Source organism: Castanea sativa, chromosome 3 (genome assembly GCF_040712315.1).
Source record: "Castanea sativa cultivar Marrone di Chiusa Pesio chromosome 3, ASM4071231v1".
Lineage (NCBI taxonomy): Eukaryota > Viridiplantae > Streptophyta > Magnoliopsida > Fagales > Fagaceae > Castanea > Castanea sativa.
In genome coordinates this window covers 40,496,061-40,557,008 of record NC_134015.1, presented here as the reverse complement: position 1 = coordinate 40,557,008, position 60,948 = coordinate 40,496,061, and the positions used below count along the sequence as shown (strand labels likewise).

At 35.5% G+C, this 60,948-nt stretch overlaps 5 protein-coding genes and 1 long non-coding RNA gene across 7 annotated transcripts; 3 read left to right on the top strand and 3 right to left on the bottom strand.

Moving 5' to 3' along the window:
* Window positions 1-2,900: 2,900 nt before the first annotated feature.
* LOC142628164 (uncharacterized) lies at window positions 2,901-7,178 on the bottom strand. 2 transcript variants are annotated; one of them, XR_012842998.1, is made up of 3 exons: window positions 7,064-7,178; window positions 3,320-3,392; window positions 2,901-3,035 (listed from the first exon to the last, which is right to left on the bottom strand). It is a non-coding gene; the product is annotated as an uncharacterized LOC142628164 (long non-coding RNA). The 2 variants fall into 2 exon arrangements; XR_012842999.1 differs by lacking the exon at window positions 7,064-7,178 and adding an exon at window positions 4,425-4,553.
* LOC142628163 (65-kDa microtubule-associated protein 8) lies at window positions 2,976-8,137 on the top strand. The gene is made up of 11 exons (XM_075802188.1): window positions 2,976-3,110; window positions 3,197-3,400; window positions 4,018-4,275; window positions 4,377-4,589; window positions 4,876-5,028; window positions 5,104-5,263; window positions 5,357-5,508; window positions 5,600-5,687; window positions 6,008-6,081; window positions 7,249-7,323; window positions 7,527-8,137. Exons 1-11 carry the CDS (start codon window positions 3,015-3,017, stop codon window positions 7,845-7,847), a joined length of 1,794 nt encoding a protein of 597 aa, XP_075658303.1. The 5' UTR covers window positions 2,976-3,014; the 3' UTR covers window positions 7,848-8,137.
* Window positions 8,138-11,795: 3,658 nt separating this feature from the next.
* LOC142629585 (uncharacterized) lies at window positions 11,796-12,673 on the bottom strand. The gene has a single exon (XM_075803592.1). The coding sequence runs from the start codon at window positions 12,560-12,562 to the stop codon at window positions 12,107-12,109; it is 456 nt and encodes a 151-aa protein (XP_075659707.1). The 5' UTR covers window positions 12,563-12,673; the 3' UTR covers window positions 11,796-12,106.
* A 13,697-nt stretch (window positions 12,674-26,370) lies between these two features.
* On the top strand, window positions 26,371-32,751 carry LOC142628219 (mitochondrial import receptor subunit TOM20-like). Its single transcript, XM_075802278.1, has 6 exons — window positions 26,371-26,615; window positions 27,282-27,360; window positions 27,509-27,678; window positions 27,771-27,818; window positions 28,761-28,847; window positions 32,418-32,751. Exons 1-6 carry the CDS (start codon window positions 26,517-26,519, stop codon window positions 32,544-32,546), a joined length of 612 nt encoding a protein of 203 aa, XP_075658393.1. The 5' UTR covers window positions 26,371-26,516; the 3' UTR covers window positions 32,547-32,751.
* An 11,579-nt stretch (window positions 32,752-44,330) lies between these two features.
* On the bottom strand, window positions 44,331-44,780 carry LOC142628949 (uncharacterized). The gene has a single exon (XM_075802970.1). The coding sequence runs from the start codon at window positions 44,778-44,780 to the stop codon at window positions 44,331-44,333; it is 450 nt and encodes a 149-aa protein (XP_075659085.1).
* A 3,162-nt stretch (window positions 44,781-47,942) lies between these two features.
* LOC142629663 (cytochrome P450 78A5-like) lies at window positions 47,943-51,475 on the top strand. Its single transcript, XM_075803693.1, has 2 exons — window positions 47,943-48,967; window positions 50,766-51,475. The coding sequence occupies exons 1-2, from the start codon at window positions 48,026-48,028 to the stop codon at window positions 51,369-51,371; spliced, it is 1,548 nt and encodes a 515-aa protein (XP_075659808.1). The 5' UTR covers window positions 47,943-48,025; the 3' UTR covers window positions 51,372-51,475.
* The last annotated feature ends 9,473 nt before the right edge of the window (window positions 51,476-60,948 follow it).

Genomic DNA, 60,948 nt, shown 5'->3' with positions numbered 1-60,948 from the left:
TGGTGCATGGTAAGTTAATTACTTTAGTTAAAGTGGGGAAAATAGATAAGACTATGAGTTTTCTTCTCTCTCTGTAATATATTTTAACACTCAATTATTTTTTTAATTTTTGGGTTTTTTTTCTATACATTTTGGGTGAATAATTGGTACTGCACTTTTTTGTAGAGTCATGCTGAGGCCTTAACCTTTAGTCTTGTCATTAATACGGCTTAACGCGATGACACGGAACCTAAAACCCCAAACAGTAACCTCCAACTCCATCATATTTTGATCTGAATAACTTAAAAATTAAAATATGAAAAAAAATATTGTTCATAAATAGCTCAATTAATTTATAACTGTATCAATGGATACCACCAACATATGCGATAAAACTTTTTTGGTAGACAAATTAATCATTTATGGTTGAATTGGAAGAAAAAAAATTCTATACTATCCATGGTTTAGGAAAGATTTAAATGTAAATAATAAATACTCACTACAAGGAAAATAAGTGTACTAAGGGTTATTGTTATATTTATTTTTTAATCTTATAGGTGATTTTGTCTCAAACACATTTCAAATTCAAGCTCACTATGTGGATACCTTGCCAATCTTCGTTTAGGGTTTTTTTTTTGGTATAAAACTTCGTATAGGGTTAAGTCATTGGCATGTGTACCACAAGTTAAATTATCCGGGTGGTAAGTAAAACCATGGAACAAGGCAATGGCAACAACAATATGCTAGGCCAAGAACCTTGTAATATAAGTGACATTTTTTAGGTTTTTCCAAAAAAGATGTCCAATATTTATTCTTCCCATTATTCCCGTTATTGTAACTATCCAACTATATTTTGGAAGGAGAAAAAAATTAACATAAGGGTCTTTTAAAAACTGTCTTTATTGTATTTAATTCTCATCATTGAAATTTAAGTATTAATTTGACTTTTTTTTTTTTGTGGAGAAACAGACACATATAAATATATAGGGGAAGGGTCTTTTAAAAACTGTCTTTATCATATTTAATTCTCATCATTGAAATTTAAGTATTAATTTGACATTTTGAATGTGATAATAAGGGTAAAAATCAAACTTTCTACAGCATGTCACTATGAGTTTGTGGAAATATTACAACTATATATTGGAAGGAGAAAAAAATTTAACATAAGGGTCTTTTAAAAACTGTCTTTATCATATTTAATTCTCATCATTGAAATTTAAGTATTAATTTGACATTTTGAATGTGATAATAAGGGTAAAAATCAAACTTTCTACAGCATGTGTCACTATGAGTTTGTGGAAATAACAGTAATCTTTACAAATTAAACACTCTGAACCAACTTTTCTTATGTCAAAAATTGGTTTTTTATTTATTTTTTATTATCTAGGATAAGATCGTTTGTGTTGAAAATTGCTTTCTTCACCTATAATAATAGAATATTAAAAGCAGTTACCATCTTCACCCTCTTTATATTTTATCATTGCCCCTTAATATTAGAGGAAGATATTATCACATGTATATTAAAATAATAAAGCTATGATATTTTAGAAATAGGATAAAAATGCTGAATTGTTCAACGCAAAATGGTAGAACCCATAAAAGTTTTATAGAAGGCTGTCAGTTTCATATGAATTTTCCAGGTGAATTTTTGTAATGTTGGGGTCTACATGCTCACTCTTCAACTCGAACAAACACAATGTTTATGATGTTAGATGAGGCCCACAATCAATTTACAAACCCATTCATCAACTTCGTAGTGGATTCGATCAATAATAATAATAATAAGTCGAAGGAAAGAAATCGCTAGTGGAGGAAGTATCACCAACATGATATCTCAAAGTCATTCTTGCATCAATTCTTCTGTGGTGGGTGAGACTGCCTTTCTTGATCGTTGAAGCAGAATATATGTATACTCTTTTTGTTGTAATGGCACCTTTAAAAGATGGTACCGATATTAGGATAATCCAATGGCCCAAAATATTGAGACCCCACCGATTGTTAGACTTAAATTCTTAAATTGCAAGCCTTGGTTTGCATTTTGTTCCACAACTTCTAGATCTCACTTTTCCTTTTTTTTTTCCTTGACAAAGTTATTAAAAATAAAGCTCCAGTCAGTTTCAGTTCCATCTTTATGCCATTAATATGTACTTAACACTCTTGGTATCGCTATCTCTCCACACCTAAATTCAGTCTTCCCTGTCAAGATTGACTTCAATTTATTTTATTAAATAGCATATCAGAGGCCTCTCAAAAGAAAAAAAAAATAGCATATCAGAAAGGTGTACAAGGTGGGGTGTTGAAACTGCTACAGTATAAAGTCCTAAATGACGTGATATTGATGCCAATGAAATCTTATCTCAACACTAAAAAATCAGTAAAAAAAATCCACCTATATAGAAAGAAGTATTTTACCTATCAAAATTTTGTCTGGCTAATGGCTATATTGGCTATATTGAGTAGCTTGTACATATTGCTAATCTAAATGTATGGTTCTCAATCAGCAAATCAAATCCAATCAAGCCAAATTCAAGTGAAAAGTCTTGCAATCAAACGTCATTTCTAGACATCAAGATTAGGGCATCACATCTCGTGGTCCAGATTCTCACAGTGGCCCATCCATAAGGGTATAATAGATATTAGTTGCGGAAAGCATGAATTGAGCTGTCTACATTTCTAGGCATAGGATTGCTTCGGAATCAAGTTCAGCTAAAGGGTGATATATGACGTATATACAAATTTCTGAATAAAGAGACTAAACTAAAGAAGATACACCTTTTTCTCATTTTTCAAATTCAAATAAAAATAGGAGAGGGAAAGACAACCTGGAGGATGAAAAGAACTTACTGATCCTTGAACCCAAAGATTCAACATTACCTAACTCTGTCACACTTGTTTTTTAAGCAATAAGTCACACCCAAAGCTGCCACTCCCACCCCATCAGTCTCTCTTTCTCCACTTTCCCTCAATTCCAATTGTATTATCAATGAACTTCTCACACCAGTAGCTTGGCTATCTGTGAGCTCCACCCATATCAAATGGACCATCAGATAAGTTCACTGCAAACAACAATTAGAATGAGAAGCACTGCATTGCTAGAAACTTCATGTGGATATTTACTTCAGGAATTGCAGGCAAGAGTTTTTTTTTTTTTTGTATACAAAAGTAATGGCTTGGAATGTTTCTAATTCAGTGTTCTTATATAAAAAATTTGAAACAGATGATATGGGATGAAGTTGGAGAAGATCAATTTGAAAGAGAGAAGGTTCTGCTAGATTTGGAACAGGAATGTCTAGAGGTTTACAGGAGAAAAGTTGACACTGCAAATATATCAAGAGCTCACCTGCATCAGGAGTTGGCAGAAGCTGAGGCTGAATTTACCCATCTTCTTTTGTCCCTTGGTGAACGATCTCTCCCTGGACGGGTACCACTTATCAACTCATGTAACCACAAATCATAGCATGCATATAATTTAGAATACTGGTATGCATGTGAAAAGTAGTCAGGATGTAGTGTTCAATTCTGGAATCCTTCAGTCGTGATTTTTGGAGAATATCAATGCAATTTAGTAAATACAGTTAAGAAACAAGATTCAAACTTCTAATTAGAAAGTCTCGTATAATTAGAATACTGGCATACATCATACATGTGAAAAGTAGTCAGGGTGTAGTGTTCAATTCTGGAATCCTTCAGCCAAGTGATTTGTGGAGAATATCAATGCAATTTATTAAATAGAGTTAAAGAAACAAGATTCAAGCTTCTAATTAGAAAGGTTTCATATAATTCAAAAGAAAACAGAATTTCATTAAACTAGTCAAGTAGAAAATTGGCCTCAGGTTTTTGCTGCCATTATAAGGAATGGCCCGATAATGTTGTCATGGCTGACTTCCAGCCAGAAATATGCTTTTGGGTGAGTCTATCAAATTGTGACTATTACAATGAGAGTGAAATATTCGTATACAATGAATCTACTCCTCTTGACATCAGAAACTCTCAACTCACTTATACTCGCATGGACTAAACTAATTCTTGTCTGAACAGCCAGAAAAGATGTCAGGAACATTGAAAGAGCAGCTAGACTCAATCACACCAGCTTTGCGGGAGATGCGGTTAAGAAAAGAAGAGAGGGTGAACCAATTCCAAGCTGTGCAAGGACAAATTCAGAAAATTTCTGCAGAAATAGCAGGTCAATCAGAGTACGATAATTCATCATCAACTGTCATAGTGAACGAGAATGATCTTTCATTGAAGAAACTCGAGGAGTATCAGATTGAACTACAAAGACTCCGTAATGAGAAGGTACATATAAGAGTGATTAAGAAATTGTTTTGTGGAATGAACAGAGTATAATTGAAATAATCAATTTTCATATTCTTTTTACTCTTTTGTCTACCTCAAAGAATGAAAGGCTCCAAAGAGTAGAAAAATACATAGGCAAAATCCACAACCTGACAGCAATACTGGGGATGGATTCCTCGATGATCATAACCAAAGTTCATCCAAGCCTGAATGAATTGAGTGGAATGTCGAAAAATATAAGCGATAGTATTCTGGCTAAACTCAAAAGCACAGTGGAGTCTCTGGAGGAAGAAAAGCAAAAGCGACTTGAGAAGGTAATGCTTATGCTGTTATGCTACTATTTTTTTGAGCAGAACTTATTTGCATGAGGTTCCAACCTGCCTCAGCAAAACAAGGTATTTTTGTGACTATCAAGTGAGTAATCACAAATGTAAAGAGTTTCACATAACTTGAAACACAATGCTGACCTGACCTAATTAATGATAAAATCACATAAATTCGATAGTAGTGATGCTAAGCTCCCCAGTTTCCTTTGTTTTTTTTGTTTTTTTTCAGTTGCAGTATACTGATAGTGATTTATTTCTTCATATATTTTGGTAGCTACGCCAACTTGGTAGAGCATTGAAAAACTTGTGGAATCTCATGGACACACCCTCCAGAGAGCGTCAATCATTCTGTCATGTTACTGATTTATTATTAGTCTCGTCTGAAGTATCAGATCCAGGAAGCCTCACTCCTAGCATAATTCAGCAGGTCAGTATATAATGTTTATGACATTCAAACATATCAGAAACAACAAGACATAATAGTAACTCAAACGGTTTCAAGGCTGAAGCTGAAGTCAAGAGACTGGATCAGTTAAAATCAAGTAAGATGAAAGAGTTATTCCACAAGAAACAAAATGAGCTGGAAGAGATATGCAACAAATCACACATGGAGATTCCTTCTCAATCAGAGATGGATAACATAACAAACCTCATAAAAACCGGTGCGATTCTTGATATGTATTTGTTTTCTAGCATGTGGTGTTGTTATTGTTTGAAACTAAAGAAGCTAATAATCTGGCATGAATGTACAATAGGAGAGATTGACCATGCTGATCTCCTCATGAGCATGGATGAACAGATATCAAGAGCAAAAGAAGAAGCTTCTAGCAGGAAGGCTATTATGGAGAAGGTAGAAAAGTGGATGTTGGCACGTGATGAGGAACGCTGGCTGGAAGAATATAACAGGGTTATTTTTCTTATAATCATTGGTTAATAAGATTAGTTGTCTCTGACCTTTTACCGCCTTTACATGTTTCTTAATCCGTGTATGCTTTCAGGATGAGAATCGATACTCAGTCAGCAGAGGTGCCCACAAGAACCTCAGACGTGCAGAACGTGCCAGAATAACAGTCAACAAAATCCCAGGTGTTTAGAGTTTCTGTATGTTAATTTATACACCCAATGGGAAGAAAGAATTTGAAAACCTTGTCAAGAAATATAACATTTTTTTAGGTGAAAACTAAAATTTTGCAGAATAATGGTGTATTATGCAATACTAACCAAGTAGATCATAAAATATAAACTATTAGTGAATTAAAAATAACCATCTATTTATTTTGGACAGCATATGATTTTTCCTTGAACTAAAAAGATCAAAAGCTACTAAATGAAATATCATGTGGAGTTCTGATAAATATATAAATATATTTAACATTATTTGTTTTCACATGATGGTTTAACTGCAGCTTTGGTCGATTTGCTAATAGTAAAGACTAAGAGCTGGGAAGAAGAAAGAAAGAAAGTTTTCTTGTATGATGAGGTAGATATTCTGGTGCTTGTGACTACATTCTGATGAAAGATTGTTTCTTATCATTGCATGACACTAATCTATGCTTGTTTGGTTTGGCCCTTGTTCAGCGTTTTTAAAGCCTTACTTTTTCTAGATACAGATGCTCTTTTCTCCAGCTTATTTTTTAAAGCAAAATAGGCCAATGTAAATAAGCTATACTAAAAGAATTGTTGGCTGAAACCATAAATAAGAAACACCAGTTTTTATTCAGTGAAACCACAGAGCAGAGAAGTTCACAGATGGCAAAAATTGAGAATCGGCTAGAAGTTCAGATATAGAAAAATCTAGAAATAATAGAAATCAAGCATCATCAGACAAGATTCATAGGCTAACTGTTCTAATATGATTCAGAATCTGTGCTAAGGAGAACTAATGTTCTTTGTAGATTTCCTCCCTGTGATCATTAATTTTTCCCTATTTTGATTGATAGCACCCCCATTACTCTAGATACCTATACAAAAATGTTCAAACAGCAGGGACCCACATGCTCAATAGTATTTGATTTTAAGCAAAGACTCAATATATTCCTGTGCTGGCCTGCATATCTCGAAATCAATCTTGCAAGTCATTACTCATATGGTTCCGTAGAAGCAGACAAAAAATAAAAGCATTAGACTTTTTATTCTAGCTTATCTAAAAGAAAAAATAAAGAAAAATATTTTTTCCTTCATTGTGTATTATCAGCAATGTCAATTACATAATCAAATTAGGATTTTTTCCTTCATTGGTGTAAATTAAATTTTACCAACCACAAAATAGGATTTTTGACATCACAGAAAATCTACGATTATGATGCTTCAAAACTTCAAAAGTAATTGCTAGTCATAGATTTTTCGTGTTACAAAATGTCAAGCAAACTCTTTCATACACATGGATTCATTAGTGTAAACTAAATGATACTTGTCAAGAAACATGGAGTAATAAATTAAATTAAAAAAATGATACCAAAAACCTGAAAATATTTTGAGCAGAAAACATATCAAGTCAGTGGAACTCCAACTCCTGGGTTCTTTTAATGCCTGACAGTTTGAATTCCTACTGTACAACTTCTGCGTCATTTGGTACTGTGCATCTCCAGACTCATTGAGAAAACCAAGTAAACTATCATATTGAAAATGGTATCTCCTGTTGTCTTAGGTACCTCTCCTGGCAATGTTGGAAGAGTATAACATGTTCAGGCTGGAAAAAGAAGAGGAGAAGCAAAGACAAAGGGTTAGTGTGATATGGCAATGTAAACACAATTTCATGTTTTTCATTCTTTTGCTAATCAAGTTCATGTATTCTTGAAAGCAGTCTTCTTTCTATGGTGGAGCTCTCCTGTAAAACATTCTAAACACTAAATATATGCATGTACCAACACTCACAATAGAACAGTATATTCTTACCTACTCTCTGATATGGTCTTTGTCTCACAGGAAAATAAGAAGGTACAAAGCCAAGTAGTAGTTGAGCAAGAGAATTTGTTTGTGTCCAGGCCAGGTACCAGTAGCCGACGTCTTTCAAATGGGAGCCTGAACGGAGGATTTACTAATGCTGTACCTTTAAACAGAAGGGTTTCTCTGAGCATTCAACACTTGGGATCAAATAGCATTAATTCAGCAACACAAGGCATATCTTTCATAAAAGAAGGAAGGAAAGTACAAGGTGAAAAGATGTTTGCTCGACCAAGCCTTGCTCATCTTAGAGACGAAACAGCTTCAGTGGTGTCAACCTTTTCAGGCCCATTATCTCCTTGAATTTTGAGTCAGATTTGTAGAGCCTCATGCATGATGAGGTAGAAGAGATTTGAGAAAGTTTATTTTCTGAAAAATATAATAAATCCTGCAGACAGATTAATCCAAAATATAGCCATGTATTTATCTATTTCTCTGAACTATCTGCCCTGTCTAGGAGCTCAAGACAAAAGGTGATTCCAAGGGCAAATGTAATAAGTTTTAGGGCTATTTTATTCTGACTTCAAGTACAACTGATGTACATTTTGCAGTTAGATGCATCAATAAAATTTGTGTTCAAAATTATAAAAAAATTGTGGTTGTTAAGTTCTGTCAACCTCTGCATCTTCACAGTAATTGATTGAGAAGACATGCTATCAAACTAAACAATCAGTTGATGGTATGAAAACACTTCCTGATATCCAATTCCAAAAACCAATCAGGTTCACCACTCTTATAGGACCATGCCGCAGTAAGAGCTTCCTCTCAAGCACCTAGCTTTTAGACCAAACAATAGCGAACCCAAGATCCCAACAGCAGTCCTAAGTGGGAGAAAGAGATGCAGCATTTGACATGAACTTTGATCTTCCTTCTTTATCGGCGATAGCAAAGCTATTATGTACAGTCTTCATTTCTTTGTAGAGGCAAGGAAAGTCATTTAAACTCTATATTTTTTATTCATTTAGAGAGAAGACAATAGAAAAGCAGCTCTCCAACTGTGTTAAACTGGTACTCTTTATAATAGCATCAGTGTGAATAAACTAAAGACTAAGTAAATAAAGTATATCAGTTATACAATTATATACTTACATTTTGTATTTGTGAAGAACTTCATTTTGTCTTTATATATATGCAACTATCCTCCAACATTGCTTGAAGAAATTCCTGCAAGAGAATTCATCTTAAGACTTGGATCTTGAAAAAGAAAAATAATAGCACCATAAATGTAATCTAGTATCCTGCTACCATGAGATCTTAACAAGCTTATATACATCTTGAGTCTTGACGGACATAGACTCCCAATGAGGCAAGCCTCACCACACGATATTGAGATAATGTGCACCAATGGAAAGCCAACAACCATAAATCTGCTACTGCTATTGCATTAAGTGGACCATGTCCAATCTATATTAAAATAAAATAAAATAGAGCCATGTTGTAGCTCTTCTTTTTCCTATTTTAGATAAACAAGGAAGGGGGGACAAAACTTGAACAAGATGTGCAACTGAAGGAGACTTGACCAAAGTCTGTGGTACTACCACTGTACCACAAACAAACCTTACAGAGTCCAGCTGGCATCAGAAAATTCATATATGGCTCCATCAAGAATTACACTCTGCTAGTCTCAATATAAAACTTTTAAACTTTTCTTGGCTACGGCAATAATTTGTGTAACAATTTAATCTTTAAAATAATAGTGATTTACATCTGTCCTGGTTGCATAGGTTATTGCTGTAGCATATTAGCGTCTCTGCTGAAAGGAGACAAGGTCCAAGGGTTTCACCAAACAGGCATGCAAGATCATATCTGGGACTTATCCCACCATCTGTGCACATACAAGCTGACAAGAGAGAAAGGGAAGTACAGCACCCAAACACTAAAGAAAAGGGCAAGTAATATAGAAAGCAGCACAGGAGCTGATATATATGATATATCACTTGAAACCAAGTCAAAAGAAAAAAAAATTTGCATTGCATCATATGAAAAACTCACAAGGAGTTGAAACAAGTAGTGCTGCCCCATTGTCAATCCCTTCACTGAAGTGCTTACTTTGAAAGGCTGCACATTAATAATTAATTACACAGAGACCAAAGAAAACAACAGATATAGAGTCCGTTTGGATAAAACTTATTGCTGAAAACTGAAAACTGAAAACACTGTAACAAAATAATTTTTAAATGGGTAAAAAATACTGTTCATTCTAAAAGTTACTGTTCATTGGCCTAAAATCACTGTTCATGGCCAACGTAGAGTAACAAACACGCGTTGGAAAAAAAAAAAAAAAACGTGGACGCAGCTGGAAAACGCTGGATCCAAACGTATTCATAATGCAAGAACAGTAAGGTAGCAACCAAAATATGATTATTTTAGGCTTTTAGCTCCTACCTTTAGGAGCACTGCACATTTATAAATTGACCTCTTTTATATAAAATGACATGTTATTGCACTTATCTTCCTACTAAACAATAAACATATACTATCATGAAATATGCAGCAACGTTGGCAATTGATTCCTTTTACTTCTTGTCTCTTCAGCAATTTTTGAATGGCATTTCTGGATCTAGCGCATCAAGTGATAATGAAAATGTTGGGAATACAGATGTTCTTTGATCTTAGGGTTTGCAGACAGCCGGTAAGAAATCTCTTTAGATTTGACCACCTCCTTCTTGTTCAATGATTCCAACCAGGCATAAACTGGTTCCCACTGTTCAGAGCGTTTGGAACAAGGTTGCAGATGGTTAACTCGGTTACCACGTTTTCCTGCCACATGAAAAGCAAAAGAAAATGATTACTGATAATCTGGTCAAATCTTCTAACAACAAATATAGATTCTGATTAATAATCTTTTATAGTTTACAACAGACACAACACTAGATGATTCAGAATTTCAGTGACTTAGGCAAGATGAAAATTAATAACTTAAACTACCCTATCTTCCTCTAGATTTTAACTGATGCAGATACAGACACAGCCAGAATAAGCAAGGACCAGAGTTCTTATTTGAGCTACACCTTCTTTATATTCATACTGGAAATCAATCCCAAGTGATCCAAGCCTGGAGGCTGGAGCAATGACACAGCCAGGGAGGTTAATGGGAGACTATTTTGAAAACCCTACAAGCAACAGACCAACCTCAAAATCTCAGACATCCATTGCTTATTAGTTTTCACAGTGAAAAACTTAGCTCTCAAATCAGATGCACAATATCATTCTTCGAACCCACCTAAATTATTTTCAAATTTCTTAGTGCACAAAACATTTTCTGGATAAGTAATCACATTACGAAGCATACATGCAATGGCCTAATCCAAGCATTGTCATCAACACAAGTTCCTAATCTTGTGCATATAAAACCTTATATTTTAATAAGCTCAGCATGACTACATATGTAACGGTCATAAAATCAAAGCGTGTATGTATAGTTACAATGTGACACCAATTGTTGAACTCCCCAAGCAAAAAATGAAAAAATATATATTGAAGGACAATCATAGACATTTGAAATAACATAATTATTGCAAAAACCATTTGGTGATTATCTTTATCTATTACTTTACAATCCCCTCTACAAACAAAATTCAGAAAGACTTTTCCTAATGCCCTTGCATTAGCGTCTTCTATCTGGTCTATATGACATAAAAATCAACAAATTCAATCTAACAATCAAAATCATGAATACAAGCAAGGAGAAAAGAAAAACAAATTGTAATCTAGAGAAGAAATAAAAAGAAAAACGTTATCAAACTGCATACCAGTTATAAAATTCGTACCAAAAGTTTTTAAACCACATTCCTCTATTATTGTATCATGACAACTTCTATAGAGAGAGAAATGTTAGGGACAACTTTTATTACAACTTGCAAAGGTGTCAAGTTGTGAAATTGTGATCGGTGCAATTACTTTCACATAAGCCTATCATCAACTCTTAACACCACTTTCACAACGTACAAATCACACGTGACATCAGCAGTAATAAAAAAATTTGTCATTAGACTTAATTGCAAAGAAAATTAAGATTTAGTCATTGTCAATATCAAATCTGCTAGAATCACATTGCAATTAACCAATGAATTAACAAATGTTCAATTCCCATAATTGATTGTGAACAACAATTTTCAGACCCCCGCAAATTGCACATTATTTGAAAGTGTACATAAAATCGGTAGCTTACACACAATCTTTGGCAGTTTGAATGCTCATTTTCCGGCTACTTGTAAATGCTTAGCCTACAAAACATAAAAGGTACATTGATGAATCAATTTAACTTAAAAACAATATCATTGCAAATCACCGGATTTATAACTTCCTGAATTGCAACAATCTTTTCCTTAAATTTGAAAAATAAACCTCACCATCACAACTGCGCGCAATTAGCATTTCTACTTTTTGATTTATACATAAACTACAATAATTGGATTAATTCATGAACCTTGTTGATTTGGCACATCTCAAAATGTCTCAATCTCTAATCTTTCCCTTAACATAAACAAAAATTTAAAAAGTAAAAATGCACAAGTTACATTCAAACATTCATAATTGAAAGTTCTCAAATCTAAAAGAATCTACGACTCGTCGTTGTCGATCAGAATCGGAGCTTCATTTGCCGGCTTATGAAAGAAGTGATCGATTCGCCGAGTGCCGGCCGGAACTGGTTTCTCGGAGACGGGGCGAGGATGCTTTTGATCGGTTGCCGGACGATCTGAAGGCTGTGAAGATGGCATGGGAAGCGAGTCGAGGAGGAAATCGCTCGTCGGCTGGTGCTTCTTGACGGCGATTCTTATGTGTTCGAGCTTCACGATCTTCCGCTTCCTCTCCGTTGTGATCTCTGCGGATTTCTCGGCCAGGAATCGGAGGAAGAGCTCGGCGGAGCACGTGACGAGGAATAGGGCTTCCGAGTTCACTTTGTTGATGTCATTGTCGAGCTTCATTATCTTCTTGACCCTTCCGATTGGGAGTTCGGGTCGGATTGCCTCGGTGCTTTCTTCTTCCGCCATTGATGTGTTTTCTTCTTCCGCCATTGATGAAACGCAAAGCTTCGATTTTGGAAATGAGGACGGAGATTATCAGATTAACTGGAGAGGATAAAAGATTTTAGGGTTTTGAATTGGCGGGAAATTTGACCTATTGCTATTTCATCTTCTTCTTTTGTTATTTTTGTTCAAGAATACCCTTGTATTACCTCAATTGTCAAGAACGTTTCTGAATTTTATGTGAGGGTGCTTCAGTCATGTTATAGTTTGCCCGCCACAAAAAGTGCTTTTCCCGCCTGAAGAAAAATTAGAGAAATTGAATGAAAAAAAATATTTATTTATTTATTATGTCTTAGTCTGATCATAAAGTGCTATCATCAGGACGCCATAGGTTTGAAACTCTCTCTAAAAAAAATAAATAAACATGTTTTGAGCTGAAATCTTGGCCAAATTTTTAAATAACTATAAAATTAAAACTATATTATTAGTTAGCCAAGGTTTGAAACTATTTTAGTATCTAACGACTCGACTTTGTTAGGGTCGATTTCACTGTAGCAAATTAAACTCGATTTGCATGAGGTATGTACCTGACGTGGAAGAAAAAAATCCACGTGGAACTCGAATCTTAGAGACTCGAGTTCCTACCTCTAAAAATACAAACACGCAACAAAAAATCCCAGAAACACAAAGACAAACCCACAACATTTTACAAACCCGCAACAGAACTGAAAACACAACACAAACCCACAACATTTCACAGACCCGGTTTATCTCTCTCTTTCATGGACTTGGAAATCGGAACCGTACTTTTCTCGTATTTCTTTACCAACCCATAAAACAAGAAGGTTACACTCTTCCCTTTCTACTTTGATTCAAAATCTTCTTCAAATTTATGGGTAGAGCTCTATTTCATTGGATTGTAGTTTCATTTAGCAGCATAGCATATTTGGGTGGTGTTGTGGAAAATGATCAAAGTCTTGATTCCGTATAAATATGCTTTTATTTATTTTTATTTCTATATAAAACCCATGTTTCAAAGATTCGATTTTTATGGTTAATTAAGTGTTCTAAATGATATAGCTCTAGTGTTTTCCACCGTTGTTGTTTGAGGTTTTGAGGAAGTAGTTAGATCTTGATGCAATTGGACTGTCTTGGGTTTTCGGGGCTTGGAAGAAAGGAGTGGAACGGCAGATTAAGAAAGAAAAGAACGGCAGATGGAGAAAGAAATGAGAAAGAAAAGAAAAAGAGTGAAGGAAGAAGATGATGATTATGGGGGAAAGTGACGAAGAACAAGGAAAATACAAAGGAAGAAAGGGACAAAGGACTAACTAAAATACAAAAGACAACTAAACTACAAAAACTAAACCTTAATTCATGAAGTAGGAAGCTACGGGGGAGAAATGTGGAATTGGTGGAATGTGGATAAGGACGAGGAACAACTACAGGACGAACATGGAAGGGTGTAAGAAGATCATGGAAGCTTATTAATGGTATATATTGCTAAAATACTATAGAAAATAACTGCAGAATATGGGATAGAACACAGAACAAGGTACAACAAACTGATGGATATTATTATACTGAATAAGTTTTTTACAGGACTGGAAGACATAGACTGGGAAATATTACATAAACTGGCTAACTCTCAAACTCTTCTCTACTTCTGCTTCTAAACTCTCTCTTTTTCAAACTCTACCGAACTATGAATACAAACGGCCTATTTATAGGCAGGCATTTTACAAGAGGACGAAATAATTTACAGTGACTAAGTGTGAATTCTGATTTCTTGCTTTACAAGCGTTGGAAGCTGATGGAGGACGCAGTGCTAGCTGGCTTCTGCAGAATTATGCTCTGACAACATGAATCATGGAACTGGAGTAAAGGACTAGTCATCATGCATGGAAACTTGAAAGGAGTGTGACGGCAAAATAGGAAGGGAGGCCAAGACAAGAGTGGGTCCAAAGTGGGTCCCACAATTTTCATTTTTTTTTTTTTTTTTTACATATCTTTTGTACATAATTTCTTCTAATCATCTCTTCCTTGGAACCATTCTTCATCAATGTCTGCATCTGGATCATGATTATGGTAATAGGGATCATCAAAATCAAACGGACTGGGCATTTCCCAATGGTGTTGATAAGGCCATTGCTGTCTGCAAATGTCTAGGTCGACTGGTACAATTTCTGGAAAGATTCCCTGGTTGAGAGATTCTGCCATTGAAAGTGAATAGTGACAGGATATCCATGATACATCTGTGTGTCTGTGAATAATACCGTCGGCATTTGTTATCCAATGGACATCTGGAGGGTGGACAATTCCTTCTGCTTGAACATTATCTTTGGAATTTAGCTTTGCAACAATACATGCTGAAGTGATTTTTTGACGAAACCTGGGGTGATCTGCTTTATGATACTTGGACCATTGACCATCATGAGCATCATTTTTCAAAAGTTCATGCCAGAATTTGTTAAAATATTTATTATCATGAAGAAAAATGTATGAGTAGAAACGTGGTTCAAAGTGAATGCACAAGTAGTACTCATTGAGTAAGTACCACATGTAAAGGTAATGAACAACATTCCATCGTGTTATCCAAAATGCAAATGGGGTTTTCCATGGTTGCTCAATATCTGGGAAAATGGCAAGGAAATTGCTCTGGTTTTGTGTGAGGTAATTATGGAGGACTTGAATGATTCTTTTGGATCTGGCTTGGAGGGTTAGGGTTTTTATTTGGTCTTTTATGTCTGAGGGAAGGGTTTCTATTATGTCCATGATGTCATCAGAGGATGAAGAAGGGCCTGAGGATGAGGATGGATCTGTTATCGGGTATACACATAAGGGTGGAGGAATTATTGTGGTATGGAGGACTGGAGGTTTTCTGGAAAGGTAATCAGTGATAAGGTTATCTGTACCTTTGATGTGCTTGACTTGGAAGGACCATTGTGAAAACCAATTTGACCATCTGAGTAACTGGGGATGGGGGAGCATTTTTCTTTTGAACTAGAGCATTTTTAGGAAGGAAGACATATCCATTTCTACAAGAAAATTGTGACCAAGGAGGTGAAACTGGAACTTTTCAATACCATGTTTGACTGCCAGAATTTCTTTGAAAGTGGAATGATAATGGAGTTCTGAAGGCTTGAATGCACCGCTTTTGTATCCACAAATGCTTCTTTTTCCATTAATTTCTTCAAAGAGAGCTGCTGCCCAATACTCATCACTTGCATCTATCTGTAAAATCCTTTTTCCTGTGCCTGGAATCTGCAAAGGGGGAAGGTTTTCTGCTAATTTTTTCAACTGTTGAACTGCTTCTGTATGAACTGAATTCCATGCTGGAGGAGATTTTTTCAATAACTTGGACAAACAATCTCTGTATCTGGAAATTTTTGGAACGAAATCTGACATGTAATTAACAATTCCAAGAAACTGCTGGATCTGTTTGGTGCTGGTGAGTGTATCTGGAAATTCACTGAGAGAGACTGCTATGTGAGGCTGCAGAGTATACTTTCCATCTGAAATATTTACTCCCAAGAAATCAACAGAAGATACTCCTATGGCCATCTTCTTTTCTGAAAGCATTATCCCCTGAGCTTTTACTAAATTGTAAAATTTAGTAAGCAATTTTTCATGGGATTCTGTATCTTTTGAGAATAGGAGGATATCTTCTACATAGATCAATGCATTTGACAACAGTGGTTGAAACAGAGTTACCATTGCTTTTTGGAACTGGGATGGAGCATTTTTTAGGCCGAAAGGCATTACCGTCCATTGATAATGGTGGTCTGGAATGCAAAAAGCTGTCTTGTATCTTTCTTCTAGATGGATTCCTAATTGCCAAAATCCTGCTTTGAGATCAAACTTCGAAAATACTTTGACATTGGAAAGATGTTGAAAAAGAGCACTTTTGTTTGGCAGTGGAAACTTGTCATCAGTAAGGAAATGATTAAGATCTTGGTAATTGATTACCAATCTGAGCTTTTCTCGAACTTGTTCTGCATGCTTGTTAACATAGAAGGCTTCACATGCCCATTGAGAAGTTGTGGGTTCAATGAGGTTTTCTGAGAGAAAGGTAGCTAACTCCTGCTTAGCTAGGGACAAGTGTTCTGGGTTCATACCTCTATGACTAGCTTTTGTAGGGTTAACATCTTCATTCTTTTTTAAGGGAAGGGTTATGAAAAAGGCTGGATTTTTCCATAGTGGTTTTGGATTTTTGAGGAGGAATTCTGAGTGGGTGGCTGCACAACATTCATTGATAATCTGGGCTTTCAAGGAATCAAAGGGGTTTAGTGAAAATAAATGTGGTACTTGGGTCCATGTGAGAAGGTGTTGTTTATGCAAGAGGCCTTTTGAGGACCATCTGAGGTTAGGTATCTGGTGAAGGAGGTCAAATCCTATAAGGAGGTCTCTACCTGTGAGAGGGGATCCAAGGACTTGGTGTTTAATAGTAAGGGTTGGGAATATTCTAATGTGAATGGGTTTGCTTTTCTGGGTGATCAAGAATGTTTCTCCATTGGCTGCTTTGAACATCTGATGATGGGGTAACCAAAAATTTTCTGGTAAAATTTTAGGATGAAGGATTGTTGCTGCTGCTCCTGTATCAAACAAAGCTATTACTGGGATGGGTCTGGAATATGTATCAAGGAGGATGTGAACTTGGGCTATTGGTGTGGGGCCAATTATTGGGGCTATAAGAGGCTGAGATGTGTATATGGTTTGGATTTCTGGGTCTGAATCATCTGTAATGCTTGAATCTGATTCTTCTTCTGAGGATGAATAAGCTATGGTTGCCAAGGCTTGGGGAGAATAATCATCATCAAGTGAAAAAAGTGATTCAACATCTGAGAATGGAGTATCATCTGCATGAATCTGGGCTTGCTCCAAAAGCTTTGCTGCTTTTGCTTTCTTTGGACAATTTTTTGCAAAATGACCGGGCTTTCTACATACAAAACAGACTTTTGAATTTTTTCCTTTGAATTGCTTTCTTCTGAGAAACTTCCATTTCTTTTTTCTGAAAAATTTCTTCTTTGGATGAGAATATTTCTTCTTCCAAGAGTACTTTTTGTAATGATCTCTTCTCTTTGTTGGGCAAGAACAATTCTTATCATAACACTTAATCTGCAAATCTTTCCTTTTGCAATTGTCTTTGAGCTTGCTATGGATCTTTTCAATCTCCGAAAGAAACTTTCTTTGATTGCATAGTTTTTCCAAAGCAATAAGGACATGTTGATAAATTTCTCCAAGGGAGGCTTGCTGCAAGGTGATTTTTTGAAGATTCATCATGCGAAGAGTTTCATCACCAAGTGGTTCTGGGAATGAGTTCAAGAAAGTGTGCTTGGAATTCACATCATCCATGCCATTGAAGGCGTAGTATCTGCTGGACATTCTGTCAAAATGTTTCTCCAAATCTTTTCTTTCAAAAGAACAGCATTTCATCAATAAGAATTCATCTCTAGCTACTTTAGTGTAATGGGCTAATGAACCAAGAAATTCATTATGGAGGATCGTGAAAAAATCCTCGAGTGTGTTACTCTAGGCTGCTTGTCTTTGCCTGTATTCTCCAAGGTTAATCCACCATTGTCTTAGTCTGCCTGTGAGTCTTGCTACAAATTTGGCAATTATCTGGGCAACTGTATTGTTTGGGGCTTGAAGTTCTGCTGTACACCATGAATACATGTTGAAAATCTCATTATGCCATTTTGAGGGAGGACTGTTATCAAGGGTGAACAGGTGTTTTGAATCTGTGGTTGATGAGTAGGTTAATCTTGTATGGTGATCAGGGATGACAGGTGGTGTATGAAATATTGGTATTGGTGGTGGAGGTGGAGGTTGTTTAGGGCGAAGGACATCATCTTCTTCTTCTACTTTTGGCTCAGTCATGAAGACTTCATCTAGATCAAGATCAGACAAGTCTAGATCTGCTTCATCAATAACTAGAAGAACAAAGGGTTCTGTCTGCTCTTGAAGAGTTAAAGTTCTGAGAAATGATGATATCGGGTTTGGAGGATCTGAATTTGTGACTAAGTGGTTCATATCTGGAGGTCTGGAGGAAGCACCAATGGTTGGATCTGGTGGTTGGTATAAGGGTTCTTTGTCTTTTTTGATGGGAGGAGGTTCCTTTTGAGGTTTTGGTCTGGGTTGGGATTCTAGTTGAGATGGTGGTATTGGGTTTGTTGTGCTGGAAAAAATTCCACATGGTTTGAAAGGATTTTGGGCTGGATGTGTCATGTTTAGTGGTTGGAGGTTTTGGTATGGGAAACTGGGGAAAATGGTGAGGGTGCTGGTATGGACAGATCTTTATACAGTGATTGACGAGGTTGGTATGGCATGTAAACTTGCATTGGAAGTGCTTGGGTAGCCGCCTTTTGTGAGTTTTCCATAGACTGGAGTTGCATCAACAACTGCCTTTTTCTTTTTCTTTTTGCCCGATGAGTGGAAAGGAAACAGACAAATCTTTTACTATAGAAACAATTGTCTCCAATTCTTGTTCAATTGACTTTATCTTCTTCTTCAAATCTTCAATGAGGGAATTTGAGGATGAAAAGGTATTGGATACCGCTTCAGTCAACTTTTGTTGTTTGTCAAGAATCTTCGAAAGAACTTGGTTCTGTGATACAACATTTTCTGCCTGCCAATTGAGGGCTGCTTCAGCTGATGAGACCTGTTTTTTACTTCCATCTGAATTGGTTCTAACAGGGTTTTTTATCTTCCAAAAATGTTTTACATTGACTTGTGGGTGGTCAAAATTTTCTAAAGGAGGAAAATTTTGTGAGTATGAGGGTGATGCATGGTCAAACATGTAACAGGGTAAAGGCTTTTGTGTATGGGTTTGACTGGGTGACTTGGGTTGACATTTTTGTAATTGGGGAAGGACTTTCTGGTAATATGGGATCAAAGGTGGTTTCTGGCTTTGTTGGTTTTGGTCATGACTTTCTTTGCATAGGGAAAAGGATGGAGGTTTTTGTTTTCTAGATCTGGGGTAAAGGACATAGTAATCAAACCTTCCTGAAGGTTCTCCAAGGAGGTCAACTTCTGGGTCACCTGCTTCATATCTTTCTTTAAGAAGCTGCTGTGAAGACTTCTTCTTTCTTCTTTTCTTATCTTCTTCAAATATTTCTTCTTCTCTGCATTCTTCACAATCACAAACATCCCACCATATATAGCCTGTGGGTGATTTTCCTTCATAGACAGGTTTTCCATTTTCTTGAAATGCTTTGATCTGAAGACCATCAAGACCTTCATAAGAAACTGGCTGGAGCATAGCTGTTGGAAAGACTGTCACTTCTTCTTTTTCTGGTGTGGTTGTCATAAATCTGACTTCAACATCACCATTTTGATTTTTGATGAAGAAATGAGTGTTGGACTGGATTGGCTGAGATGCCTGATGGAGAATCTCATATTTTGTAATCCATTTCTCTGGAAAGAGTTTTTTCATCTGTTCTTTATCCAACTGTCTTGGAACAAATGTACACATAGGCGTCATGCCTGGATCAACTTGGATCAAAAGAGCATCATTGGACTGGGCAATCTCTGGTATGGCTACATCAAAAGCATGGTTTTGGAGTCTGTAAGCAAGCTGATAGTGAAGTGTGGCTGCAAAAGTATCTGGTACTTGAGAGGCTCCTGTAATCTGAACTTGAACTTTAAGAGCATCACAAAGGTGTGGGTCTCTGAGGGACATGTTGAAATTGGGGAAAAGGGTGACAAAGATTGTTCGTGCATTAAGTGTGGTTTGGACTGTACCTATGACTGCATTGTGATATTCCATAAATCTAGAATCAAGGAGAGCAATTCTAGAAGCTATAGGGAGTCCTTTTCTTCCATGAAAAGTGAGTGCGAGTCTTACTGCACCAAAATGGAGGTGAGTATAACATTTTCTTTGCCATGGGATGACAAACTCTCTAAGAAGAGCAAGAGTGATGAAATTTTCTTTCTCACTGGCTGGAATATTAAACTGGTCAAATTTTGAAGCTTGGACATACTCTTTAACATTAGAGGGTTGAGAAGGACCTAGAAATTTTTTTATGGATTTTTTTGAAAGTTTTTTGGGGTTTATCAAACACAGTATAGGGATTTACCATGGGAAAGTCTGTAATAGGTATTTTACTATCTTCAGGAATATGAGATATTTCATATAAATATTCTAATCTATTTGCAGTAGATTTTCTAAGGGAAAGATCACAAGAAGTGGTAATGGTATCAGTGATTGCTGAGGATGTGACTGCTGAGGATGATGAACTAGAACTGGCCATGACTGTTTCTAAAATGAAGAACAATTTTCCTAAGATCTGACAGGACTAAAACGCCACTTTTAGGCTCACGTCCACTAGACTACTCAGGAAAAATAATTCTTTGACACTTTTAGTACAACTCCTTAGTTTTCTACTTGATTATCAAATCCCGTTTTCTGATGTGATTATTACAAAGGATCCACAATAAGTGGCAACTATTAATCACAGAGCATACTAATCAGGACAATAATTCAAGTATACTAATCAAAGGAGAGTGAAACTGGTTGCAAGGCCTTAGCAGTTTTGAGCTGTATGTGTGTGGATGATGATTTGCATGGAGAGTGCAAGGCTCTGATACCAATTATTGGGGAAAGTGACGAAGAACAAGGAAAATACAAAGGAAGAAAGGGACGAAGAACTAGCTAAGATACAAAAGACATCTCTTCTCTTTGTTGGGCAAGAACAATTCTTATCGTAACACTTAATCTGCAAATCTTTTCTTTTGCAATTGTCTTTGAGCTTGCTATGGATCTTGTCAATCTCCGAAAGAAACTTTCTTTGATTGCATAGTTTTTCCAAAGCAATAAGGACATGCTGATAAATTTCTCCAAGAGAGGCTTGCTGCAAGGTGATTTTTTGAAGATTCATCATGCGAAGAGTTTCATCACCAAGTGGTTCTGGGAATGAGTTCAAGAAAGTGTGCTTGGAATTCACATCATCCATGCCATTGAAGGCGTAGTATCTGCTGGACATTCTGTCAAAGTGTTTCTCCAAATCTTTTCTTTCAAAAGAACAGCATTTCATCAATAAGAATTCATCTCTAGCTACTTCAGTGTAATGGGCTAATGAACCAAGAAATTCATTATGGAGGATCGTGAAAAAATCCTCGAGTGTGTTACTCTGGGCTGCTTGTCTTTGCCTGTATTCTCAAAGGTTAATCGACCATTGTCTTAGTCTGCCTATGAGTCTTGCTACAAATTTGGCAATTATTTGGGCAACTGTATTGTTTGGGGCTTGAAGTTCTGCTGTACACCATGAATACATGTTGAAAATCTCATCATGCCATTTTGAAGGAGGACTGTTGTCAAGGGTGAACAGGTGTTTTGAATCTGTGGTTGATGAGTAGGTTAATCTTGTGTGGTGATCAGGGATGACAGGTGGTGTAGGAAATATTGGTGGTGGAGGTGGAGGTTGTTTAGGGCGAAGGACATCATCTTCTTCTTCTACTTTTGGCTCAGTCATGAAGACTTCATCTAGATCAAGATCAGACAAGTCTAGATCTGCTTCATCAATAACGAGTTAGAACTTTTTTTTTTTTTTGAGAATCAATAAGTTTGATGATGAGTTAAGGGAAGCGATGAGGAAGCTTTGCATCTTCAATATAGTTAGAGAACGGTGAATGAGATATCTAGCACAAAGCTTTACTCAAGGCATCGCCCCCCATATTCCTCAGGGGGTTTTGTTCCTCCTATCAAGGTGTTTTTCTCTCCTTACAAAGAAAGAAGGCTCTCTGTGTATATCTTTCCGCGGGCTTCTAGTTCTCCTCCTATGACTTCGCTCTTCTCCTAAAATAGAGTTCGGACTAAGCATTCGGCTTCTATGCTCCCTTATATTCACCCTTTGGTGAAGCTGTCACCACAATTGGCAAACTTGAACTTTAAGTTCATCCATTTCTTGATCCCTTAGGGCGGGTCTTAATGAAATGGCCCTGGCTTCTCTGAACAAAACGAGCAGGCGAAGCTTTGATTCTGCTACAAGATAGGGTTTGTGCTTGGGCTCTCCTTGACTCCACATTCACCCAATTTTTTTTGTGCCCCGACCCCACAGATTCTTGTCCTTCACTCTGGGCCATAGTTCTTCTTTCTAGATTAGCCATTTTTTAACCACTTCAAACGGTATGTAAGAATTCAAGGTGGCCCTTCCCATAGACGGTGGCAATTGTATAGGCCCAAAATCAATATAAGGCTAATTCTTAGGCCTAATTCAATTTATTTATAGAGATGAGTTTGCAAGCCAACACCTTGGATTTTTAAACTAAACAATTTGGATAGTATAAAGAAGAAAGTTGAATCGCTGAGAATTACCAAATAAAAAAAAAGGACATTAATTTTATATCTAGGTCTCTTTGGGCAATCTGAGATGTGTTTTCATACAATCTTCTCAATTTATGAATTATGGAGTTCTATTACAATCTTTTGATTCCTATTAATCAGGGATCTTCCTCCTTTTGTAGTGCTTTCTCTTTAATCTTGGCTTTCCACTTATATGATTGTTGATCTTTCCTTGAATACTTGTCCTATCTTTCCCTTCCAGGTGATGGCTGAGTGAGATACAGGCTGTATGATCATTGTTCAGGTGTCATCTTGTCATTGATGCGGCCAGGTGGGTTGTTGCAGTGCAATTAATGCAGAGGTGATAGTCACTTTATAGGGAAGCTTCCTTCCCCCCTCACCTGCATATGTCACCTTCGCTTTCTTGGGTTATCTAGTTCTCAATTTGGGTGGCTTCTCCCTCATCTTCCATGAGATTGCTTTGACGATACTTCCTCGAGTGTGGGATTCCCTTTGGGAATCTTCACATATGGCCATTTTGGCTGGACTGGCCCTGGTTTGAAGGTGGATTCGGCCTAGTCACTCCTCGGGCCTATTTTGACAAAAGTACCACTCATAGACCTCCCCCCCCCCCCTTGCCCCCGCAATGAGCTAATTCAAAAACTTGTAAAAAATAATGAAGATTTATCCTTAACCTGAGGATTGAGATAAGGCATGTTTGTTTAAATTTGTAAGTTGAATTTTCTTTTAACGATGTTTAAAAAACTTCAATATTTACTATATATTACTCAGTTAAGTTTTGAAAGTCGAAACTATAGAAACTAATTGGAGTTAAGCCAATCACACCACTCCTAGTTACTACCACTGATGCATGAGCAAGTGATTTATGATTTTGAGGAGAATTGAATGTCAGATGGTGCGGTCATCAATTTCCATTTCTAGAGATGTTCATGGGTCAGGTTAGGTCAAGTTAAGGGGTTTTTTCAACCAAACCCACTATGGTGGGTTAAAAATATCCAACCCAACCCATCACAGGGGTCCAACCCAACCCAACCCACGTGGATCGGGTTAGCCTATGGGTTGGACAGTCTTTATTTTTAAATTACTATTATAAAATTGAGCATTAGAACACCACTACCATAAATAAGAACAAATTTATAAGTAATTAATCATGAGCATAACACCAAACAAATACAAAACTATATAAGGAGAACTTAGGGTTTGTATTTTATTTAGGAAGCGGGGCAAAAAAATAAATAACAAAATTGTATAGTGTATATTTTTAAATATATATTAAATATAGGCGGATCGAGTCAAGTTATAAGAATTTGTAAATCTTATGATTAGAACCCCGTCCAACTCACTTTAAGAAAAAAATTCACAACCCAACCCACCAACCCCTAAAAACCAACCTAGTCCAGCGGATTTGGTTGTATCAGGTAGATTTTGGTGGGCTGGTTGCACACCCCTACCCATTTCAAAATTTCGACGAAAAACATGCCACACCAAATCCATTAAAATGGGTACCATAGAGCATTTCTATTTTATTAGTAGTATCTCTCTTCACATACCCAACATCCATCTTCCAAACGACCCAAGCATGTCATCAACAAAATCCCAAATGACCATGCCCAACCCCTATCCAAACACAAACACTTGAGAAAGAGGAACAATGGCCCAACCATAGGGAGCAAATTGAAGAAGGAAGGTGAGAGCTACGACCATAGAAGCAACATATCATTTTAACACTGAGTGAGAGAAAGGTCATTGCTGGCGATGGTGGTTAATGGGGAATTATAGTAGTAGAGCTTGTTGCCATTGGCGAGTGGTAGAAGGTTGTGGAAGGTAGACCTCAAGGATGATCAACCATGAAGGTTTAAGCTTAACAAAGGAGATTCACCCATAGAGGTGTTTGTAAAGAAAGATACGATTTGGTGGCCTTAACATAACTAAGCGTGTGCTTGGCTCTAAATTAAAAAATCAGCTTATTTTACTATTTAGTTTTTTTTTACTACTATTCATGGGCTCTACTGCACTTTTGGGTACTATTTATGGGTTTTTTTATCTACAGTACTTTTAGCAAAAAGTTTTCAGTTTTAGCAAAATAAGTGGATCCTAAACAGATCTTAAGTTGGTTGCATTGAGCCCATCAAAAACCCAGTTGATCGTGGGTAGTACCCTATAATACGGTGGGGTACAATTGCAAATTTTATTAAACCAAACTTATCGATTTGATGAAAAAAAGGGTTCTCCCACCGACTACATTGAACCATGTACACCTTTATTGTAGATCAAATTATAATATATTCAACTATTATTGACTTATGGAGGAAACCTGGAAAACAAAAAGATGAAGGGAAAGGTGTTTTCTCGTACGGCTAGAACCCAAAAGTGGTTATATATTAAATTTACAATAAGCCTAGCAATACAACAAATTTCACTAATATTAACATGTTTTATTGTGATTGTGCAAAATTAAATGAGTTTAGTGATGGATTCATACGAGAATGACATTATAATAATCACAATTTATCACTTTAACAAGTTATGAATTTTTTTTGCTAAAAATGATATATCATCATTAATGTTTTATTTCAACACAAGTTTACAACTAGACATTTTGGTTGGTAGTTATTGACTTCTTGGGTGGAACTTCAAGTTATATTTGGGATTGGCCTATTCAAAACTTTGGCCCACTATTAGCAAGCTAATATGGTAGAGGTGTGCATTGGTTGTGTTATGTTTTGGGGTATTTTTCATTCTAACCTAATATTGTCGAGTTGACAAACCTCCAATCCAGCTCAACTCATGACAACTCTTGAGTTGTTAATTGAGCCATTTAGTATTGTCCAATTAAAGAATTTTGATTTTCATTTAAGGTTTTAAGCCAATTATGGTCTATAAATGATTACAATTTACCTAATTGGGCTTAGTATTTCTATTTTATCAAAATTAAGTCTCAATATGCCAAAATAAATAAAATTAACAAAAAATTAAACAGCATCTAAAAATTCAAAATAAATCAAACTATTACGCTCTGTTTGTTTCAATAATGATGTTTTCTAGAAAATGAGTCATTTTCTAAAAAATATTTTCTATAAAACTATCTCATTTTCCAATGTTTGGTAACAACTTTAAATAAGTTGAAAAACAACCTCTTAACTTCCCTTATTTAGCTTGCTGTGAGATAGAATTGTTTTCCAAAAAAATTTAATGGAAAACAATCTCTAAAAATAAGCCATACTTTTTATATTGACCAAAGATAGTTTTCCTTTGACTCATATTTTTTTATGCTACCAAACATTGAAAAATAAGGAAAACTATCTTTACACAAGGTTTTCCATTGAAACAAACAGAGCGTTAAATTAAAAATATACATTTCAAACTGTCAATATTGTGGGTTAGATTGGGTTGGGTTACATGTTCAAAATTTTGCCAACCTAAGCTTAAAAAAAAAAAAACCCATGAAAAATTAATCCAAGACATAAGTTGGGCTGGGTCCATAGAGTGAATGTAACACGTGCGAGCAGAGAAGACCGGGTACCTTAAAACAAAAAATGGAGTCAGAACCCGCAGCACACGCACACAACTGTAAAGTAAGTGTATAACAATTCGACAAGTCGTCTATTTCAAACCCTAGGACTTGGCTCATAGTACACAGTCCACAACACACACACAGTTTCTCTCACAACAACAATCTCTTCTTCTACCAGTCCGTACAACATGGAGTTCTCTCAGGAAGACTTCGATCGCCTCTTGCTGTTCGAGCACGCTCGTAAAACTGCCGAATCTAACTACGCCCAGAACCCCCTTGATGCCGATGTTAGTATCTGTGTGTGTGTGTGTGTTAATCTCAATGTTTCATTCCTCAATTTCAACGTCCATTATATTTAACCATGTGAATTTGTGTCTGTGTTTGTATATTATGCTTTCATTTTAATTCTCTAATTTTAATTTTTTGTTGGTTGAACCGTTTTTTGGAGTTAATTCACAGTTTTAGCTTTTATGTATGTGTTCTGAACTATTTGGGATACTTAAATTTTAGAATGGTTTGTTAGTTTAAGTGATATGACTTTTTAAATATTCATATTTTGGGTTCAATGTTGCACCACTTAATATTTTTTTAATTGGGTGCGAATTTTAATATATCCAACATTGGATTACATTATCTTTGCGGACTCTCTATGCTTGCAAAATTTCAAGATTATCAAAGATCAATAGCAATGCCATTGATCAATTGTTTAAATTCAAGTTATTATAGTTTTAAATACCTCATAGAAATAAGTTTATGGATCGAATGGTAAATAACATTATGTATGTTAAGAACATATAGAACATGTAATCCCAATGGTGGGATTCAAAATATGAATTCAATAACAAGTTATTGGGTGGTGTAACAATGCTTAGAGTTATATATATATATATATATATATATATAAAGATGTGAATTATGACATCATCTGTTTGGCTATGTGAATTACTCTGCAGAATCTAACAAAGTGGGGAGGAGCATTGCTGGAGCTATCACAATTTCAAAACATTGCGGATTCAAAGAATATGATTAATGGTATTTTGAATTTCTTATAAAATTAAAACAACACTGGTATTTTAAATATATACATGATTGAACTGGAATCTCTGTTGCAAAGAATTTTTCTTTATAAAACCTAACTATTTTGATGGGCTGACTCTAAAAAAAAAATTGAATTATGTAGATGCTATTTCAAAGTTGGAAGAGGCTTTGCTTGTTGATCCAGTGAAGCATGAGGCGTTGTGGTGCCTGGGAAATGCCCAAACCTCTCAGGCGTTTCTCACTCCTGACATTGATGAGGCGAAGGTTTTTTTTGATAAGGCGCGTGACTATTTCCAAAAAGCAGCAGATGAGGTAAAATTTTAAGTTCCTTAAGTGTTCAATTATATTGTATTTTATAGTTTAAGACTCTTTTAGAAGCTTGATTGTGGCATATGTTTTTGCAGAATCCATCCAATGAACTCTACCAGAAGTCCTTGGAAAACACGGATAAGGTATTTTTCAAGCTTTAACTATTGTCTCACTTGAACCATAATATCCTATTATACTGCCCTTTCATATAGTCACTCACATCATATGAACATTGCCTAGAAAAGAGGATATATTGGTTTATTAGGTTGCATGGTAGTACTAGACTAGTAGTTATATGGCCGAGAATATACTAATATCGAGCTTTGCTTAGTGGTTAATTGGAATTTTTATGTTTGGGAAACATCTATGTAAATTTATTCATTTTATAAATATTACTTTTGTGTCATTTGTTTTAGGGCTGTAGTCTGGGACAGATATAATTGGGGTATGGTTGGGATTGAGATTGTGATGAGATTTCAAAACGAGAAGCATTTTGGTGGTAAAGGTGCAAGAAGTATACACTGGTTTAGTGACAATACCCACAACCATAAATGCACCTTGCAAAATAACTAATCTCTTTTATTGGTGAATGGTGACTTAGCTAATTATACATAGAAAGGAGACCATATCTAAGAAGGACAGAGCAGCCTGCAACATATCTAGTTATACATAGAAATGAGACCCAATCTAAGAAGGACAGAGCAGCCTGCACTATATGTTGAACTGGGCTTGAGCTCATAGGATTGATTAGGTTGTGCATAAGTGTCTTGTTTAGAAATCTCTCTTGTTAAGGGAATATTGTTCAACGGATTGTCTTTCAAATAAAAAGTAAAAGTTTTTAATACTTCTCTTCTTAATTTAAACTCAAATGAAGTTAATGAAAAAGAGGTATTGAATTTCAAAGAAAGTAAAAGGATAAGTCAGGAGAGTTATTAATATTGCACCCATTAAAATTTTAAAGAGGACCATATTTTTGGAATGTCCCAAAATGGAATAGATGACTAATAATAATGGATGGAGGAGTAATTAGTTTGATAGTTTTTTATCTAACTAATTTGATTCCATTGTTTACTGTTTCTTCTTAGGCGACTGATTTGCACATGGAGATCCACAAGCATGGTCTTGTTCAACAGACACTGGGTGGTGGGCCATCTGCTTCTTCTAATGAAAAGGTTAGATTATCAAATTATTACTTTACTGTTATTATTTTCTAAATATTACTTTGAAGGAGTAGCGCTTTATCTAAGAAGCTTCTATAATCTGTGATGCAAAGAACCTGTTTACTTGGTTGGAGTTCTTTGAGCTTCTGTCATAGTTGAAGTGACAATGCTATGTTTTTCAGGGCTTAACAGATTCTTGACCAATGTCTTCAGTTTTTTTAATAACATCACATCTCTCTGAAACTGCAAAAGTCACTCTTTTTTTTTTTGTGTTTTCTATTTTTGTAAAGATTTGATGATAGTGTTTCAATATCATGTGCACAGTACTGCAGTTTTAGTTTGGACTAACAACTTTATGGTGCTTTAGATTGCTCTTTTACACAATTGTCCTTTTAGCTTGCTCATTGTTTTCAGCCCTGCTTAGGGACTCATGTTTCAACTGTCTCAGCATTTATCAACCAAAAAAAAAAAAAAAGTTTCAAATGTCTCAGCTATTCAATGTGAAAAATGTACGAAAGCTTAAGATTTTTTTTACTGGTAAGTTATGTGCTGCGTCTTAGACCCTTGACCTGACTGTTTATCCCATTATTGTCGAGGAGGATGTCTCATTTTAGCTAGAGCTTATTATTGTAAGTGTGAGGATACTTCCCCAATTAATCGGATTTATCCGCTTTGGGGAGCCAGTTCCTCACGGTTTATCGGCTCAAGCGACGAGAGCACGTACGGATCTTCACCCTCTGGGGGCTTTAAACCAGAGGGTGGTGGTGCACACATGGTTGCTCCAGAAGCTTATAAACCATGTGTGGGAGGGAACTCTTGCCGATGTGGGACTGCGGTGTAAAGCCCCCAGAGGGTGAAGATCTGTACGTGCTCTCGTCGCTTGAGCCGATAAACCGTGAGGGACTGGCTCCCCAAAGCGGATAAATCCGATTAATTGGGAAAGTATCCTCACAGTAAGATAGCCTGAGATTGGAACAATAAATTCCCAGATTTGTCTAATATCTTGGTAGATCTAATATATCATAATACATCTTGTATTGAATTTGTAACAGATCCCGATTGGATTTTTTTAACTGGTTGTCGTTGGGTCTGGTCTGAATTGGGGTGTTCCTGTAACAATTGTTTGGTTCGGCTTCATGAAATCCTCCTCATTAATTTTGTGTTCTTTAGGCCATTGCTTGGTTTCAACGTTACTTCTTAATCAGTCAAATGCTTCGCTGCACATAATGAACAATTTATGAACTCCCCCTCCCTCACCTTCGTCTTCTTCCCCATTTAGGCATCAGTTTTCTATGTGAATTGAAGAGTTGAGATTTGTGGAGGGGTTGATTTGGATTAGATTTTTCTGGGTTCTGGGTTCATGTTCAAGCCAGATCTAAATTCATAATTTTATCTTTTTCCTTTAAAATTGATGATAAAAAATTTATTCATATGCTGATGTGGCATTTATTATTATTATTATTATTATTATTATTATTTTAGTTGTCACATAAGCTTTAAGTGTGCCAACAGTGCACATTGTTTGTCACATAAGCTTTTTCTATTAATGATTTAACGTTAGAGCATTCACATCAAGAACGCTAAAAAATATAGCTTTTTGCAACTCAAAACACTACTTTATTTATTTTAACACCCCACTTTATAATATACCCAACATCAAATGTTTTATATTTTTTTACCACTTCATTAAATATTATTTCTTTATTATTTTTGTAATTCTTTCCTATTCTCAATCTCATCTCTTCCACAGTTCCATTGCCCACACTGAAACCTACTGCAAAACCCAACCCACTGCCACTGGCCACCACTGCCTACACCCACGCCCACACCCACACCCACTGCCACAACCACCACCACCCACAACAAACCACCAAAATCACAAACAAAAACAAACCCAAAACCAAAATCAAATCACAAATTCAAACACAAATCAAACTCAAACCCACACCCACTGCCACTGCCACTGCCACCACTACCCACAACCTCAACCCCCAACCACAAAAATCACAAACAAAAACAAACCCAAAACCAAATCACAAACCCCAAAAAAAAAAAACCCCATAAAACTTCATACCCACCTATCATCAACCACCACTGGTTCACCACAAACCATACCCACACACCATCAACCACCATAAACCGATGGAGAGAACTTCTCAAAAAAAAAAAAAAAAGCTGACGGAGAGAGGGAGAGAGAGGCTGGTGAAAGAGAGAAGAAAAGACAGTCCCCAGTGGAAGAAAAAGAAAGAAGAAAAGTGAGAGCCGGTGAAAGAAAGAAGAAAAGAGAGAGGATAGTGAGAGAGAGAAATGATATTTTATTTGAAGAGTAATAAAATATTATTAATTTTTTTTATAAGTTTTGAGCTACAGTAGACTGTCAAAAATGACAGTTTACTGTTGCTAAGTTGCTAAAAAATTTAATTATAGCATTGATGTAGTGTTTGTTTTGTGGGATGAGTTGTGAAAATGGCTTTTTTAAGTTTTTAGCATTCTTGATGTGAATGCTCTTAGAGGCCAAATTGACTGCAAGTTAAAAATAACAGGGCCAAATTTAATGCTCTCAAAATGTAGGGACCAAATTGATTGACCCCAAAATGGTATTTTCGCAATAAATTCCCAGATTTGGGTAATATCTTCTAATTATCATAACACATCTTTTATTGAATTTGTAACAGATCCCGATTGGATTTTTTAAACCAGTTGTGGTTGGGTCTGATCTGAATTGGGGTGTTCCTGTATCAATTGTTTGGTTGGGCTTCATGAAATCCTTCTCATTAATTTTGTGTTCTTTAGGCCATCGCTTGATTTCAACCATACTTCTTAATCAGTTAAATGCTTTGCTGCACATAATGAACAATCTTAAAAACTCCCTTTCACCTTCTTGAGATGTGTGGGTCCCACATGCTATGATGGTGGTGTCATGAAACCTTCTCACTAGATTATTTTCCCTTCTTCTCTCACCTATTGGAAATTTTCCAGCTTCATATACTACAAATATACTCATGCAGTTGCATAATCGGGAAGCAGTGAAGCCACTATTTTATATGAATTGTGAATAATTTATTGGATTTGCTTGGTTGTCAATTTTTGGAATCTGAAAGATGTATTGTTTCGGATAGCATTTGGATAATAACGAAGTTCGGTTCTGGCCTGAGTTGAAATTCGTAACGGGTCTTGGTTACTGCTAATATCCTGTCATGTTTACATTATGTGTTTGGATATTACATTACATATAATCTATGAATGCATATTTGTTTTGTATGTTTTTATTGTGTGGAGTGTCTCCATGATTTAAGCACAGTGACATTCGTTTCTATTTGTGGAAAAATGATAGAAGTAAAACAATGATGAAAGGAAACATTTGATAATTCTTATAAATAAAGGCATAATTCACTTGTTTTACATTACATTGAACTTAATTGTGATTTGTCTGAATTGCTCTAGACATGCATGGGCATGTGTGTTGTTGTTGCATCATTCCCCAATATACCATCCATTGTCGGGAGAAGTTCTTTATAGGTGCAGATATGCTTCACTTCATTTTTCTTAGAGCTTGCTATTAAATTATTGTTGTTTTTCCAGACTTCCAAGAAGAAGAAGAAGAGCAGTGATCTCAAATATGACATATTTGGATGGATTATACTAGCAGTTGGAATTGTTGCGTGGGTGGGTATGGCAAAATCCCACGTTCCTCCGCCTGCTCCAAGATAGGCCTTTTACCTGCTCCATATTCAAGACTACTTAAGGTTCAAATTTGTTCTGATAGATTCACCAAAATTTGGGCTGACAAATTCACCATTCTGGAGATGTAGTAAATTTAGTAGCATGTGCTATGCTATCCACATGCTGATTTTGACTAATAATGTTCCTTTGCTGATTTGGTTAGGCAAATATATTATTGTTGTTCTCTTTTCAATTTTGGCTATTTAGGCAGATTATCTTAAGCTATTTGTTTTTCATTCATACACTTGAATGTGTGATTTTTTAAGTCAGCTTTGGCTTCATAAGGCTATATAGGTAATGTTATTGGCATCAACAGGATAAAAGACGCAAGGACGGAAATATCTTCTCTCTCTTTTGCATAGATGTGTCACGTGCAGGTCATGCGCTGATAATTTGTCTTCTCTTTACGCCCTCACAGTTTAATACTTAAATTTACTGAACTAGTTATTTTTTAAATGTTCTCTAGCATGTAGAATAATGTTTTATTTTAAAAAAAATATTGAACTCTTGACATAGAATTGCCACTTAGCATTAGCATCCGGAGTTCAAAAAAAAAAGAAAAAAGAAGCTCATTTAGCACACCAAAATACCATTTTTGCTTTTTCAAAAAAAAGAAGCTTTTTTTAGCCACCTTAACACATTATTTCATAATTTGCTTTATATTTCATTTTCTATTTTGCCATACAACACATTAAAATAACTCTTAATGCAAATTAAAAAAAAAAAAAAAACCAGCACCAACGCCACCCCTATAATCTGCAACAACCCATCACAAGATCAGAACCCACCCAAACCACAACATCAACTCAACTACCACAACTTGATTAACTCAACTACCACAACTTGATTAACGATCCACCACCACAACTCGATTAGAGAGAGGAGAGAGGTCCAAGAGAGAGGTGTGAGAGGAGAGAGAATAAAAAGTAAGAGTAGCCTTGTTATGATGATTTTTTTTTTTTTGCAAATGGGAAATGGCACACCGGATGCCGATGGAGCCACTTTTCATAAATTTTTTGCTCATAATGAATTTAGTTGCTTTAGAGTGTGTATTGTTGCTGGACTTTTCAATTTTTTTTTATTCTTTTTATCTTTCGGAGTGGTGGGAGATTGTTCTCTTTCATTTTTTGATAATTCAATAATTACAACGAAGAGGGAAGGATTTGAATTTTTGATGTTTCTATTGAAAATATTAGAAGATGTCAATTAATTGAATTACAAAACTATTAGTGGTAATAGAATATTCATAATGTACATAAAAAATAATGTTGTAGTGCTGAGCTTGAAAAATTGAAATTTGCATTTCCATAATATCTTAATCAGCCACTGCAACCAAGCATGATGCTTGATTCCATCAAATTGCCAAAAGTTTTTGAGATTTCTAATTAGTTAATGAGAAGTACAATTAAGAGGGTAAAATAATATGAGCATGATTCGTGACAAATGATAGTAGCCTATAAGCAGGAAAAGAGAAGTGTACGCGGTTGTTCATGTCTTAGAGAACAATTGTGTTTAATTCGACATAGTTGATAGGCTTTCAAAATTTCCTCTTCTTAGGCTTCAAAAAATTGTCAGTTTTTTTTTTTGCTAAAAAAAGAAGAACATTGTCAGTTTTATTTAATTGGGCTTCCTCCCAATTCTCTTACGTAATTCAAACTCCTTTTGCAGTGATTGACAAATTTGTAATAAATTTGAAAATGACAAATTGTAGTTGGAAACTTGGAAATGGATCAAGGCTTACCCTAATTAGTGTCAAAAGTCAAATTCCTTTTGCCTCTAGTTGTTGTTTGGTGTTCCTTAGATTTTTGTTTCAATGCTACAAAATTGATTTGGATGATTGATGACTATCTTTTTGCAATGAGTTTTTACGTTTAGCTTTTAGCTTATTTTGTTTATCTTCAACTTTTTAAAACTTACAAATATATTTCAGCTCACTTTTAGCCCAAAAAAAAAAAAAAACAAATAAGCTAATGTTATACAAACTATGAGGAGATTTTGGTGTTTGGTTTTTTTTTTGGGGGGGGGGTGGCTTTAAGTTTTTGTGTTACATTTGTTCCTGAGAAAATGAGGGAAAATTAGCTCAAAATCTAGGTTTCTTGTTTAAGTTTTTTACCTTTAAAGTAAATGGATTATGAGATTTGATTTTGATGTTGTTGTCTAAGTTTGTTTGCTAGAAAATTAGTTGGTGGGTGATGGTGAGATAAGGTTGATGACAACACTGGTTTCTGCTTAGATGTTACGAGGAGGATGGGTGATGGATATTTGGGACTGTTTGGCTATATGAATGAAACTTGCTTGGTACAGTTTAGCTATAATAAGTTCTTTTTGTTTTATTTTAAACTCATATAAATTAAAAATACATTAACAAGTGCTTTTGTTGAGAATATTCCTCCACCATCTTAACTCAACGTCATTTACCACGAGGAGAGTTAAAAGAGGGGGGGGGGGGGGAGTGGTGAAGTGTCCATTATTTTGATAATTGGGAACACATTGTTATTTCTTGAAAATAAGGTATAGAAAGTCTAATTTCACCATACCTTAAAGATGATAATATAATTTACCCTAAATTTTAAGAAGTTCGCTAAGGTAATAGTAGTATAATTATATAATTAAACAGGCTCAATTAATTTGAATGGAAATCATATGCAAAAAGAGATTATGAACTGTAAGTCCTAGAAAATAACAAGTCTATGTCTCATGTAACCAAGGTGATTAGTTGTAATCCCTTCATCCCCTTTCTATGAAGTAAAAAACTCCAGTATCTTTTATTTTTTTTAAGGAAAATGTTGAGGGAAGTTAGAGTCTTGAGTATATTATTTTAGAAGAATGTGAGAATTGCAAATCATTGGATTACATATTCTTTATATTCTTAATACACGTGTCAAATTTCGCATTAATCAAATACTATTTTCTATTCAATTCATAAACTCATCTTTTATGCATAATTTTAAAATACAAAATTTTAAAATTTAAACATTTTATAGAAGAAATAGTTATGGATCTATGATTATCTTGAAATTTGGTAATAAAGTATGCGGATAAATTTGAGTATAATGTAGATTGTTTCAGGATTGCGAGAGAAAATATAGATCCGTAAAGGATAAATATAAAGAAGAATAATGTCTAAGTGGCAAGCAAGAAATGATTCCCCAAATGTATGATAGTATAGTAACTAAAAAGAGATCAAGACCAATTTAGCCATTATTCTTTAGAATGCATTGATTCTACCAACAGAGTTACCAAACATTATCTAAGTATTCATTTAGGTTATATGAGCCAAACTAACAGTCAAGACTTTAATTGAATGTGACATATATGTCAATGAGTTGGGATTACATTTGGCCTATAAATCAAGCCAATAATGTAGTGTTCAACTGTTTAATTCTAATGTCTCAATTAGCTAGTAATCAATTATAAATTATAAATTAATTATTCATGTGGCTTTGGCAGCGATGGTGGTTTTTTCTTAGAAGTAATTTTGGTTTTGGATAAGCCGACAGGTCTTAATGGCCTACCTGCAAGAATTAATTTTTTCAGGATTATCTGGTCATGGAAGTATGGTATGGAATGCACAGCACTACATATATGTATCTTTGTTAAATTGATAAAGATCGACCCAAGAACCATGCTTGTGTTGCTGTTCTAGGCCCACCACTTTCTCCTAATGGAATGCAGTGTTGTGTAAGCAGGCAAAATTCAGCAGGTACAACCCTCCAATAGTGGAAAGAAATCTCAGACAAATATCAATTCTATAATGATAATTGTAAAGAATTTTCTAAGTGCAGTGGTTGGTGTGTCATGTACATTTATGTTGGTAAATACTATGATAATAAATAAAGAATCGAAAGCTATGCAAGGATATTCCACTTTAGTTTATAATCGTCCTTTTTTTTTTTCTTATACAAGGAGATCTCCTAGAAGGGTCTTACTCTTGCTAAAGAAATATTCATATATTATTAAATTTGGGCCTGAAAGACTACGATCTTTTGCATCTCTATATAACAAAAGTGAAATTCTTTTTTTTGTCCCACTCTTGTTGGTGGAATCCATTTTCATGGTCTTTGTCCTAGACGTATTTTTCCTCCCACCTTCATAGGCCATTATCTTTGCTCTTTCATCCAAAGTTATGGGCTGCGCCAATAGTGGTGTGTTTTATATTCCCCTTAGCTACGCTTTGTGCAAAGTTGAGTCCTCATGATCCTAAAAGAAACTCAAGGGTGTGGTGAGGTTTTGTTGGTGAAGAAGCATCCACGCCATCTTCTTTTGCTTTTCTCTGATTAAATATTCTGAAATTACAACACCTCCTCCTCCTCTGGTGTGTAATATAATAAAAAAATTTCTCATAGCATTTAGTTTTATAGGCCCCAATGATATTGGACCCTTTTGGATGAGAGCAACAAGTGAAACCGTTGAGTGACTATAATGTACTATTGGGCACTGCTCGAAGCTTCTCTCACTTTTGTCTTTGAATTGTGTTTATTTCTGGTTGGGAGAGAGGTGGTAGTTGTTAGCAAAATTTAGAGAGTTCTGACATGTGTCTACTAAAGATGACAAAGTTTATATATATCAAATGCGATTGGTATAAATTCAAGAGTGGATTTTAGAGTAATGGTGACGATTGATTAACTTTAAGGACTCTCCACCAAGTCGGCAAGTCCACCCCTCTGTTTGGAGTGGTATTGCTATTTATTTAGTGAGAAATATATTGAATATCCTTGCAAAAATATAGATCTTATTGAATAGTTCGTATCAAAAAAGTATATCTTATTGGATAGGTTCAGCTTTACAAAGCTCTTATACAATATTTGGAAGATCTAGCACAGTTTTTTTTTTGTCTTTGTTAATTAATTGGTCTACGTGCTCAGAGTGAACCTTCCCAGAAACTTGTCTAAGGTCCTTAGTGCTATAACTCGAAGTGAGTATTGACAAGTGCAATCGTGCTATTTGTTAAATTATCGATTGTCTTAAAACTTTAAGCTAGTAAGATATGGTAAATTTAATCCACTGTCCTCAATAGCTTCGTTGATTACGGATTCAAAGTTTAATTCTCGTTATTTTTCGCAATTACTTTACTCTCATACAAAGAGAGAATGTAATTCTATTGTTCATAGTTTAGCAAGATTTGCTGTTAACATTCCGGACTTTTTAATGTGGATGGAGGATGTTCTGCCACAATTTCATTCTGTACTTCAGGCTGATTTGGCCAGTTAATTTTACAAGATGCAGTTTTGACCCTAAAAAAAAAAAAAAAAGGCAAAAATGCAAAACTGACCCTCTAACTTTCACCGTTTTTCATTTCAGTCCTCTAACTTTCATTTTTGTCAATTCAGTCCTCTAACTTTCAATTTTTTGTGAATTCAAGGCTCCGTTACTATTTTGTCAATGTTGCCGTTACTGCTGCCAAAACGACGCCGTTTTGGCATGTGGGTTTTTTATTTATTTATTTATTTATATTTTTAAATTCGGAATTAAAAGAAAATTCTGGAAAAAAGAAAAAGAAAACGAAAACATGAAGGGGAACGACGAGGTCACTGAATCAAAACGAAAAAAAAAGAGAAAAGGATTCAAGGTCGTTCCCCTTCACTGAATCAAAAAAAAAAAGGATTCAAGAATCAAATCCCTAACTTTGAGAGAGAGAGAAAGAGTGAGCTGGTTTGAGAGAGAGAGAGAGAGAGAGATTGAGTTCCCCTTCCCATCAAAATCAAATGATCTAACCCATGTACCTAAATCCCTAACCCAGTAACAACAAATGGCTTCGACAAGGTCTCCGAATCGTTCTTCCTTCGACATCGTCGACACGACGCCGTTTCTGAACAAGAACACCACCTCAAGCAACTCCAGCGACGATTCTAACCCTAACATTAGCCCAAACAACCCCAACACCAGCCGCCGATTCGTGCAGTGCCAGAGCCTTTGGCAGGCCGCGCGGTTCCTCCGCCAAGCCAGCAGCCGTCGCGTGATGCGCGAGCCGTCGATGATGACGTCGACCTTGAATCCCTTTTTTTTCGTTTTGATTCAGTTTCATGTTTTCTTTTCTTTTTCTTTTTTTTTTCTAGAATTTTCTTTTAATTCCGAATTTAAAAAAAAACCACATGCCAAAACGGCGTTGTTTTGGCAGCAGTAACGACAGCATTGACAAAACAGTATCGGAGCCTTGAATTGACAAAAAATTGAAATTTAGAGGACTGAATTGACAAAAATGAAAGTTAGAGGATTGAAATGAAAAACGGTGAAAGTTAGAGGGCCAGTTTTGCATTTTTGCCAAAAAAAAAAACTATACAATTCTAGCACTGTTTGAGCAAACAAAATGGTGTAATAAATATTGGTTTTCATAACTGTTGCAATAGCATTCAGCTTTCATAATAACTAAGGTGTAAAATTGTAAAATGCAGCTCAAAAGTTGCTTCTATAGATCGACCTGTATGATTGCTAATCTGTCTGTTGTTGTAAAAATTGTGTTTGTTGGTTACACAACTATATAAAGCTACAATAGGAGTAGCTTTTTCTGGAATGAATTGTAAATTTAGTTGAAACATCAAATTGTCAAACTAAAAACGAATACATTTTACATAGATGAAGTGAGTCGTCTCAGCTTGAAGCTCAAAACTCAAAAGTATTGTCCATATCTAAAATAGAAGTCATGATAAAAAAAAAAAAAAAATTGAAAATTATGAAATCAATTCTGAAGGTAGGCTAGATCTATTGGTTTTATTATGGAATTCAGGTTGGCCCAGTTCTAAATACTCGTAATTCTTTTAACCATAAAATAATTTATGAAGTAGGGAACTTGGGGTTGGGGAGCCCAAATCTGAATTTAATGCGTCCTTTTATGATAGAGGTTAGTTTACAGGTAGGTGAAAATATCCTCTCTCTCACTTTTTTTTTTTTTTTTTTTGAATATGAACCTGGAATTCCATTAAACTGAAATTGGCATACAACAGAGTACAGAGAAGAGAAAAGAAAGAGCAAAAAAACAGAATTAACATTTACCTCTATCTAACAGCAACACATGCCGTATCATTGGCGGCTCCATTCCTTTCCACTGCTGAGAAGATCCAGTTGTCTTAGCTATCTGTGCAAGCTCATGCGCGGCTCTGTTGTAGTCCCTTTTCAGGTATCTCACTTTCCAGCTCCTGAAAGACCGAAGCAGCTCCAAAGATCCTTGGATGATCATCCCAAACTCACCATTGCAGTTGCTCTCATTAAGAGCGTTAACCACCCTAATTGAATCGGACTCCACAATGATTCGTTGAGGCTTCATCTCCATGGCCAACCGAATTCCTTCATCCACTGCAAAGGCTTCTGTTATAGCTGCTCCATAATCACCATTCAATACTTTACATGCTGTAGCTACAACCATCCCCCTACTATCTCGAATAACCACACCCACCGTGGACCTACTCCCAATTCCTATCGTAGCACCATTAACATTTATCTTGTAGATTTCCAGAGGAGGCGTTGCCCACCCAACATTTGGGGCTTGTTGTTTAACATGATTATACACTATAACATTTTTGTAGTCTTCTTGAGTGCGCACCGCAAAGTTCCATACTGGAGAATGGGGACTGCTTTTAGACTCATGAATCACTTGATTCCTGTTAAACCAAATGGCCCACGCAGTGGCAAAGAGAGTTTCAAGGTCAGTCGGAGAACTAGCATCCAATATTTTCAAGGCTAAGTCCACAATGCACAAGTTCTCAGCCAACAGATTTATTGGACACCCTTGCCAATTCCACCATACTTCACAAAGCTTATCACAATAAATTAAAGCATGACTAGTGCTTTCAATAGCTTTCTCACAGAGAGGACAGTCAGCTTCACCAATCAGACCCCTCTTTGCCAGATTAAGTCTAGTAGGCAGCCCATCTAAGCAAGCCCTCCAAGCAAATATTCTGACCTTGGCAGGAAGCTGGAGTTGCCACACTTGCTTCCATAATCGAGTCCTACTATCTCCGCCTGAGCACTCACCCACCCCAGAATTCTCCACAATAAGAAGAGCAGTATAATATGCACTTTTGACAGAGAAAACTCCTCGTTTGTTTCCTATCCAGATTATACTATCTTTCGGCAAATTATAGCTGAGAGGGATGTTTAGGATGGTTTCAGCCTCAAAAGGAAGGAAATACCTCTTGACCATATCTACTTTCCATTGCCTTGTTTCTTCATCAATTAGTGATGACACCATTGGGAAGTCTCTAATATCTTGTTGGGGGGAGCAAATCTTGTAAGTTGTGGGGGTAGGTAGCCACTTATCTTCCTAGATATGTATCATCTTACCATTGCTAACCCTCCACCTTATACCCCTATTAATAACCTCCAACCTGTTATAAATGCTTCTCCAAGCATAAGAGGGGCTGCATCCAAGTTTTGCACCCAAAATATCACTATAAGGGAAATACTTAGCCTTGTAAATCCTTGCAATCAACGAGTTTGGGTTTGTCAGGATACGCCATGCCTGCTTTGCAAGCATTGCTAGATTGAATGCTTGTAGGTTGCGGAAGCCCATTCCACCTTCTGATTTTGATTTGCACATTTTCCTCTAGCTGATCCAAGCCATTTTAGCTTCTCGATCTCTCTGAACCCACCAGAAATTTCTCTCCATTCTTTCTAGGTCTTCACATAGGCCCTTTAGGAGTTGGAAGCAACTCATAATATATGTAGGGATTGCTTGCGTGACTGCTTTAATCATAATTCCCTTCCCCCTACAGAGAGCACTCTTTCTTTCCACCCGGAAAGTTTTTTGCCAACTTTCTCCTTTATTTCTGTAAAAACCTGATTCTTTGACTTGCCTATTACTGATGGGAGGCCAAGATATTTTCCTTGCCTTAATTCTTGCATTGGTCCTAGTATTTCTAGGACCTCATCTCTTGTTTCAACGAGAGTATTATGGCTAAAGGTCATCGAAGACTCATCCATATTAATTTTTTGCCCCGAACCAACCTTAAAAAGTTCTAGAATTTCAACAAACTTGCTGACCTCTTCCCTTTCAGCCTTACAGAAAAACAGACTGTCATCCGCAAAGAATAAATGCGTGACTCTAGAGCAGCCCCTACAAATGGACACTCCATTGAGAAGATTCCTATTACTTGCATCAGATATAAGAGCGGAGAAGGCTCCATGCATAGCAGAAATAGATAGGATGATAATGGATCGCCTTGTTGAAGCCCCCTAGTCGGAGAGATTCTACCATGGGCTTCCCCATTAATCAACATAGAGTATGTGACTGTTGTTATACATTTCATAACCCATCCAACCCATTTCTCATGAAAACCCAGCCTTTTCATTACTTTCTCAATGAAATTCCATTCTACCCTGTCATAGGTCTTGCTCATGTCAAGCTTAACTGCCATGTAGCCATCCTTACCACTCTTCTTGTGATCCAAGTAGTGCATTAACTCAAAGGCAATAAACGCATTATCTGTGATTAACCTCTCTGACAGAAAGACGCTTTGATTCTCAGATATTATTTGAGGCAACACTGCCTTAAGGTGATCTGCAAGCACTTTGGAGACCAATTTGTATGCTACATTACTGAGGCTGATGGGGCGAAAATCTTTCATCCTGTTGGGCATTTTAACTTTTGGCACCAATGTTATATAAGTATTATTAATGTCAGATAAAGAGGCATTTGAATTTAGCACATTTAATACCATATTAGTAACATCAGACCCAACAATATCCCAATATTTTTGGTAAAAGATAGCAGACATACCATCTGGCCTAGGTGCTTTGGTTGGATGCATTTGCTGAAGTGCTGTTCTGACCTCCTTAGCAGTGAATTCCTTGGTAAGATCACCATTCATTTCCTTGGACACCTTGGCCTGAATTAAGTTTGTCACCTCTTCCAGACGGGACAGGTGTGTGGAGGTATAAATGTCTTCAAAATAACCAGTGACTATTCTAACTATACTCTCCTTACTATCACACCAAACACCTTCATCATCCTACAAACCAACAATTGTATTCTTCATTCTTCGCTTTGAACCACGATGATGAAAATATTTTGTGTTACGATCTCCCTCCCCCAGCCATTGTACTCTTGATCTTTGCTGCCACCATACCTCCTCCTCATCAGCCATTGTACGCTTTTGAAAGGCATTAGAATTAGCAATTAACAGGGGGCAATGGTCAGACGTGGTATTCTCTAACTGTTGGACTCTTACATTTGAGAAATGCTATATTCATCCCGGAGTTGCAAGAGCCCTGTCTAACCTTAGATAGACTCTATCATTTCCTTCCTAATGATTGCACCAAGTTAAATCAAAACCCAAGAAACCCAGGTCCTTAAAACTACACTTGTGAATAATATTTCAAAATGCCTCCATCTAATGTTGGGATCTCGGAGCTCTCCCTAACTTTTCCTCTATTGAGGTAATTTCATTAAAATCGCCAAAACATAACCAAGGCAAATTAAATTGACGATTAAAAGTATCCAGGTACCTCCATAATTCTTTTCTCCGATGTGTCTCCGGATGCCCATAAAAGCCGGTCAGCCTCCATTTGAATCCAGACCCTTCTTCTATTACTTCTGCATCAATGTGGTGCCTTGAATAGCTCTTGATCTCTAAGTTAACTTCCTTCTTCCAGAGCATCGCCAAACCACCTCATTTCCCTTGTCTTTAAACATAGAGACCATTAACAAAACCCAGCTTCACCTTAACCTTTCTCATTCCAACAATCTTCATTTTTGTTTTCGATAAGAAAACCACTTTAGGATCCCAATGCCACACGAGGTTGAGCAGCGCTCCAACTGACCGGGGGTTCTCAAGCCCCTGACTGTTCTAGCCTAATGCCATCATGGCTCTCGGCGATGCTGCTCAGCAGTCACCGCCGTTTCCTTAGTGCCCTTCCCCTACTTTCTCTTCATTTTTCTATTTTCTTCTGCTTCTAAATTTTCTAGCTCTCCCACCCTCTTAACACCACTTCTTTTTTCTTGGCCCATCACAGCTTCATCTTTAACTGAGCCTTTCTCCCTTGCAAGCCTCTTCTAACTTCCTAAGGTCTTAGGTCCCTTATCCTTATTCTTATAGCCCATATCTAAATACCCATCATCTTTATATTCTGAGAAGTCCATAATGGGCTTAATTGGGCTTGTGACCTCCATTTCCTCCAACATGTGTTCTTTTTGAAGGCCCACCACCGAATGGTCCTTTCCTGGTGCGTCACCCTCACTTCCCTTGATTTCAAAATTTAAAACTTTTCTTGTGGCACGTGTGAGTTCAGACTTCTTTGCATTTGGTGGACTTACCACCGAGCTGTCCCATCCACCAGAGTGACAAGTCGCCTGACTTCCTGACTGTCCATCATTACCTACGTCACCCCGTCTGGCTTGCTTCTCTGCCACCCGGACTACATCATCACTTTTACCTCCTTCTCCACTGCCAACCATGGCTTCCTCTACCGCTGTTGGTTGTGCCATTGTCCGTCCCCAATCATTGCTTAACGGATGGTGTACTTCCTTTCTCGACTTCATTCTTTCGGGTCCTCCTTTAGAACTTTCGTTGGCCCTTATCCATTCGCCGTACTGGTATTCCGTCGCTTGCCCTGACTCCGTGGCTTCATAGTGCCTATCATCATGGCCTAATCTTCCACACATGTAACACACTGTTGGGAGCCTTTCATACTTGAAGGTAACCCACGCCTTCTCTCCTTCCCCATTCAGTAAGTATCCTCCTCTACGTAATGGCTTGTTCAAAGGCAATTCCACTCTAACCCTCATGTACTTCACCTGATCTGACTGCCACAATCTCTTATTAGCTTCAAGAAACTTGCCTATCCTATTCCAATATCTCTACCCGTGTCTTCTATCATAAGCTCAAATGGGACTCCCCAGACTTGAACCCAAAATGGTGAGTGAGAGAAGACAATATTCGCGGCTGTTAATCCCTTTCTCCACCTGCATAACAATAGAAGATTGTTATCAAAATTCCGGGGGCCATTCTTCTCAACCCATTCCATTTGGTATTTAGAATTGAACTTGAATTGGATAATGTCATTCCCAACTTCCACGGTCCTCAGATCTGATCCCATCTTCCACACCGATCGTAGAGTGCTCTTTATCGCACGTTGGTTTTGCTGACGATCAGATAGAAGTTTTCCGAACAAGCTTAGATGACACTCTTCCAAACACTTAGCTCTGCTAGAAGCTGAGATTTGAATACCCTCTTCCTCTTCTTTGGTAAGTTGCAAGTTTTGCAGTCCATTCAAAATGGCTTGTTCCATCACTAGAGATTACAATTGACCATATGTAGACACAAAATATGGGAGAAAGATTCAACGCAAAGGCCCACAGTTGCAGAAACTATGGGAGAAAGACACTCCTACTTGAAAGAGACAACAACTCCCTTACACGAGAGAGAGAGAGAGAGAGAGAGAGAGAGAGAGAGAAAACTCCTACAGGGGAGAGACTAGTGATTAAAACCAATAGGAGAGATTTGAAGTTTGTCACCATTGCAACAAGCGCAACATATAAAGGACTATTGGGTTTAGATGTTATATCTTAGGTTTTCTAATTGAATTCAACATGAAGTTGAATCAATACGATCACATGTAAACCATATAGTTAAATTTAATTATCATTAAAAAAAACACGTTTTGTGTTTTATTTATTTTTTTTTAGAGAGTTTCAACCTATGGCGTCCACTCCTGATGATCGCTCTTTATCATCAGACCAAGACACCAATCAGTTTTTGGTGTAGGCAGAGATTGAACCCCAGATCTCTTATACAACCATCAAAGATTTTACCAGTTGAATGTGTTATATTTATTATTGCAAATATATGAATGAATCTAATTAGGTAATCTAAGATATAATACTTAGAGAAACGTGCATAAATTTTAACAAACTTTGAACCCTACATTTAACCCCTTTAGATTTGAAATGAAATTGTTAAAATTTTGTTCAAATTAATAGATTTTATATTTTTGGGCAAAGGCTTTACAATATTGTAATTTGGCCAAATCGCAATTTAGTCTCACAAAATTTTTAATTACTACATTTCACCCTTTAAACATTTGGACTAAAAATGGAATTCTAAACCTTATTTTTGTATTGGTGAGTTACATGCATTTAGTGAGTTTTAAACCTACAATTTCACTCTACATCTCATTAGTATGGAGACTAAAGTACAATTTTTTTTTTTTTTTAAGAAAGAGAATGAAGTACAGGTTGAAGTAACATTAAAACCTCTTGTAAAATTATATGAATGAATCCATCTTTACAGCTTTGTTTGTTACAACTTAAAAATGAAATTAAGATAGTCTATTCTTTTAAACATATCTTTTTTTTTTTCTAGCTAATTCGATAGTCGAGGGAGGGAGATTTGAAATTTTAAACCATACATATCTTATTTGGAAACACCAGGAAATTACAATTGAGCAACAACGCTCTTGGCTTAAATACATGTTGTGTTTTTTTTTTTTTTAAATTATAAATTTTAATGTGATTGAATTAAAACATATGGCATCTGCTTTATGATGATTGTTTTCTATCATCAAGCAAAGACATAAATTGGTTTTTAGTATAGGAGAGATTTGAATTTTGGATCTCTTATTTGATAACGAGAGACTTTACCAGTTGAGTTAACTGGAACCCATTAAATACATTTTTTTAAACCCTTACATTTGTTCAAAAATACAATTTCATCAAATATTAACTTATTTTCACCTTACCAAAATAACTGTTAATTTATTAATAACTTTAAATCACAAATTTTTTACAATTATGATGTAGCAAGTTGTTAATGATAAAAATAGTGTAACCCATGCGTTCAGATATATGAGAATCAATAAAAATTAGTTAACTCAATAGTTATGGAAAATATTGTAAATCAATTAACACTTCTTAGAGACGTCCAAGGTTGAAATACTCACTCCTTCAACAATCAAATTATTATTATTTTTTAAAAATAAATAAAAAAAGAGTAATACTAGTACCATCAAAATTGACACAACTTTGTGTCACAACTCACCACATGACGAGTTGTGATTGGTGAAGGTATGTCAATGTGAAAAGCAAAAAAAAAAAAAAAGGTCCTAGCATTACTCTAAAAAAAAAACTCCTTAACCTTAATAAACAATACCAAGAGTCCGTACACCAAGCTAATGCAGGTGCTGATATGTGCTCGTAATTAGGATTGTGCAAACCTCTACCGGAGCCGACAAGACCAACCGGTGTCAACCTTCTCGCATCGCCACTGCAACCGACCAACGGAGCCGATGCCGGTGATCGGAATGCAAAGGGACATCCGATGCCGGTGCGGTACAGTTATCGGAGTTGCAAATCCCTCACTGATGGGTGCCGAACCGAACCAATATATGTAAATAGTTAATTAGTTTTTCAAACCTTTGGATACGGCGTCATTTTACTAAGTACAAATTTTAATTTTTTTTACTAAACTGTCGTCGTATTGGGTATTATTATAAATAAATAAATAAACACAAAACAACACCGTTAGGTTCTAGTTTTTCTGATTTCCCTAACTATAAAAGATAAATACACTCTATTCTCTCTCATAAGACTTAACTCTTGCTCTCGCCTCTCGTCGGACTGATGCCTCGTGTCTGAGCTCGCATCGGCTCACTGCGGACAGGTGCCTATAGTTACCAGTAAGCCATCTTTGTGTCTTGGGTATCTCGTTATTTTTTTGGTTGTTTGTAGTACAAACTTTACGTGCTGGATTTGTGTTTCTTTGTGAATGTTTGCCTTACATGGGTTTGAGTTTCTTGTTATCTTTGTGTCCTGGGTTTGTGTTTCTTGTTATTTTACATGCTACAAACTTTGTACTCTGTTTTATGAAAAAACACGTTGTTCTTGATTTGTTGATAAGGTGAATAGTAAAGGACTATAGGTGATAAGGTATTAGACTCAGACATTTAAATCCTTAGCATTCCCATTTAAGTGCGGTGAGGGTGACCCACCGACTCTATTTTCTCCACTTTAATTGGAGTTTCTCTATTTTGAAGAGTTTTTTTTTTTTTATATAAAGTTTTTGTTGAACATATATTTTTTTTTTAGGTTGATTAGATTTTTTTTTTTTTTTTTTTAAAAAAAAAAGAATTTTAATGTTTCAAACTGACCAAACTGATTAAACCAAGCCAACCAAATTGCACCGTTATAGGTTGAAAAATCGGTTTTAATTATGAGAAAACCGATTCCTATTCATTCTGTAACAAATTTGAAAAAAAACCGAGCCCATCAAACCGCGCACACTCCAGACAGAAGTTCGTGCTTTTCTCCAATGGGCTTGGACACATGAGGTGCGCGCATACTCTTAAGTCTTTAACCATGGTTAGCAAAATGACCAAAAACTTGAACCAGAATCACTTTCCACATGCTATAAATTCAAGTCACCCACCATGCAATCCTCACACGACAGACGTCTATCTCTAAGACAATATCACTAGCTTTCTAACTTTTCTCAATTACTATTTCCAAATCCCTCTTTCGGTTTTGGAAAAAAAGAGATATGAAGTCCTTAACAATAGCCAACCTCTCTCTTTTATTACTTTGTATTGGAGCCACACACCAAACTCCATGGCCTTTCACTCTCCTATTTCCCTTGTTGTTTCTCTTAGCTATCCTTCTGAACTATTGGCTTGTCCCTGGAGGCTTTGCATGGAGAAATTATAACCAAAACTCTCCCAAACTTAATGGTCCAAGTGGCTGGCCTATACTGGGCACTTTACCTGACCAAATGGGTGCTCTTGCTCATCGCAAACTAGCTGCCATGGCTTCATCATATGGCGCAACTAGGCTCATGGCATTTAGTCTTGGAACCACACGTGCAATCATAAGCAGCCATCCTGATACTGCTAAGGAAATCCTATGTGGGTCTTCCTTTTCAGACCGACCTGTAAAAGTTTCAGCTCGTTTGCTAATGTTTGAGCGTGCCATTGGGTTCGCTCCCTATGATAACTATTGGCGCCATCTTCGTAGACTTGCTGCAAATTACATGTTCTCACCTAGGAGAATTTCGAGCCTAGAGGGACTGAGGCAACGTGTGGCTAATGAAATGTTGGGTGGTGTGTTGAAGGAGATGGAGTTGAGAGGGGCTGTGGAATTGAGAGGCATATTGCAAAAGGGTTCTCTAAGCAACATATTAGAGAGTGTGTTTGGGAGTTGTGTGGAGCTAGAAAGAGAGGAGTTGGGTGATATGGTTAGAGAAGGGTATGATCTTATTGCAAAATACAATTGGGAGGACTATTTTCCATTAAGGTTTTTGGACTTTTCTGGAGTGAAGAGAAGGTGTCATAGATTGGCTGGTCAGGTTAATAGTGTTGTGGGGAAGATGATTAGAGAGAGGAAAAGAGCAGGAGAGTTCAGTAGTGGTAATGATTTGCTTAGTGCTTTGTTGTCTTTGCCTATGGAGGATCAACTAAGTGACACAGACATGGTTGCTGTCTTGTGGGTAAGGACTCTCTTTCTCACCATACACTCTCACACACATACATACACTTGTCACACTCTGGTGAGTGGGTAAGGATATGCACAGGGTTGATGCTATGATATGATATGTCTATGATATGGTACATAAAATAAATAAAAAGATATGTCTTTGATATGTTTGGGCTAAATAATATCTTCACATGTGTTATAATAGGCGATGATGAAGATTGTGTTTAATTTACTGTTTCCTATACTATTCTTATCATTTCTAGCTAATATAAAGTTAAGAATATTTTAGGATTTCTAAAAAAGAAGAAGAATATTTTAGGAAAATCATCAGATGTTTACAGTTAAATTAATAATCCTTTATTGTTTTAAACCAAAACATATAAATTATATGTAAGAAATACACATGCATACATACATACATACATACATATATATATATATAAATAATAATTGAATAAAATATGTATATACACACACATAACTCATAGGAAAATCTGAGTTTGAATATCTTATCATCCAATTATTGAAAAAAAAAAACTCATAGGATGAAGAAATTAATTAGTAATTATCCTCCCTCATAGCAACAAGTTTTAACATGATATGATAATCTAAATCATCATTCTTATATTTTTGAGAAACAAACACATATAAATACAAGAGAAAGAGAGAATGAGGTTTTAACACAAAAACACACTACAAATTCTATTAAAAAATCATATTAATTTATGAAAATTAGTGTACAACTATAATGTTTGTTTTATATGAAGATCTCATATATAAGAATTGAAAAGGATGTTATACATAACGAATTCATAAAAGAAATTTTCTACATATTGTTGTATACTTTTTACTTCCCAAGTATACAATAGCAAAACTTAGTTACATATATATTAAATAGTACTCAATAAGGAATCAAATTCAAAATCTTTGTTTTATTCCTATATGTTGTTCCATCTTTAATTTTGATTGTTCTAAGATTTATTCTCTTTTGGCTTTTATTATATGTTCTCCTCGTGATATTGCTTGGAATTTCCTTCTCAGCTAGGTTGACAGATTTTTTTTGGGGGGTTAAAATTAAAGATATTTGAGATATTTCATATTTATTCCCTAGTTATCTTTTTACAAAAACTTTTTATAGAACCTTAAATCTGTCGATTCATGTAGTCCATATCAATATTGAGCAATGAAAGTAGGCTTTTTAGATTCGGGCACAATGATTATGAGTTTGTGACATGACGCCAATACCACACTGTGAATATGATTGGTATTTGGTAGTGGTAGTTGACTAAAACTATTTCAATCTAGCTATTTGAGGCATATTTAATATTTTGTCGTGGTACACTTCATTAGCTTTTGACTTTTCTCTATGTTATTTTATAGTGTGCGTTATCTCATACTTACACATAAGATTGGCATGTAAGTTGTAATCCAATTCTTCCATTTTGGGGTTTTTCCTTTTCATTTTTGGGTTGAACTATATTTAGCAATAACTGATAAAAAATCTGACATCAAAACTTGGCTTGTTGGTACTGGGTCGTCCTTTTAAGCCTAGCTAGATCATCAACAAATTAAAATAACTAATTTTTTTTTTTGGGGGGATTTACTATATTATAGTGCCTTGTGGATGTGGTATCCACTTTCCACGTTCAACATTCTTTCTCTTGTGACACATATAAACTATATTTTATATTATTTGGGACTGCGAATATTTTTTACATGCAAATAAAGATATTAATTTTTACCCAAAAAAAAAAAAGATATTAGTTTTGTGCACTCTAAAATCTTATACTATATATCTTTTCTTTTTCTAGGAAATGATTTTTCGAGGAACTGATACCGTTGCTATACTTCTGGAGTGGATTATGGCAAGAATGGTTTTGCACCAAGAAATTCAAGCAAAAGCACAGCAAGAAATTGACACGTGCGTTGGAAATCACAGGCACGTGCAAGACTCTGACATACAAAACCTACCTTACCTCCAAGCCATAGTGAAGGAAGTTCTTCGTATGCACCCTCCGGGCCCATTGCTCTCGTGGGCCCGCCTTGCTGTCCATGATGTCCACGTTGGAAAGGTCTTTGTGCCAGCTGGCACAACAGCAATGGTGAACATGTGGGCCATAACCCATGACTCAACTATTTGGAAGGACCCATGGGCCTTCAAGCCCGAAAGGTTTATTGAAGAGGATGTGTCTATTATGGGCTCGGATTTGAGGCTTGCACCATTTGGGTCTGGCCGCAGGGCATGCCCTGGCAAGGCATTAGGTTTAGCCACGGTGCACTTGTGGCTTGGAAGGCTTCTCCACCAATATAGGTGGATTCCGGCACAGCCAGTTGATCTTTCTGAATGCTTGAACCTCTCTCTCGAAATGAAGAAGCCTCTGGCGTGTCGCGTGGTTCGTCGGTGTGTGGGATTATGAGCTCATGAAGCTAGTGAATGTAATTTGAACTTTGTACATTTAAAAAAAAATGGTGTGGTTAAGTATGTAATATGTCCAATATTTGTGTGTCTAAGTTTTTTTTTGTGGGGGAGGGGGGGGGGGGGGAGACTGAACTCAACAACAACAAAAAAAAGTAATGTAAGTTGAGTAGTGTCTCGTGGACATTGTAAGCTATTGTTGAATTACTTAATGAAGTTGCTTGAGTTTATGTACGTAGCATCTGAAAATGGTATACTTCAACTGATTCAATCAAGTTCAGCAAAAAAAAAGACTCAATCAAGCAGGTCTCAACTTGTTTTATTGTCATCTAATTCCATATGATTAGTCCAAAGAAACAAAAAGGTAATCTCAGATATTACATTCCTTTACATAAATTAAAACAAATATTAGATTTCAAATATATTTTCAAAGTCCAACATTTATATCCTGAATTCAAGCACAGTGCTTATTGCTTAAGCTTCAATAGTATTTTCATACAAATTAAGCAGCTTCTAGTGGAATCATTGTTGACATCATACCGCAATTAGAATGGATTTGAAAGGTGCTTTGTTTTGTTTAAATCTTTTAGGAGCAATCAATTCTTTATATCATCCAAAAAGAAACCGAAAGTCATGGTTGTCAAGGAATTAGATTGGGGTTCAAATGTTCTTTGTTTTGTTAATTCTTTCGGGAATAATCTTTTTTTATCAACTAACAAAGGCTATTGGTGTATAGTTTATCCACCAACTCCACATTTAACAGGTGAGGACTGAGGAGGTATCACTTACGCACATCAATGATTTTCCTTTTTTGAAAAAAAATAGTAATAAATTAAGGAATCCAAACTTACAAAATCTATTCACTAAACGAGTGTAACTCATTGGCATAATTGACTGGCGGCTCTACATGTTACTCAGGGCACCCTAAATTGATTTTTTTTTTTTTTTTTGTTAATACCTTAAAATTTTTGAATTTTAAATTAATGTGAGTTGTTGACCACACTTGAAAAAAATCTTGACCACCTTGAAAAAAACTTGAACACCCTAAATATAAATTTGAGCCCATTAAAAATAAAATTTGATCTCTCCAAAATTTTGGTCTGTTGAAGGTTGAACCAAAGAATTTCAAAAAATGCAATTTTTACAACATTTTCACAATAGTTTCACAAATAAATCTTAAGTAGTAAGTTGTTACTGACTTTATTGGTGGACAAAAAAGTGATTTTCTGTAGTAGGTTCAAATTAGAACTAGTAAAAATTGCTCATCTAGGATTTGTTGTAAAAATGTAATGAAAATGTTGGGAACATAACACTTTTCAAAAATTGCCCAAACAAATACAATTTAGCCCAAAAGCCCAAATCAAATGTTTAATTGTGATTTTTAAATTGTGTTCTCAAAAGACACATTTTCAAATGGCTAGTCTATTAGTGTTTATTTTAGTTTTTAGCTGAATTTGCTGGATTTATATGATATATTTTGTACACATGCATATGTATTAAATTAAGTAATGCCTGAATACTTTATTGAATATGATTCATAAAACTGTTGATTGCCTAAATTGAATATATTGAATGAACTTATAGTTTACCCTTTATTATTTTGCACCATGAATAAATTTCTTATAAAGAAGTCACTTGTATTGCAAGATTAATATTCTAAGCAAAACTGTATTGACTTTAATAATTTTCTTTCAGATCATAGGCTATGAGAAATTGTCTCATCTTTTCATCCTAGTAATTAAGTTGAAATAAGAAGAGCATATTTACAAAGAGGTTTTTGTCAACTTCTTGGCCATGATTTACCTAAAAAAGAAATTAATGGAGAATTGTGTTGATTTAATACTAGTTAGTTTAAAGAATACAAAAATTGGTTAGAATAGATCATAAAAAAAGATGATGTATTTTGTTTATATTGTTACTTATTAGGCAAGATGTTCATAATTGGATGGGATATCAATAGTTTAATGATTGTTTGGTTGTATACATTGAAAATGATGCAGTTGATAGAATTGATAACAAAACTATCATACATGAATTTCAAAATATGAAAACTCGTAGAATAAAATTTTAAAGATCCATGTATCTGTGCTTTTTTGTGATATCGATATATTCAATTTTTATTTTATTAAATTTTGTTTAATTTAAGTTTTTTAATGACCACCCTGAGAAAAAATTCTGGAGCCGTTACTGTAATTGATAATCAATGAGTTTTTACATTTTCACCTTCACCTAAACTAATTGAGGATGTTGAAAAAATCAACAGTTGGGATCTTCAGCCGTATGGATGGACGATGGTGATGGATTCATCCAAACCTGCAACAAATCAGAAATAAAGAAAAATGAATACATTGGTGTGATGTTTGCCAAACACCCTCTAATGATTAAGTTAGAATGAGATTCAATTGGAGTATATTGTAAGAGAATTCAACTTGGGAGTAGTTTTTGGGGTGAGAATTGTGTGTACTTTTTGGTGTTGTTCCATTCTAAATTTGTAGCCATCTTTGTCTTTAATGAGCAACAGACCTTTGCATTCATTCTCATTTGTAACAATTGAGATGTTACAAACTGGTGCTTTGATTTGTACAACGTCTTCTTTCCCGTTGCTCCGTCCGTTACTCCTTGGCGTAAATGCTCGCCATGAATGCGTAACGTATCTTGGGTTCGTCCATTATTGAATGACGAAGCCGTTATTTTTTGGACTCATCAGTTGCCCCCTTATCCCTGTCTTCGTCTATGTGACAAGATATGAATAATTTGAAATTTTGTCTCTTTGTTTTCCATGTACTTGTATTTATTGTGAGATGACGTTTTGTCTGCCCCATGACACGTGTAAGGCTGAGATTGCTTCGTTGTACCATGGAGCTGCCTCAGGTTTCTCGCCCAAACTTGACGATTTCGTTATGTTTTAATAACTCTTTTGGTCACGTATTAATGATGATTTCGTATGTGTTAATAATTTTAGTGATCACATATTAATGACGATTTCGTTATGTATTAATAACTTTTTTTGGCCACGTATTAGTGATGATCTCATTATGTATTAATAACTTTTTTGGTTATGTATTAATGACGATTTCATTATGTATTAATGACTTCTTTTGGTCATGTATTAGTGGCGATTTTGTTATGTATTAATAGCTCTTTTGGTCATGATGATTTAGTTATGTATTAATAACTTTTGGCCATGTACTAATGACGATGATATCTACTAAATAATACTGTTCTTCCTGCTTTATTTGCAAATGATAGAAAATCCTAACAAAAAGAGGAAATAATAGAAATGGAAATACACTTAACATGAAAATGAAAATCCTTCTAAGTTTCTTGTCGGTAGTACTTTTCTAAGTACTTTATGCCTTATGGATGAGCATAACTTCATAAGCTCCTTCTATCTGCTACTAACTCGTCTGCTATCATCCTTATTTTACCTGTGAGAGCCTTGGTATTGTCTGCCTCTTGCTCTCGATTCTTTTTGTCTCTCAGCTATTATCTAATGAATCCATATTTTGTACAAACTTCCACAACTTTCTCTAACGAATTGAGGTCTCTATTTGCCTTTTTAAATGTTTGCATTCGTCAGTATGATGTCCATGATCTTGATGAAACTTGTAATACCTACTTATATTTCTGCCTTACACCAGAGCCAAATGGGTTGAGTCCATTTTAAAGACGATTCATCTTTTATTTACATTAACACTTGTTCAATGGGCACTATCAAAGGGCAAAGTTAGTAAAACTTGACTTTTGACTTGGGAGGTTTCTCTTTCCATCGGAAGTCTGCTTCGGGCTTTGCGTTTCCTTATTCTTCTCAAGGTGACGACTTGTTCCTTCATCTCTCTTCCTTTTGCTGGTCATTTCATTTGTGACAACTACATCTTCTGCATTCAAATACTTTTGGGCTTTGTAAAACAACTCTGCTACTGACTTTAGTGGAAGAGGACAATTCTACACCTTAGTGGTGAACGATGAATCTGTGCTTCGGGTCATTCCATCCAAGTTCTCCACGCCTTTTTCTTTCACTATCCTCTTGAGTTCATCTATCTCTTTCCTCATGTTACAGATTTCACCTTCCATCTTAGATGGATCTTCTTTTGAAGCTCCTGTTCTCCTGCTGCTCTAACTATTTGACTCCTCTTCATTATTGTTGGATTCATGTTTGTTTCCTTCCATCCTCCCATGTTGCTCATATTCACTTTGGATCTCAAATGCTTTTTTCAATTTTCCATTATGGCGTATCAATTCAGCTACATTAGCCGTGAAAGCTTGGATTTGTTGTGCAACTTGCTCAAGGTCCATCTTACACTACGGAGATCTCTTTTGTCAATTCAGGAAATTGTATGGCTTTGCAAACGTTTCCCACAGGTGGCGTCAAACTGATGATGCGGAAAATCAATAGTTGAGATATTCGTCCGTGTGGATGGACGATAGTAATGGATTCGTCCAGGGATGAGCCTGCAATAGATTTGAAATAGAGAAAAAGGAATACACCGGTGTGGTGATTGCCAAACACCCTCCGATGATTAAGTTAGAATGAGATTCAATTGAAGTATATTGCAAGAGAATTCAACTTGAGAGTAGTTTTTGGGGTGAGAATTGTGTGTACCTTTTGGTGTTGTTCCTTTTTTACTTTATAGCCATCTTTGTCTTTAATGAGTAACAAATCTTTGTATTCATTCATTTGTGTAACGTCTTCTTTGCCGTTGCTCTGTCCATTTCTCCTCAGCATAAATGCTCGCCATAAATGTGTAGCATGTCTTGGGTTCGTCCATTATTGAATGACGAAGCTATTATTTTTTGGACTCATCACTAATAATTGATTACTCCATGGAAAATCAAGGAAGACAATTTCATATTGAAGATCATTTTGGTTTGGACAAGGGAACAAAATATTTCAATATCGGTGTACCATTTTGGGACTACTGTTATTTATATAATTTATATACATTAATACATGATTTTATTCATTTATGTAAGTATTCATTTATTAATTTTCATGTTTATGAACAAACAATTTAAAATCCACATATTTTGTAAGGATAAATATTATTCTAAGTACATTACCAATATATTAGCTTAAATAACATGTTTTTTTTATTTATTAAAAACTCAATTTTGTAATTTTTTTTTATTATAACGGCTGAAACACCCAAAATATGTTTAATATAAGCCAGTACAACCCAGTATTTTTTCTGGTACATTTTAAAGAAGCATCAGTATCAGTTTAATGGCCGATACAATATATTTAAAAAATTTTCAGTACAGTCAATAACAATACGTACTGATATATTTGTGGAAAATGAACAATGATGAAGACCTTTTTTCCATTTGGACAAGTATTACTGTCTTAGTATTTTTTTTATAATTGCATTTTGAGATAACTTACTTCTATTTGCAAATTGATTCAGGAGATTACATCAAAATCGTTTTCCGAATTGATATGGTAAGAATAAAGTTAGCCTTTAGGAGCAAACAAAAGTAGCACCCGGTAATGATTTTTGCCAGCTAAGTCCCACTACTAAACCCAGTGTTTTATGCTTTAATAAACATGACAAGAGGTGCTGTTTTTTATGTCATTGTGGTTTGGAATTGAAAGTAAACTCCAAGTAAACCTGCCTTTATTTGTTCCTCATTTCAACTTTTGCAATGATATTTCAAGCTATATATAACCCCCATTAAAAACATGTAACCTCATGTCTTTTTCTTTTGCTTTTCTTTTCATAAAGTTGTCTATGCGATTGCTAATTCCTATAACCAAAAGATGATCTATTTTTTCTCGGCTAATCAAAGTGTTTCTTGAAGTTACTTTTCGTACAGATGACAAGAGAGGATTAAAAATCATTTGTTGTCACAACAGATTAACATAGACGCAACACATTTTTTTTTTTCCTCTCTTTTATTTTTCAATAGGTGATTAAGAAGCCCCACAAGGACTTGATTACAAATCACTAGATTCTAAGTACAAGAAATTTATAATAAAAAAAAAATGACATGGTTGAGATATATAGGACTCGTTTGTTACGTGTGTTTAAACCACAGTTTTCGGTTTTTTTTTAAATACGTGTGGGTGAAAAAATATGTGAAAATATGTATAATATTGTTTAAAAATTGAAAACTTGTGTTTAAACAAATATACCAAACATGCCCATACTCTTTTGAACTAACCTTGTTCCTTAAACTTGTACATAATGGTAAAGATATGTAACGCATGCCCCAAAAGTTTTGGCTTTTTTAGATCCAAATCTCTCCAACTTTTTTTTTTTTTTGGGTGTTGTTCTTTCTTTCTTTCCTTTCAGCATCGAAGGCAAAGCTTTTAGCCTTTAGTATTTGCACATAGACACACACTTCCAATAGCATGTTAATGCTCCACAAATCTAAACCCTGATTGAGTTGGGACCCGCCAGCATCTCCCAAAGCTAGATGTCCTTTCAGCGTGTCGCCATGTAGTTGTTGATAGAACAATCCACAAATGTGACGTAAAATGAGAATGTTGGCTTTCATATATTGCTTTTTATGAATTATTTTCTTTTTTTAATGTTACAATTCACTATCAAATATCAAATATGTTATGTACTGGAATTTTTTTTTTTTGGGGTTGCTTTTTTGTTAAAAGAATATGCTGGCTTTCGAATGATCAAAGTGTTAAACTCATTTCTTGGAGATCCAAATGCATGGGGAATATTGTATTCACAAATAACTTTATAGAAAGGAATTGCTCCCACCTGTTTACCTACTCGCAGCCCCTCACTAAGTGCTTGACCATGACCTTGCTCGTGGGCTGCTCCGAGTCATCTTTGATGGGTTTGGAGTTTAAACAAATAAAATTTGACATATTTGGGAATAAATTTTGAGGCTCATTCATTTAGGTTGTGCCAAGCTTCTCACAAGAAGACTAACTACCAACTTTTAATATAGCCTTGCTTGATTTAAAAAAAAATCTTCACACACATATTCCTAACCAATAATTTACCAAAGTGTAGGACTATTGGATTCCATGAGCTTATAATAATTAAGTTATTTTATTAAAGTTGGTCAAGGTCAAGTAACGTCTGTGACTACTTTTATTATCAACTTTAAATTTCATTATAAAAGGATAACTATATCACTTGTGGAAGTTATTGAATATAATATAGTTGAATTTGAGTGTCTCTCTTTTTGTGTAAGTGGTGTTAGACAGCTCAATAAAGTTTATACAGCCTTCCATATATCCCCATATCAGTTTTGTAAGATTTTGTAAATAAATTTTTGCTTTTTTGTTAAAAGAATATGCTTGATTGCGAATGTTTAGTGTTAAAACTCATTTTTTTGGAGATCCAAATGCATGGGGAATATTGTATTCACAAATAACTTTGCAAAAAGAATTGCCCCCACCTGCTTACCTACTTGCAGCCCTTCACTGAGTGCTTGACCATGACATACTCATGGGCTGGTCCGAGTCATCTTTGATGGGTTTGGAGTTTAAACAAATAGAAATTGTTATATTTGGGAATAGATTTTGAGACTCACTCATTTAGGTTGGGCCAAGCTTCTCACAAGAAGGCTAACCACCAACTTAATCTAACTCAATCCAGTTCGAAATATAGCCTTGTTTTATATACATATATATATATATATATATATATATATATATATATATATATATATGGGTTCAAGTTACACTTGATGTAACTTTGAACAATTGGATTTAAGTAGATCCAACGGTTAAAAAAAGACTCTCATTATTACAAATGTTCTTATTAGGATCTCATTAATTATCCTCATTTATTATATTCTAAACCTATCTCTAAACCCAAAAACATTTGACGTCTGACTCTCTCTCTCCGTTTCTTTGTCTCTCCTCCACCATTGTTCCACCTCTACAAGTTGCCAGTAGAAGAAAAAAAAAAAAAACCAAGCCGAATACTTTATGAATAAGATATATAATCAATTCGAATACTTTTAAATTTCCCATCTTTGAGAGGAATCTAATCCTTTCAGCATTCCAGGAACGATAGCCGGAACCACATAAGTACTACTTAACTTCTAACAGATCCGAATCATTCAATAAAATAGATATTGCCACATTGCTAGTATTGCCATAATATGAGTCTACATAATATAGGAAAATCAACCATGATTTCTACCATATTGTCACATGTCGACAATCCCAATGATTTAAGATGATGATGACGGCTTGAAAGCTTTATTCTTTTCAGCATATAACAAGAAGTTATCTCTAAGGTCTCAAGGACTGGAAGTCCAGAAAGATGGTCATGAAGCCACTTTTCTGTTAAGTTTGGCATATCTAGATTTAGCTTTTTCAGATTTTTTAAAGGAAGCAAGTTGAGCTCGGATATATACTTCTCCGTTAACATAGATAATGAAGATTCGATTCTTCAAATTCAAACCTCTCAAGGTCATTGTTGTGAACCTTAGGGTCCGTTTGGTTGGGAGGATGGAAAAGTGGGAGGATGGAAAAGTGGGAGGATAGAAAATGAAGAGAGGATGGAAAAGTGGGAGGATGGAAAAGTGGGAGGATAAAAAAGATTTTAATTTCTCTCTTTTGTGTTTGGTTGGGAGGGTGAAAAAGTGAAAGGATGTAAAACTTTTTTGTTTAATTGAAATAAAAGTTTGTATAAATTTACCATTATGTCCCTATTAAATAAAACAAAAAGTTAACACATTATACTTTTAAAAAAATTGTGTATAGATGGACACTTCATTAAAGTAAAAAAAAATAGTATCAAAAATTAACTCAAAACTGTTTTCTAAAAAAAAAGGAACAAAAACAAAAACCAACCAAAATTAATGAGAAAATAAACATATGAGCACCAAAAAATTAAGAAAAGAAGAAGAAGAAGAAGAAGAAGAAAGCTAACACGTCCAGACAAAATCAAAGAAAGAGAAGAAAAAAGAAAAGCCAAGCACGTTAGTAAACAGAGAAAAAATAAATAAAAAATAAAATAAAATAAAAAGAAGAAGCCAAGCACGTAAACAGAGAAAGAAAAAATCAAAGGAAAAAAAATCAAAGAAAAAAAAATGGCCAAGCACGTAAATAGAGAAAGAAAAAATCAAAGGAAAAGTCCAAAAAAAAAAAAATCCAAAAACGTTAAAAAAGATGGGATAGTTTTGTTTAAATATTTTTTTTCACTTTTCACTCTAATTTTCTCTCCAATTTGGAGAGATTATATTTTAAAGAGGGAGGAGAGAAAACTTGTGGGCCCACTACTTTTCTCTCCTCCTCCTCCTTTCAACCAAACAGTGTAAAATACAATTTTCCACCTTATTTTTCTCTCCCTATTTTTCATCCTCCATGTTTTCACTCCAATCAAACATATCCTTAATTTCCACGAGTTTAGAAAGACTGAAAATCTTTATACATAATTTCCACCATTATGTTCATCTATATACATACATATGGCGTATTTTTAGTGTTCAGCTTGGTTTTTCTTTTCTTTTTTTCTTTTTTTCTTCTACTGGCAACCTTTAGAGGTAGAACAATAGCAAAGGAGCAATGGTGGAGGAGAGAGAGAGTGTCAAACGTTAAAGGTCAAACATTTTTGGGTTTAGAGATAGGTTTAGAATGTAATAAATAAGGGTAA

What these genes read in the sequence shown, in the direction of transcription:
- LOC142628949 (XM_075802970.1), bottom strand. Translation starts at nt 44,780, where the DNA reads ATGGAACAAGCCATTTTGAATGGACTGCAAAACTTGCAACTTACCAAA.
- LOC142628163 (XM_075802188.1), top strand. Translation starts at nt 3,015, where the DNA reads ATGGACCATCAGATAAGTTCACTGCAAACAACAATTAGAATGAGAAGC. An exon ending in GGCTGGAAGAATATAACAGG is followed by an intron (nt 5,509 to 5,599) that starts GTTATTTTTCTT and finishes GTATGCTTTCAG; the next exon opens with GATGAGAATCGATACTCAGT. An exon ending in AAGTTTTCTTGTATGATGAG is followed by an intron (nt 6,082 to 7,248) that starts GTAGATATTCTG and finishes CTGTTGTCTTAG; the next exon opens with GTACCTCTCCTGGCAATGTT.
- LOC142629663 (XM_075803693.1), top strand. Translation starts at nt 48,026, where the DNA reads ATGAAGTCCTTAACAATAGCCAACCTCTCTCTTTTATTACTTTGTATT. An exon ending in ACATGGTTGCTGTCTTGTGG is followed by an intron (nt 48,968 to 50,765) that starts GTAAGGACTCTC and finishes TTCTTTTTCTAG; the next exon opens with GAAATGATTTTTCGAGGAAC.
- LOC142628219 (XM_075802278.1), top strand. Translation starts at nt 26,517, where the DNA reads ATGGAGTTCTCTCAGGAAGACTTCGATCGCCTCTTGCTGTTCGAGCAC. An exon ending in TTCAAAGAATATGATTAATG is followed by an intron (nt 27,361 to 27,508) that starts GTATTTTGAATT and finishes TGAATTATGTAG; the next exon opens with ATGCTATTTCAAAGTTGGAA. An exon ending in CCTTGGAAAACACGGATAAG is followed by an intron (nt 27,819 to 28,760) that starts GTATTTTTCAAG and finishes GTTTCTTCTTAG; the next exon opens with GCGACTGATTTGCACATGGA.
- LOC142629585 (XM_075803592.1), bottom strand. Translation starts at nt 12,562, where the DNA reads ATGGCGGAAGAAGAAAACACATCAATGGCGGAAGAAGAAAGCACCGAG.